The sequence below is a fragment of the Humulus lupulus genome, chromosome 1 (genome assembly GCF_963169125.1).
Source record: "Humulus lupulus chromosome 1, drHumLupu1.1, whole genome shotgun sequence".
NCBI classification, from domain to species: Eukaryota; Viridiplantae; Streptophyta; class Magnoliopsida; order Rosales; family Cannabaceae; genus Humulus; species Humulus lupulus.
In genome coordinates this window covers 168,519,089-168,591,177 of record NC_084793.1, presented here as the reverse complement: position 1 = coordinate 168,591,177, position 72,089 = coordinate 168,519,089, and the positions used below count along the sequence as shown (strand labels likewise).

Sequence of the window (72,089 nt, the reverse complement as noted above, 5' to 3'; positions counted from 1 at the left end):
TCCAAGAAAATCTACACGGCTAGCTGGCACTAGGTCTGGGACTGGGGGTGATGACCAGGGATAGATTCCTCCGCCAGTCCCTGAGAACTGGCAGCAACTTATGGCAGATATGCAAGCGCGATTATAGATTCAAGATGAGCAAATTCGCTTGTTGCGACAGCAGGCTCCATCAGGGAGTGCTGCCCCTATTGTACCACCTGTAGTGGTACCAGTTGTACAGTCAGGAGAGGTTGGGAACAGGTGGGAGCCGTTATATGAGAATTTTAGGAAGTAGCAGCCCCCAATCTTTGAGGGAGGACCTGACCCATTGAAGGCCGAGCAATGGCTGACTATGATTACTACTACCCTGGATTTCATGAGGATAAAGGGACATGACAGAGTGGCCTGTACCACGTATATGTTGAGAGAGGATGCCCGCATCTGGTGGGAAGTGGCCTCACAGACCAGGGACGTCACTACTTTGAGTTGGGAAAGATTTAAGGACTTGTTCAGCCAGAAATACTATAATGTTGCCGTCAGGGCAACAAAAGTTAATGAGTTCGTAGGATTGGTTCAGGGCAACATGACAGTTACAGAATATTCCCTGAAGTTTGACAGGCTCGCAAAGTTTCCACCAGATCTTGTGCCTACAAATGCAGCTAGGAAAGATAGGTTCATTAGGGGGCTTAATGCTATGATAGCCCGAGATGTTAGGATTACAAAAGTATTTGGAGGAACAACTTATGCCCAGGCTGTCGAGAAGGCTTTTACCGCTGAGGAAGCGAAAAACAAAATTTGGAAGGAAAGTGCAGTGAGGCACAAGGGTCGCAGGGTGGTGCCTCCTTATTCTGGGTCAGGTAGAGGCGGAGGCCCCAGTGATTTCAAGAGAAAGACTCCTGACACTTTGACCGCTGCTGGTCCTGATAAGAGGGGTTGGGGTGGTCAGGGCGGCCGTCAGGGTAGCGGTGAACCACGGAGGAGTTATCCGGAGTGCCCGAGGTGTAGAAGACGCCATCAGGGAGACTGTCAGGCCATGGCTTGCTATGTATGTGGCACAGTGGGGCATCTCCAGAAAGATTGCCCAACACTGAAGAAAGGGGAAGCAAGAAAGGTGGACAGCTTGAATCCAGCTCAAGTGTTCACTTTAACGCAGGCAGAGGCCGAGGCTAGTCCCTCGGTAGTGACAGGTTAGCTTTCTAGCACTGGCTCTTTTTTTTTTTTGTATTGATTGATTCTGGTGCTACACATTCCTATGTTTCTAGTAAAGTGATTGATAGACTATGTAGACCTGGTGAGTATCGGAATACGGGGTTTGGGACTTTATTGCCTATTGGGGAACTGGCAGTATCTAGGAGATGGATTAAGGCACTGCCAGTGATGGTTGATAGTAGGGATCTTTTAGTTGACTTGATTGAGCTAGATATGGAGGATTTCGATATGATCTTAGGGATGGACTGGTTGGTCAGATATGGGGCTACTATCGACTGCAGGAAGAAGATGGTGACTTTTGAGCCTGAGGGCGAGGATCCTTTTGTCTTTGTGGGTGCAGTGTGTGGACCCCGCGTACCCATGATTTCTGCATTGAGAGCCAGAGACTTGTTACAGGGTAGATGTATAGGTTTTCTGACTAGTGTGGTGGACACTACCAAGATGTTGCCAGCAGGGCCGGGAGAGACTAGGGTGGTTTGTGAGTTTTTGGATGTATTTCCCGAGGAGCTACCGGGATTGTCGCCACACAGGGAGATTCAGTTTGTTATTGAGTTAGCACCAGGGATGGAACCAGTATCAAGAGCACCATATAGGATGGCACCAGCAGAGTTGAAGGAATTGAAGATACAGCTGCAGGAGCTTCTGGATTTGGGATTCATCAGACCTAGTTACTCACCATGGGGCACTCCAGTTTTGTTTGTTAAGAAGAAGGATGGGACTTTGAGGGTGTGTATAGATTACAGGGAATTGAATAAGTTGACTATTACGAATAAATACCCCTACCAAGGATTGATGACTTATTTGATCAGCTGCAGGGAAAGACGATGTTCTCAAAGATTGATCTTCGATCTGGTTATCACCAACTGGGGATCAAGAATGAGGACATACCGAAGACGGCCTTCCGAACGCGGTATGGACACTACGAGTTTTTGGTCATGTCTTTTGGTTTGACCAATGCCCCAGCAACTTTCATGGGTCTAATGAACAGGATGTTCAAGGATTTCTTGGACCAGTTCATCATTGTCTTCATCGACGACATCTTGGTATACTCTAGTTTAGAGGTAGAGCACGAGCGACGTCTTCGACAGGTTTTACAAAGGCTAAGGGAACACCAGTTATATGCTATGTTTAAGAAATGTGAGTTTTGGTTGCCAGAGATGACTTTTCTTGGGCATATAGTCGGTGCAGAAGGGATTACGGTGGATCCGTCCAAGGTGGAAGCTGTGAGAGATTGGCCGAGGCCAAGGAACGCCTCGGAGGTGTGGAGTTTTCTTGGGTTGGAAGGCTATTACAGGCGGTTTGTAGAGGGATTTTCAAGGATTTCTTCACCAATGACAGAGTTGACAAGGAAGAACTAGAAGTTCGTTTGGTCAGAGAAGTGTGAGGACAGTTTCCAAGAGTTGAAGCGGCGACTTATTACTGCACCTGTACTGAGTCTTCCTTCGAAAGAAGGAAAGTTTGTGGTATGCCGTGATGCATCGAGGATGGGTTTGGGCTGTGTGTTGATGGAGAATGAGAAAGTTATAGGCTACGCATTGCGGCAGCTGAAGGAATATAAGCAGCGGTATCCTACCCATGACTTGGAACTGGCGGCAGTGGTATTCGCACTGAAGGTTTGGCGACATTATCTGTATGGGGAGAAGTGCGAGATATACACTGACCATAAGAGTTTGAAGTATTTCTTCACTCAAAAGGATCTGAACATGAGGCAAAGGCATTGGTTGGAGTTAGTTAAGGACTATGATTGTGATATCCTTTACCACCTAGGGAAAGCCAATGTTGTAGCAGATGCATTGAGCCGGAGGGGCTCGGGGCAGTTATATAGTTCTGTTCAGATCCCGAGAGAATTAGCTGATGAGATGGCCAGAACAGAGATAGAGCTGGTGGTGGGTCAGTTGGCCAATATTACCTTGCAGTCGACCCTACTAGAGCAGATCAAGGAGGGACAGTTGGTATATGCACAGCTTCAGAAAGTTAGGTAGAATGTCTTAGTAGGGATAGCTAAGAATTATTCTATTTCTGAGGCTGGTATGCTTCGATATCAGGGGAAAATTTGTGTTCCAGCAGATGAGGGGATCAGATGAGAGATACTAGATGAGTCTCACACTATGCCATACTCACTTCATCCGGGTACCACAAAGATGTATCAAGATCTACAGACATTATATTGGTGGTCTGGGATGAAGAAGGATGTGGTTGAGTATGTAGTTAGATGTTTGACATGTCAGCAGGTGAAGGCTGAACATCAGCGGCCAGCAGGGTTGCTTCAGCCTTTGGGTATTCCTGAGTGGAAGTGGGAAGATATTACGATGGATTTTGTGGGAGGTCTACCCAGGATGGTGGGACTTTGTGACTCGGTGTGGGTAATAGTAGATAGATACACCAAGTAAGCTCATTTTCAACTAGTGAAGTCAACTTACATAGTGGAGCAGTATGCTGAGTTGTATGTGAGGGAGATAGTTCGTCTCCATGGGGTTCCCAAGTCTATTATATCTGATCGAGACCCTATCTTTACCTCTAAGTTCTGGGGAGCTCTGCAGAGAGCTATGGGGACTTAGCTGAAATTTAGCATAGCTTTTCATCCTCAGACTGATGGACAGTCTGAGAGGACGATTAAGGTGTTGGAGGACATGCTTAGGGCATGTGTGATTGATTTTGAGGGGTCTTGGAGTAGGTATCTCCCATTGATCGAGTTCTCGTATAACAAAAATTTTCAGTCCACAATTGGAATGGTTCCTTATGAGTTGCTATACGGAAGGAAGTGTAGGTCGCCCATTCATTGGGACGAAATGGGTGAAAGAAAGTATTTGGGGCTAGACATGGTTTAGAGGACAAGTGAAGCTATTGAGAAGATTCGAGCTAGGATGCTTGCTTCACAGAGTAGGAAGAAAAGCTACACTAATCCTAAGCGTAGAAACGTGGAGTTCTAGGTTGGGGACCACGTGATACTGTGAGTTTCACCACTGTGAGGGGTGAAGAGATTTGGAGTAAAGGGAAAGCTGAGCCCTCGGTTTGTTGGACCTTTCGATATTTTAGAAAGGATTGGACAGGTGGCTTACAGGTTGGCCTTGCCACCATCGTTGTCAGGAGTTCATGATGTTTTCCATGTCTCTATGTTGCGAAAGTATGTCTCAGATCCGATACATGTATTGAAGTATGAGGATTTGTCCTATGAGGAGCAACCGGTTCAGATTTTGGACCGGAAGGATAAAGTTCTACGGAACAAGACAACTCCGTTAGTTAAAGTGTTGTGGAGAAATAACAAGGTCAAAGAAGCGACCTGGGAGCTAGAGACGGTGATGCGGGATCAATATCCCGAATTATTCAGGTAATTTCAAGGACGAAATTCTCAGTAGGAGGGGATAGTTGTAACGACCCAAAATCACTAATATGGCTTAAGGGCCTTGGTTAGTGTGCCGGGAGGGCATAATTGGTTTATGTGTGAATTTATTAAATTAATGTGTGATTATATGATAAACATGTTATATGCTATGTTTGTGAGAACCACATTATTATGTGGGTAAGTCTGTAGCGTGCGACTCGAGGCGATCCTAGGGGGCTAGCTAGCGGGAAGTCACAACGGGGCTTAATATTTGACTTTGGGCAAGTCAAGGGGTAATTCGAGTATTAGATGATTGTTTTGGTGATCGAGTTAAGGAAATAAATATATGGAGATATATTTGAGGTTAGGAAGCCTAGGCGGGAATATTGATGAATTTTACCATTTTGCCCTCGGGGACGTTTTTGGTACCCCGAGCCTCGGGATTGATTTAATTAGCTAAGATTAGACTAAGTAAACAGAAAGGAGTGGAACAAAAGACACAAACCGACCCATTTCTGCTTCTCTCTTCTTTCTTAAGAAAACTACTGAAACCTAAGGGAATTCAGCTGGAAATTCTGTGTTTTGTGCTGAATTTGTGAGGGATTAGCGTAGTTCTAACCAAGGAACACTCAAACAGGATCAAGGTAAGAATTGAATCTCTTTCTTGAGCATTAGAACTCTGAGTTTTGGCTGAGTATTAAAAGTGTTTATGGTTTTGATGTAAGGATTGAATTAAAGCTGAGAAGCTTGGGTTTTAGCTCAGGAACCTGTTAAGGAAGTGGTTCATCAAAGAAGGTAAGCTTCAATTCGTAGTTTAAAGTTTAAATTCTAGGTTTGTATGACTGGTTTTTGAGTTCTTTAGTTGCTGGGCTTCAGAAATCAAAATGGGATTTTAATGAGTTTTTAAGCTGGATTTCTGTTGGATTATGTTGCTAGAATCATGTTAAAAGTCTTGTGATCAATGGGTCTTGGAATTAGGGAGCTTTAGGATGGTTTTTGGCAAGGTTAGGAGGTTAGAAATGGTGGTTTTTCTAGGCACGAAGGGTTCGACTGCGACTCTGTTCTAGAGTGCCGCGGCCCTGCGAAGAAACGAAGAGCCAAGGAGGTTCTGTAGTGGGGAAGCGCCGTGGCGCCACAGGGCAGGGCTGCAGCGCGTGTCTATCTTCAGAGAGGCTTAGCCTCTGTCTAAGGGGCGGGCTGCGGCTAGGTTTCAAGGGCCGCAACCCTTAAGGGCATCTTTGATCTTTTGGAGTTTTTAAGAGCGGGAACCTAACCTAGGGTGCTCGGGATCGATTCCACCACAGTGTTTGGTGGAATTCGATGTCCCGGAAGCTAGAACTCCATCCAGAAATATTAACATGATTATTAATGGTACTCCCTATCTTGGTTGTGACTAGGTGTTAAGCTAGGGCTCGGGAAGCGGATCGTGCTCGAGGGGCGTCGCTCATAATCTGTAAACTTGGAAATTAAAGGTAAGAAAATTGCACCCGGTTGTGGAATTATAATGGGACTAAGGGTTCCCTATTTTGTATGCTTTGTAAAGGATGGTATTACGCCATGTAAACAGTAAACCAACGACCTAAGAGTGTTGAAGTTTACACTAGCGCACAGGCGCAGCTCGGCCACTGGTAGCCGAGGACAGCTTGTTATGCATTGAGCTCGGTTTAAGTGGGCCAAAGTCAGTGGGGTAAACAGGGGGTGCGACCTAAAGTGTCGACCTTGGCTATTATATGATCTGTTTGTTATTATTGTTTGGTGAGTTGTTATGCTGTATAGCTGGGTGATGAATAGCTGACTCTTTGGTTGAATCTCCATGCTTTGTGAATATTGTGGTATGTTAAGTGTATGAACGTGCTTAAGGGTTACCAAAATATTATTATTGCTTGTTATGTAACATGATATGTTTTCTTGCTGGGCCTTGGCTCACGGGTGCTATGTGGTGCAGGTAAAGGCAAAGGCAAGCTTGATCAGCCTTGGTTTAGAGAGCTCTGAGAGAAGAATGTACATGATCAGCTACTCAGCCGCCACGGTTGAGGGGAGACAGGGACATAAATACCATAAACTTTTGTTTTGCCTTTAGAAAGGATGGTGGTTGTTTATACACTGGAAATTTTGTAAATAGACTTTTAAATGCTATTTCTTTTGGGATCCCATATGTAAATATTTAATAATTATATGGTATGTATCTTTTGAGACCAAAACCTTTTAACCTTAGCACTTTAATGACTTTAGAATTCACATTTTTAACTGTTTGGCTTGATTAGCAAGTCATGCACCTTTACAAATACACAGTGTAGCGGTCTTGGCTAACCAGGGCATTACATACCATGTCCCGTTATATTATGACTCGTGGCAGAGTGTTCCAGATGAGCATAAGATATGATTGATGCAAAAGATTAAGGTAAATTTATCAACTTATTCATATGTAATGTTTTTTTTTTATAATTTCAAAATTCTAAATAGTTTAGTTTTTTTTGAAGGAATTTTTCATTCTTCCCCGAGCTCTCCCCGAGTGGCGACTAATAGAGATTGGGATTGATTGAGAGTTTCAAGATTGCTACAAGGATAGAAAAGGTCGCAAGGAAAAACACTTCGATGAACATGGAGGGTATGATGATATCGAGACAGCCAGAAAGAGTCCAACAGAGGACATGGACAATGAGAGTTAGCAGAAGTTGGTTGACCTTTTCACCACTCCACAGTTCATGGCACATTGAAAGGAAAATGCTGCCAACAGAGTAAAATAGAAGTATCTAAGTCTCAATGGATCGACCTCTTATGCTTCCGCTCGATTTAAGAATGTAAATAAAAATATATAGATAATTTGAAATATTTTTAGTTATCTTAATAATAATTTCAATATTTAACTGATATTTTGTTACATTTTGTTTTCGAAAGATGAATCTGCAGACTAAGGAACTGCCCAACATTATTGATACGTTTCATGACATGCACAATCATTTGTCACGTGGATGGGCGAACACTAATGCTAAGGATGAATATGTAAGTAACTTTCTAAGTTTTGTATATATGTATATTATTTAATAATATTGGGTCCGTTTGGTAAAATTTTTGTTTTTAAATTTTTTAAACACAAAAATGAAAACATTAACTTATTTTTATTTCTTTATTTTTAAAAAATAAAAATATTTTTGGTAATTATTTTTGTTTTTTGTTTTTAAAAACAAAAAATAATAAATGTGTTTGATAACTTTTATTTTTATTTTTTGTTTAACAATATGAGGTGTTGATTTGAAGAAGAGAAGAAAAAAAGAAAGAAAAAATTGAAAACAGTTTAAAAAAATTTTGAAAGTGAAAAAAATATATTTTCAAAATTTAATAAATTTTAATTAAAATTTAAAAAAATAATAAATAAAAATAGAGTTACCAAACACAATTTTTGTTTAATTGTCAAATTTTTAATTAATTAAATAAAAAACTATTTTTTTAAGTGTTACCAAACAACACCATTATGTTTTAATTGTCTTGTTTCTAAACTGTAGGATGCCTTGCAGTAAGAAGTCTAGACACAATCCCAATTCCAATCACAATCTCAATCTGAATCTTTAGCAGGAAGTGCCTCTGTCGATGAGACACAAGTTGTCTCAAAGGTACTTGGTCAACGTCGTGGCTATAACTGAGATATTGGGCGCAAGTTGAAGGGAACTAGTACCTTTGCCTTAGGCGCCACCAGATCCTTTTCACAATTAGAGACATCAACATTTTCGTCCACCACAGTTGACCCTCCAATGGTACCAATTGAGGTTTTCCAGTCCATGGTTCAACACTTCAGTCAAGCCATTATGACCCAGAACAACAACTTCCAGCAAATGCAACAATTTATGCAAGCTACAAATCCGAAAATTGAAGCTCCACAATTTCAGCCTGTCAACTTGGACATGAATATGATATAGTCCATGATGGCGAACTTTCAGCCACATCAGCCACAACCACCACAGCCCGACGATGATGATGACTTTAAAATTGATTTAGATTACATTTAGTTTGTTTATATTATTATTTTGAACTTATTAATATTTTGTGTTGTTTTTTTATTTTATTTTGGAGACTATACTACTTATGTTTTGTTTTTTACATTTTGGAGACTATACTAATTTTGAATTGGTTTGTTTATTTAATTAAATAAGTTTTATTTATTTATTTATTTAATTAATATTTAATATTTTATTAAATAAATTATAATTAATATAATTAATTAATTTTAAAAAAAAAATTATATACCTACAACGACGACATGTCGTCGCAGTAGGATGCTCACTGAACACGAAAATTTGAGATTTCGTGACCCTACGGCGACGACATGTCATCGTTGAAGACATATAAACCCACACACTCTATAACGATGATATGTCGTCGCTGTAGATGTGGGTGGTCGACGGACCTACATCGATGACATGTGGTTGCTGTAGGAGTTTTTGAAATTCAAAATTTCAAATTTTGCAACCACCTACAGCGATGACATATCATTGCAATATCTCAGTCCAACCAAAAAAATGGATTTCCTACTGCAATCGACATGTCGTCCCTGTAGTAAAACACTACAGCAATGACTGCATTTTGTTGTCGTTGTAGGTCGCTACACATACGGACCTACAACGACGGGCAACAACATGTTATCGCAGTAGACCTACAGTGACAACTTCTTGATCTACAGCAATGACCCTTTTTCTTGTAGTGATACTTACGTTGACGGTCTACTAAATTTTGCAATCTTTGGCGTATCTTCCTAATATCCTCAGAAACCTTATTTACCTTTTCTGCTCCCATGAATTTCCGCTGACCAATCTCATGCCAGTGAATTGAGGATCAACACTTTCTCCCATAGAGTGTTTCGTATGAGGCCATCTTGATAGAATCATGATTACCGTTATAGTAAGCAAACTCAATTAATGGAAGTTTCATATTCCACGAGCCTTGAAGATCTAACACACATGCTCTTAGCATATATCATCTAAAGTTTGAATTGTTTGCTCACTTTGGCCATTCGTTCTGCAGGTGAAAGGCAGTACCGAATTTTAATTTAGTTCCCAATCCTCTTTGTATTCTCTTATAGAATGTTGAAATAAAACGTCTGTCCCGATCAGACACTATAGAGATGGGAACCCCATGAAGCCGCACAATCTCTGCAATATACAAATCTGCTAGTTTATCTGCGCCGTTAGTTTTTTTCATCAACAAGAAATGCGCAGATTTAGTCAACCTATCAATGATAACCCAGATCGTGTCTTGCCCCTTCGGAGTGTTGGGTAAGCTTATGACAAAGTCTATGGTAATCATTTCCTATTTCCACTCTGGAATTTCCAATGATTGCAACAGTCCATCATGTTGTTGATGTTCGAACTTGGTTTGCTGATAGGTTAAGCAATGTGCCACGTATTCCACCACTTATTGTTTCATTCCTAGCCACCAAAAATAACTTTTTACATCCTGGAACATCTTGGTAGTTCTCGGGTGCATAGCATACAAAGTATTATGCGCCTCATATAAATTTGTCTCTTTATCTCCTCATCCTTAGGCACACAAATCCTGCCCTTATAACCCAGTACTCCATCCTCAGAGATGTGAAATCCCTGACGTATATCCTTCTTGGTTTCCTGCACAAATTGTTGTATCCATGAATCTATAAGTTGCCCTCCTTGAATTTCTTCCATGATTGTTGGTTGTATAGAGAGATTCGCTAATCACCCTACCACTATCTCTAAGTCCAGCTTGGAGATATCAGATTGAAGCTCTTGATGTATTTCCTTCACTGTCATCACATATGCCATAGATTGCCGACTTAGCGCATCGGCTACTTTGTTCGCCTTCCCAGAGTGGTATAAGATGTCACAGTCATAGTTATTGAATAATTCTAACCACCTTCATTGTTTCATGTTCAGTTCCTTCTGGGTGAATAAATATTTAAGGCTAGAACAAACAATACACTACCATGTTTCATGTTGTAGCCAACAAAGTCAAGATTCACTTACCTGGATTTCCTTGCTCCTAGCTGAAATCCTTGGGTCACTGTTGACCTTTTCCCCCATTTAGCCAATACCGTAAATGATATAGTATAATCGGATTAATCTATGGTATCCACTTAGTATTGATATTCTAGGCATTTCTATAATGCTAGGGCATTAGCAAAATTTTAAATCTTATCGTCCCCTTTCTCAAGACGTAAGTCCTTAGATAATAACAAGCTAACTTATCGACATTCGATTGTTTAATTTGTAAAAATTAAACTTAGGTGTCCTGTTTAGAAAAATACTATTTTTTTAGTTTATAAAATACTCAAGTATTCTTTGGCTTATTTATAGAAATAAATCATCTTTGATCTTTTTGATAATACTCTAAATTTATTTAAGAATAGGAAACCCCTTTTGTGGTATTTTTAAAAAGTAGGGCACTGGACCCTAGTTTATTTGAATCAATCAAAATACATTTTTAATTCATTATAAAAATTATTTCCATATCTAGTGTTACTTTATCTAGAAAAAGTATTTTTTTTCTTTAACTTCCCTTTTCGCTTTCTAGAACTAACAATTTAGTGATAATTTGCTAACTTTCAACCTCTACCATTTTCTCTATATATAACCACACTCCTTGAAACTTTACAGTTTTCAACCTCATCATATGGACTAGAACAACACGAAAATCCCATGTAAAAATTAATTATATGTTGGGAGAACCAACCTTGCCAAAATTTTGAATTTTTATTGTCAATTTTTGAGAGTTCCAGATTTTTGGGCAACTTAGAAATATTATACCTCTTACAATACAACTTATTTTACCCTAAATTTTTACAGAGATTTTTATAATCATGTTAAAAATCATCCCACAAAATTTTATAATTTTTAAACAAGTAAAACCTTTCCAAAATATTTTCACAATCTCGGTAGTGCAAACTACCCAGATTTTCCCTAGTTCAAACCATTTTCCCAAAACGCTTGTAAGTTGAGCTTTACAATGCCTTTTTAAGATTTTCTAAAGCCTAAACTAAAGTAATCTTTGAGTAATACAAAAATGCAGCAATTAGTTTTACAAAAAGAGGCATAAAGGTGTGGTTTGACTCATTGGACATCAGACCATGAAAATTGCAGCAAGCAACTTCACCTAAAATCTTACATAACTACTCTTAAACACTACACTACCATGCATGCATCAATCATTAACATTAAACACATTTTTACATGCCAAATGAAGGATTAACAGAAAAAATTACACATGCAACTTAGATTTACCAATCATACACAAAGTTAACCAAAAATCACAAGATTTTTACCCTTTGTTGTTCTAGGTTTTGGGTTGGTGTTCTCCTAAGTTTTGAATCCCAACACTAGCTTCCAATACCTTCAAACCGTCTCCAAACACCAAAAGGTCTGATTATACCACAAAGAAAGGAGGAAATAATAGAGAGGGATTGAAATTTGAAACCCTAGAGAAATTACCTCTTTTGGTGCTCAAGAATGCATGCATGCACTTAAATGGGCTTGCACGACTTGGGGTTTCTCTTTGAACCTCTAGAACTTAGAACCATGGACACAAGTGAGTAAACTCAGAGAAGAAAATGGAGATAGAGGTGCCATAGGTTTGGCATGTAGAAGGAAAAGAAGAGGTAGATCTCATTTATTTTAAGATTCAAGGGGTTACCTTTTCAGATTCAAAACTTTTCCCTACACCGCCTTTCTTTCCTTTTTTGCTTATGGGTGATCTCCTAAGCTTGGGAGCTTGCATTACAATAGAGGAAATGAGATCCAACTAAGAGAAAAAGGTAGAAAACATTCGGCATAAAGAAAGACAAAGAAGAAAGGGTGAAAGGTGTTACCTTGAACACAGTTTTGCTTAGGTTTGTTCACAAGCTTCAATGAAGTTTCTCCTTGAGAGAGAAAGAGAGAGAGCCGAGGTGAGAGAGAGAGAGAGAGAATTTGAATTTTTAGAGTTGAAAAATAAAAAGAAATGAGAGGGAGGGTTGAGTGTCTCGGTTTTTGGGAGGGAAGGAAGGAAGAGGAAAATGCTTTGTTATTTGATTGGTTCTTGACTAACTAAGAGTAGTGTTTTGCTACTTGCATGCATGAGTGACACCTCATGCATTTCAACTTTCCTCATTGGCCGAACCCTACACTTATTTATTTATATATATATATATATTAAAACTAATACCTCACATAATGTCCAAAACTAGCTATTACTCAAAAGTGGTATTGGTGCCATTAAACCACTAAGCCTTAATACTTGGGGTAACATACTAAAATATGGTAAAATTAAAATGACACCAATATTTACATGTATCACATTTATTTTATTTTTCCCAAATAAATTTGTGGAATTTTTTATTAGTTAATTTTCACTATTATGCTTAATAAGAATTTTCCTTCAAAAAAGAAAATTAAGAATTTTTGAAGAGTTTCAACAATTTAAACTCATCAGTACAATTATATTTCTTTTCCCAAAATAATATTCTCGCCATAATTATTGATTTCACTTAATTATTCGAGAATTTACCCGATTAAAGTTTTCGGTTCGGTTCGGCTCGAGATCGAAAGTCTTGGTTTGACTGCAAACCACATTTTTCACACATTGGATAACTCTGACAACATGAAATATAATTACCAAATATATATTTTTATTCAACAAAATAATATTATTATAGAGTTTCAACATCCCAACTCTGTTACTCATAGGTGCTTGAAAAGCAGGGCGTTACAGAAGGGTGAAAGGGTGGGGTCAGTTTTGGGAGTGGGAATGGGAATGGCTGATAATGATGGTAATTAAGTCTAGGGAATAAGTTTATGTCAGCCATAATTAGTTTGGAAAAATAAGAGCCATGCAAAGGCTTTCCCATCTTTTTTCACTCTCTTTTCCTACATCCAATCAAACCTCTTCTCTCTCATTTCGAATTTATTTCACTCAGTTTTCAGAGGCCTCACCCTCTCTTCTCCCTCTCCATTTTGTGGCTCCCCCTCTTTCTCTCTCAAAGAGAGAACCTCCATTGAAGCTCTTTAAAGCTAGGCTTCGAGCAAGCTAGTTCCAAAGTGAAGAGATGATAGTTTTTCTTCTCTTCTTTTTTCCTTTCAACCAACGCCAAACCTTAGGTCTCTTCCTCTTCATCTATTATGAATTCTATACTCACTAACCTAACATGCATGCAAGGTCAAGGTGGTGTAGAGGATCTTACAAACTTAGTGGGAATACATGACTCTCACAAACTTAATGGTTGTTTTAAGAGTATTGTGCAAAATATCTTGTGATTTGTGGTTCTGACCTCGATTTTTGTAAAAATAATTTTGTATTCAAAACACAACATAACGGTTTGAAATTTTACGATAGTGCTCCTAACATATTAGAGTTTTAAATGAGAAAGTTTCACAATAAATTAGTGAGTATAGTAATACCTATGATTTTCCTAATTATGGTTTAAAAATCTAGAATTTTTCAAAAGTTTAAACAATTGTGAGATTTATGACCTTATAGACGTTTAATCTATTTCTATAAGCATTGAAATAATTTTATATTAGGACCAATTTAAAAATAGATAAGATAATGGTAAGTTTTAGGAAGAAACTAAATAGGGTCCTGTTGACCCTCGATTTAGCCAATGACACGGAGTCAAATATACGACAGGATATAGAACGACGCTTGAAAAGATAATCTAATGGAAATGAAAAAACACCAAAAAATTATAGTGGTTCGGCCCCAGTGATTGGTAATGACCTACGTCCACTCAGTGTATTGTTATTATTGAACTTCAAAGCTGTGATAAAAAAACTAGGGTTCTTTGAGTTTCACAAACCTTGGAAAGATTACAATAGAATGAAGACCAATCACTATAGCTCTTTCTCTCTTAATATCAAGCAAAAAAGCTAATGAATCCAAAAGTCCCTTCCTTGAGCTATTTCATGCGTATTTATAGGCTCAAGGAAGGTTACCTATTCTAACGTCTCCTATCTTTCCTTAATAATCGCGTATCAAGGATCATTATAAAGAAATATTCAAATGCAGTTAATATTAGATTACAACTTAAGAAGGAAATAAATCGGGCTTCACGATCAGCCTGGTCATATAAAAAATTTAATGCTGGAGATGGGTTGTGCTCCTGGTCGATGGCCGAACAACACCTTTGTCATTCAATTCCGCCACGTGTCAATCCACGCGTAAGAATTCTTTGCCACGTTATCAAAAACCATTTTTGGGTAAACATTTGCCCCCCAAGTTTACTTATCGCGACCAGCAATAAGTAAACTTAGGAAACCGACTCTTCGAATACCTCACGAAATCTGTCAGAAGCGCCCATGCTTTCTTGAAAAAGGCGACCAATCATGTCCTTTCAGTTTCCCAAGAGTGTGTCCGACAACCATTCCACTTCCCCATACTTAGAAAAAAGTAACTCATGATTGCCTCTTTTAACGTGCCTTGGTCTCCATAAATAACCCTCAAGTTATCATTTTTACCTTTTACTTGCCTTTTTGAAGAACGCTGAAGAACTCGCGCCCCAGAGCCCATAAATTTTCAAACACCTATACTCGGAAGTTTGACAGCTCTCACCTTCGGACTTCAATCTTTATCTGTGTAAGTTTCAAAAAATTTCTTGTCCTTTGAATTGCTATTAGAAACTGCCTTATGCGTGTTTTTATCTCTGAACCCCTTCTTGTTCTTGGCTGAAAATGTATGGGGATTGTTTGCATGTTGACAGATGATTGATAGGGTAGTGAAATATTGTTCCGTAGGAGTTAGGAGCCAGTTTGGTAGTCGAGATTGTAGATTTAGGGCGTAAAATCGAAGTAAAAATTCGATAAAAATTCAATTTTTAAGCTAGGTAAAAAACTGGGGTTTTCCCGCCCCTTCGGAGTCGAAAAAGATTTTTCCCAAAAAACTTTTTACTTCCGCTTTTCAGTCTGTTTTTCAAACTGCTCGTATAGAACTTAGTGTTTCTGTTAGAATGCTGCTGGTCGTATATGCGAGCAACGTTATTCCAACTTTCAACACAAGCTTTTAAGCTTTGCGTCTTATCTCCTCCTTTCTCTGTTTGCAGCTTTCATGAAAGATCCGTGGGGAAAAGAAAGACCGATCGACAATGACTTATTGGCTCAACTGCTTGAGAACGAGGAGCAACCATCATCGCTAATACATGACATTCCCTTTTCTCCTGCCACTTCAAACACTCCATCCATCCTTATCCAAAATATGGCTTGAGCAAAAACTATACCCCAGAAAAAGAAAACTACCAATCCTTCAAATGAGCCGGCTTCTCGGGTTGAAATTCCCTCGACCAGTGGTCGAGCAGAAAATATCCCTGACCCCAATATCCAAACTCATGCTCAGCCCCGAAATGCCATTCAACCAGATGTTGAGTGGTATGTTGTACTTGAGAGCCGGGTGACGATCAGGATGATAGCCAACTACATCAGAAAATATGGACTCCCGGGGGTGACATTAGTTCGACCCAATCAAGACCAAAGGGCGAATTCGCCTGGAGGCACCTTCAGTGCCTAGTCGAGATACCATATTGAGGTAGGGGCTACCTTTCCTCTTCATCAATTCTTTCAAGGGGTGGCAAACTACTTTGGGGTCGCCCCTTTCCAAATAACTCCCAATGGGTATAGAATGCTTGTAGCACTCTATATTCTTTACAGTCACAAAAAATGGCCTGTGCCAACTCCTCATGAGGTTAATTATTTGTTCGACCTCAAATCCAACCCCAACCAAGAAGGTACGGGGTTCTTTCACTTTTTTCACCAGGAAACTGGGCGCACCTTCCTGACCGACACCACTCACATATCGAATGTGGGGAGGTACTACCAGGAGTATTTCCTTATGACTGACATGATCGCAAACAATCTGGCCTTTACTCAAGGAGGTAAAACCTTTGTACCACTAGTCGTTAGTCTTTATTTAGTGTTTCCTCTACACTTTCTTAGACTTTTAATGCCTTTCAGGCCCATGGCTGCGACCAGACCCCACTCCAGACATGGAGTTGAGATCAGCCCTCTTGGCCAGAATGACTGACGTGGAGAAAAGCGTCAAACATCTGGTCACAGAGGCTAACCTTAGGCTGGTCGACCTTTTGGCCCCTTATCAGGACATGAGGGAGTCAACAGGGGGGAGTGCTATTGGCGAAGAAATTCTTGAGCAGCATCCAGACGTGGAATAAACTCCTCCGAGGAGGGCCACCGGAGTAACAATCAGGGAACCTTCCAGCACCCCGCGGGCTGCTGCTCCCCCTGCCTCAAAGGGAAAAGGGAAAAAGAAAGCCACCGAAACTCTCGAGCCCCTCAATGAATCTTCGGACGAGAATGATACTGATCTCTTGCTCTTAGATAGCTTGCCAATTCCCTGTCACTTATTTGACGGAGACGACAATTTTAAGTATGCTCCAAATTTAGATTCATCCTTCTACATGCCAGAGAGTGAGTGTAAGACTAGTAGAGTATATAATATAGTGACCAGTAATAGCTCGGGTATTTCACTTACAATTTTCTTTGTTTCTTTTCTTGACATAACATACTTAATTGTTTGTACTATCTCACTGTTCGAATATTTGCTTCTTTTCCAGATATGGACTCTGAGTGTGTGTTCGACTTATACAGCACCCCCGAGGTTCCCGAAGCTGCCTCGAGCAAAAAGAAAGCGAGCAAGAGGCATCCTGGGGAAAGCAGTAAGATGCCTTAGGCTAAGAAATCTCGCACTGCAGGCCTCCCAGAGGACGAACCCTCAACCAATGCAACTCCACCACCTTCTCCTCACGAGCAGCAGACTCCCCCTGCTCCTGCCAGGTTGACACCATCTCCAGCGGCCCCAACTAATCAAACTCAGCAGGCTGGTTCTGCTTCCACTGAGCCAATAGATCCTTTGTTTTGTTCAGATAGGCAACCATCTTTAAACCTCGCGCCTGGTATTCTCCTAGGACCTGATTCACCACCAGCTGAGAATCACTATAGATGTCAAGCACTTTTATATTCATGTCCCTGGCTAATCGCAATCCAGCGAGTAGTGCTTCATACTCGGCCTCGTTGTTAGAAGCAGTGAAGTCAAATCTGATTGCATAGTGAAATCGATGCCCCTCTGGCGTTATCAATATCACTCCTGCCCCAACGTGGCACTCGTTAGAAGAACTGTCTATAAATAATTTCCACGTGGGGGCTTGGCTCTAACATTCATGCTCGTTAGGCTCTCCAATCTGCTCACTATTTGTAAGTTCAGTGAATTATGTAATGAAGTCATCCAGGGCTTGTCCTTTTATTGCTGCTCACGGTAAGTAAGATATGTTGAACTGCCCGAGTTCGACTGCCCATTTTAGCAATCTACCTGCAGCCTCTGGTTTTTGCAGGACTTGTCGAAGAGGCTGGTCAGTCAAGACCGTAATTCGATGAGCTTGGAAGTAAGGCCACAGTTTCCTGGAGGCCAAAATTAAGCAATAGGCTACCTTTTCGATGGGTGGGTACCGTTGTTCTGCTCCAATCAGCCTTTTGCTTACATAGTAGACAACCTTCTGTACACCTTCTTCCTTTACTAGAACGACACTAGCAGCGTATTCCGTGATCGCCAGGTAGATGAATAAAGTTTCTTTATCAATCGGCATTGACAGGATGGGTGGTTGCGCCATATGTGCTTTTAGTGCTTGAAAAGCTTGTTCGCATTCTTCCATCCATTCAAACTTTTTATTGCCCCTGAGTAGATTAAAGAATGGGATGCACTTATCTGTTGATTTTGAAATGAATCTACTTAGAGCGGCAATTCTTCCGGTTAAGCTTTGAACATCCTTAATCTTTACTGGCTATTTCATGTCGATCATGGCTTTAATTTTCTTGGGATTGTCTTCAATTCCTCTCGAGTTAACTATAAATCCCAAGACCTTCCGTAATCCTACTCCGAAGGAGCATTTAAGGGGATTTAATTTCATTCGATATTTATTCAAGATGCTGAAGCACTCCTGCAAATCTCTTACATGCCCTTCTACTTTCTTTGAATTGACTAGCATGTCGTCGACATATACCTCCATGTTTGTGCCGATCAGCTCCTTAAACATGTGGTTGATGAGTCTCTGGTAAGTTGCACCAGCATTTTTCAAACCAAAGGGCATCACTTTGTAATAGTAGAGCCCTGTATCAGTCCAAAAGCTAGTGTGATCTTTATCAGGGGGATGCATACTAATTTGGTTATACCCGGAGTATGCATCCATGAATGAGAGGATCTCATGTTCTGCAGTGGTATCGACCAGCTGGTCGATCCTTGGGAGTGGGAAACAATCTTTAGGGTAGGCTTTATTTAGGTCTGTAAAATCCACGCACGTATGCCACTTGCCATTCGACTTGGGCACTAGTACGGGATTAGAGACCCATGATAGATAAAATGCCACCTTGACGAACCCATTCTCCTTTAGCTTCTCGACTTCTTGTTTTAAGGCCCTTGATCTATCTTTGTTGAGCAACCTTCTTTTTTGTTGCACTGGTGGAAAACTCTTGTCGATGTTTAGGACATGGCTGATGACTGGAGGATCTATCTCGACCATGTCTTTGTGCGACCAGGCAAAGACCTCCTGGTTCCTCCTTAAAACTCCACTAGTGCTTGTTTTGTTGTTATCTCTAAGTTTTTACCGACTTTCACAACTCTGGTCGGATTTTCTTCATCGAGTTGGACCTCTTCAAGGTCCTCAATGGGTCCCAGTTCTTCTTCAAAATCCCCAAAGCGAGGATCCAAATCCCTATCCTCGCTTTGGGCAACACCCTATTTGGTGACATTATCACCTTAGTGGGTCTGAACATCAATCACCATTTGCAACTCCTTTTCGGTAGCGTCTCTCAATACACCCTTCTTCGCTTTGGTGATCGAGACATTGTAGCACTCCCCTGCCTCCCTCTAGTTTCCCAATACGCAACCTATCCCGGTGTCTGTTGGGAATTTCATGGCGAGGTGCCATATCGAGGTGACGGCTCGCACGTCGACTAAAATCAGTTTCCCAATTACAGCATTGTATGCCGAAGGACAATCAACTACTATAAAAGTAGTGAGTAATGTCCTATTAGCAGGTGCGATGCCTGCTGTAATTGGGAGTCTAATTGACCCTATTGGGGCAAGCCCTTCTCTGGAAAAACCATAAATGGTTTGGTTGCATGTGATACGAACCACACCAACGATTGTGGTGAAACCCGACACCAAATATGGCAGCCACCAAGAACACACGAAATTGGAATGAAGAACTGCGACCCAATGCTTAGCCAAGCACGAACCTTGGTATGAGGAAGACGCTACAAACGGGGATGGGAATCCGTTTGATAAGTCAGGTTGAACGCCACAAGGAACCCCTTGATAAGTTCTAATAGTTTCTTCAAGAACTCAAGAAGAAAAACTCACAAATTTCATTTCATCATAATCTGCCTTTCCCAAACGTTTACAAGGCCTAATATAGCCAAAAATTACATCAAAGACAAGCCCCTTTGTCTTCCTAATGAAATACCGAAAATTACATCAAGACAAGCCCCTTTGTCTTCCTAATGAAAACCAAAAATTACATCAAAAGACTATTGGACTCACACAAGTCAAGTGTTTGACTTTTCACAAGATAAAAACAAAGACTAAATAAAACGTGATTAAGTGACTGATTAAAATAAAAATACAAGATGCCAAAATCCAATAAGACTCATTACAAGAAGCTAAATATTGATCAAGCTCCTAAACTGGTGTCCTCATCATTCCCCCCCTCTTGAGAAAGATTTGACCTCAAATCGTCACCTGCATCAAAAGGACTCAAATCAGAAACATTAAAAGTAGCACTAACATTATACTCACATGGTAAATCGAGTCTGTAGGCATTGTCATTGATCCTTTCTAGCACTTGAAACAACCCATCTCCTCGAGGTAGAAATTTGGAACGTCTTTGTGCTGGGAATTGCTCTTTCCTCATGTATAACCATACCCAATCACCGGGATCAAAAACCTGCTTGTGACGACCCTTGTTAGCATCAAGTTGGTTAGTGTTTAAAAGAGCCTCCTTGTACATGAGAAAATTCTTTGGCTGTTTTGTACGCAATGCTCGCTTAACCTCACTTTTTTTTGCAGAAAAATTATTTTGTTTTCTCTCTAATTTTCCCTCATTGATCGAACTCTTCTCTTTCTTTTCTCTCTCACTTGATTCGACCCTTTTCTTTCTTTGTCTCTCTTTTTTCTCACTCTCATTCATCTTTTCACTCTCCTTCTTTTGCTCACTCAATTTTTTTTTATCACTCAATTTTTGCAACCTCACTTGGTCTTCATATACTTGCTTTGGCGTCAATGGAGCTAGAGTGATTGTTCGTTGACGGAACGTGAATGAGTACTTGTTGGTGAAGCCATCATGCTGGACTCGCCGATAAAATAGCCAAGGCCTTCCTAGAAGGAGGTGTCCAGCTTGCATTGGAACCACATCGCACAAGACCTCATCCTCATATTTACCAATTCGAAATGATACCAGAACTTGTTTTGTAACCCTCACTTCACCACTATCATTCAACCACTGCAACTTGTATGGACGAGGATGTTTAAGCGTTGGGAGCCCCAGCTTCTCAACCATGGAAGAACTAGCAACGTTAGTACAACTATCTCCATAAATAATCACACTACATACCTTGCCTTTCACATGACAACGAGTGTGAAAGATGTTCTCCCGCTGCACCTCTTCTTCCTCTTCTTTTGCTTGCAAATTTAAGGCTCGTCGTGTGACTAGTGCAAGCATCTCACCAGATTCTGCCCCAAACTCCTAACCACCCATAGAAGCGTCCTCCAATGGTGGCATGTCATCAAGATCATCTTCCTCTTCGGAATCTATCTCCCCATTATCCCGAATTACCATAACTCGCTTGTTTGGACATTGGCTAGCTATGTGTCCTCGCGCCTGACATTTGAAACATTTTATCTCACTAGAACGGGACGAAGTAGGGGCTGTTTTACCTTGAGGGGTCGTGGCTATTGTGGCTGGTTTTGGTGTAAAGGATGAAGTAGGTTGGTCTTCTTTCTTTGGATAGTTCGAAATCCAAGGTGTTGTACTTGGATTGTGTGGGCTCGGTCTTGGCTTTGAACTTGTACTACCCTTCTTGAGCTGCCTCTCAACTTTAATTGCCATATGCACCAAATCTTCCAATTCCACATAATGGTGTAGCTCAATTGGATTAGCAATCTCTCGGTTCAACCCATTCAAAAACCTTTCCATTGTTGCCTCCCGATCCTCTTCCACATTGGCTCTAATCATAGCCATCTCCATCTCCTTGTAATACTCATCAACACTCTTGTAACCTTGACGAAGACCTTGCAACTTAAGGTATAGATCTCGATAATAATGAGGTGGTACAAACCGTCGCCTCATCACCCTCTTCATAGCCTCCCAAGTGTCAATGGCACAATCTCCATTTCGCCTCCTGTTGATGCACAACTGATCCCACCAAACAATAGCATAATCAGTAAATTCAATGGCAGCAAGTTTTACCTTCTTCATTTTAGAGTAGTTGTGACAATCAAAAACCAACTCCATCTTCTTCTCCCACTCAAGGTATGCTTCAGGATCACTCTTCCCCTGAAATGCGGGGATTCTCATCTTGATATTTCCCTAATTATTATCTACCTAGTTCCTAGCTTCTCTATCTCGGCCATACCTCCTATGGTTACCCTCTGACAACCTATCATACTCTTCCTCTACATCCCGTTGTTGCACCCTATTCCTCCATGCCCTCCATTGCGTTCCCTCTTCTACCCTATCCAACCTCTCATGTATCTGCTCACACTCCGCCCTCATCATCCTTCGCATCTCCCCAACTAATGCTTGCATTTGTAGATTCGGAACCTCAAGTGGCGGTTTATCATTGCTTGCATTTTTCTCTAGATTTTGTGCCATGATGGAAATCTGCAAAATAAGGTTAGAATAATATGGAGAAAAGACCTCACCACACTCCCTCACGTGTTTCGCTTGAACAATATTTTCACTCAAATCCCCTCGTGTTTCACTCAATTTCAATGGCTTTTACCCTCAAATAGGCTCACACCTCTGCCTTTTTCCACTCATATTCTTCTTTAAGTTCTTTCAAAACTAATCCAACGGTAATATGGAGTATTCAAGCAGCAAATCCAACCAAACAAACCAAACGAACACCGACAAAAACTGGTGAAAAAATGACAAAAAATGATTATTTTTGGAACACTTGTGTGGGGTTTTCGCCAAAAGGCCTCTAGACCTTAGGGAACAAGAATAGAACAAAAAAATTTTAAGAGAGGTTTCCAGACTTGAATTTTTTTTTTTTTTTTGAGTTCGGATCCCTTGAATTTTCCTTTTCTTTCTTCCCTTTTTTTTTAAATGCAGGTACAAGACACAAGAAGAATCAGAATTGGTGGAACTACAATGATTTGAAAACAATACAACTTGGATTGCACAATAGAATAAGAGTAACTCATGCAAAATTCAGATATTTCACAACAAGAGCAAGAGAACTCAATCCCAATTTCGGATTTCACAATAAGAACAAGATAACTCAATCCCAATTCGGATTTCACAACAAGAACAAGAGAACTCAATACCAATTTTTGGATTTTACAATAAGAACAAGAGAACTCAATCCCAATTTTCGGATTTCACAATAAGAACTAGAGAAAACCAATGCAAATTCAGATTCCACAATTAGAACAAGAGAAAACTCAAAGCCCTAATTCACGTTAAGAACCCTAATTCACGATTTCAGAAAAAAAAAACATAGATGGATTTTCAACAACCCTAATTCAAACGCACCAATTGAACAAAGAATCGAAAAGAAAAACAAAGGAATTGAAACTTTGTGTAGTCTAGTTTCGGATTTCAAGGGATTTCACAAAGAAATAATGGAAACTTTGGAAATAAGGAAATGATTGAACAAGGAAACAATTGAAATAAGGAAATTAACTATAGTAGTTTCGGATTTCACAAGAAAAAAAAAACAAGGACAAAGAACTCAAAACACGACTAGATGATGAATTTTTTTTTTTTTAATTTCAGAAACCCTAATATTGAAAAACGAATTGAATAGAAAACACAAATGAAAAGGATAGGCCAAACCGGATGATCCTAAGCTCTGATACCAACTGATACGAACCACACCAACGATTGTGGTGAAACCCGACACCAAATATGGCAGCCACCAAGAACACACGAAATTTGAATGAAGAACCGCGACCCAATGCTTAGCCAAGCACGAACCTTGGTATGAGGAAGATGCCACAAACAGGGATGGGAATCCGTTTGATAAGTCAGGTTGAGCGCCACAAGGAACCCCTTGATAAGTTCTAATAGTTTCTTCAAGAACTCAAGAAGAAAAACTCACAAATTTCATTTCATCATAATATGCCTTTCACAAACGTTTACAAGGCCTAATATAGCCGAAAATTACATCAAAGACAAGCCCCTTTGTCTTCCTAATGAAAAACCAAAAATTACATCAAGACAAGCCCCTTTGTCTTCCTAATGAAAACCGAAAATTACATCAAAAGACTATTGGACTCACATAAGTCAAGTGTTTGACTTTTCACAATATAAAAACAAAGACTAAATAAAACTTGATTAAGTGACTGATTAAAATAAAAATACAAGATGCCAAAATTCAATAAGACTCATTACAAGAAGCTAAATATTGATCAAGCTCCTAAACTGGTGTCCTCATCAGCATGGCTCCAGGTCCTTTATGGACAACTTTATTCTTTCCAGCGAAGACTTGTATAGGATATGGACCGAACTTCCTGTATCGACCAATACCCTCTTCACCATCATGTTTGCCATCTGCACGTCCACAACCAGCGGATCGGAGTGTGGGAATCGCACGTGCTGGGCGTCGTCTTCAGAGAAGGTTATCAGTTCCTCCTCTGTTCGAGCCTTTTTTAGTGCTTGATCCTCGAAACTCATCATCTCGATGTCCTGGTTGTGGCGCAGGGTTCGAGCATATTGTTCTCTTGCCTTCCCATTATCTCCTACAAGATGCGGGCCTCCACAGATGGTGAGTAGAGTGCCTGCCATAGGCGTTGGCTGTAAAGGTGGTGAGCATTGGCGTGCAGGCGCCTGCTCATTTCCACCTTGAGCCTCTCATTGAGAACCTCCTGTGGCTCGTACATATCTTCTTAAATGTCCCTGCCTTATCAGGAACTCAATCTTGTCCTTTAGATGGTTACACTCGTTTGTGTCGTGCCCGTAGTCGTTGTGAAAACGACAGAACTTTGTTGTATCTCTCTTGGAGATATCTTTCCTTATGGGTGCAGGTCATTTGTAGGGCATGTTTGAGCTGGTCGCCTGATAGACCTCAGCTCGGCTTTTGGCAAGGGCAGTGTAGTTGGTGAATCTTGGTTCATAGCGACTGCCTTTGGGGTGCTTACTCTCGGAGGTCGAGGGTTCATTGTTCGCCCGCTTTCCACCATTTCTACCGTTGCTATTTCCGCTGCCTTTGCCGTTGCCATTGGGTTTTTTTGACCCATTGATGGCTTTGGCGGGATCTTCCTTGGGCCCCTTGTCTTTTGTTGGCAATTTCCCTTCATTGGAAATCGCGTCTTCGAGCTTGATGTACCGATCAGCTCGATCTAAGAACTCTTGGGTGATCCTTACCCCATTCTTTCTGAGGCTGCTCCAGAGGAATGAATGGCATCTAACCCCAGCAGTTAGGGCCATCATCTTACCTCATCTCCCACAGTCTTGGCTCCAGTTGCAGCTCTCATGAAGCGCTAAACGTACTCCTTCAAGGGCTCTCCCTCTTTCTGGCGTATTTCGACCAGCTGGTCGGCCTCAGTGGGGTGCACGCGACCCGCATAGAACTATCCGTAAAACTCCTTTACGAACATTTCCCATGATACTATACTAGCATGAGGGAACTTAAAGAACCACTCATGGGCAGTGTTAGACATCGTTGCGGGGAAGATGCAGTAGCGGGCATCTTCTGACACCTTTTGTATATCCATTTATATCTCAAACTTATTAACGTGAGATACTGGGTCTCCATACCCGTCAAAATTTGGCAGTGTTGGCATCTTGAATTTATTAGGGGTTTCAGCCACAACAATCCTCCGTACGAAAGGGGTGCCTCTCCTCCGATCGTACTCAATGTGGGATGTTCGCCCCCCGACCAGCTGCTGTACTGCCTGGTTCAAGGCATCGATCTGGGCCTGAATAGCTTCTGGGATTGCTGGGGCCACTGGTGCCGGGGGAAAGTACTCATCGTGTCTTTCCCGACGGTCGTTAAGTACGTCCCTCAGATCATCATCTCTTCGTCGCTGCTCATTGGCTCCCAGTCTAAAGACGTTCTGCTGCATGGGCTGCTCCCCAGTGTTATGGCCCACTGGTTGGTCCTCTCGAGGTGGTAGGCTTCTGCCTCCACCTCTTTCTTTGTTCCTCCGACCAACATTTCTTCTGCCGGAATCGACTTCATTGTAGTCGTGGCCATCTCTGAATCGTGGCTGACTATGGTGTGACCAGCTATTCACTTTATTGCCTCCTTGGGATGGCATTTCTTGAGCGTTAGGGGGAGGCCTGCGTTGGTCGGTGGGTCCCCGTGCATTGTTATTCCGTGGGGGCCCCCTGACCACAGAGCTTGTCTCGAAGTTCCTCCTGTTGGCAGAAGGACGCTGCCCCTTGCTCGGTATATTCAGCTCTTCATCCCCTGGGCGTCTGGGGCTGCGGGGCGGTTGTCCGGCCCTATTCTACCTCGGGCGCGGGGGATTGCCTCTACCAGCCTGAGATGGAGGCTACTATTCAGGATCCCTAGGTGGGACATCATCCTGAGCCACAGGCGGTTGCTCCGGCCTTTGAGGGCTTACTGGCTGGAGCGGAGGACTAGGATTGGGGCCCCTTGAGGCGGCCCATTTGGTGGTTGCTCTGGCTGGGAGGCTGGCATAGCCTGATTCCTAGCCAGCTAGATGGCTGCTTCAAGGGCGGCCATGGCATCCCTCTGTCGACGATCCATCTTAGCCTGCCGCTCGCTCAGCTTCCGATGTTGGCATTCTATTTCTCTTTGCTGCGACACCATTATCTCTGCAACATTCTCTTGATTGGCCCTCATATTGGCCAACTCATCCTGCAACACCCCCAATGTCGCCTTCAAGGTTTCAGAATCTAACTCCTCCTCATCAAATTCCAAATGTGGTTCGTCCTCAGCCACATTTGGGGAAGGAGGCTGGGATGATGCAGTGCCAGCGACCTGTCTAGTCTTCTTGGATGTTTTTGCCATTAGATTCTTTCACAAGCTCTTAATGAAAGCACCATAATGTTGACCCTCAATTTAGCCAATGACACGGAGTCAAATATACGACAGGATATAGAACGACACTTGAAAAGATAATCTAATGGAAAGGAAAAAACACCAAAAAATTATAGTGGTTCGGCCCCAGTGATTAGTAATAACCTACATCCACTCAGTGTATTGTTATTATTGAACTTCAAAGCAGTGATAAAAAAACTAGGTTTCTTTGAGTTTCACAAACCCTGGAAAGATTACAATAGAATGAAGAACAATCACTATAGCTCTTTCTTTCTTAATATCAAGCAAAAAAGCTAATGAATCCAAAAGTCCCTTCCTTGAGCTATTTCATGCATATTTATAGGCTCAAGGAAGGTTACCTATTCTAACATGTCCTATCTTTCCTTAATAATCGCGTATCAAGGATCGTTATGAAGAAATATTCAAATGCAGTTAATATTAGATTACAAATTAAGAAGGAAATAAATCGGGCTTCACGATCAGCCTGGTCGTATCAAAAATTTAATGCTGGCGATGAGGTGTGCTCCTGGTCGATGGTCGAACAACACCTTTGTCATTCAATTCTGCCTCGTGTCAATCCATGCGTAAGAATTCTTTGCCACGTTATCGAAAACCAAATTTGGGTAAACAGGTCCAATGCCCAAGTTTTCAAATAAAAAGTGAGTATGAAATTCTGAGTAAATTGTAACTCTTTTGAAAAGTATATGAAATTATTTATTTTTCTTAGGGTTGAATTAGGAACCTTTTTGACATTGAATGAGAAATTAAAATGAATGGTATTCTAGGCCCATCGATGCCTTTCACTTACAAAAATATATAATTCCATGGATTTTCCTGCAAAGCCATATATTTGATTAAACAACTATCGTTTTTATTCTCGGAACAAATGACAAACCTAGAGAAGTAAAGATTAAAAAAAAAAGGTCTAGAACTAAGTTTACTTCTCTTTATATTAAAAAGAGTATGGAGCAACGCGAGACCTTAGCATCTTGTAACCCCAATACATTAGTTTTAATTAAGTTGTGATTATATTAAAGGCACGTTAGAGTTTTTTGGCATTCCCTTGTGGGATACTTGTTATTTATTAGTAATGGTTTATTAATAAACCTAAATTCCCAAAATGATCAAAATATGTGAAATTTTCCATAATTAATCCGAGGATAATATTGAATACAGTAACGACTAAGAGTGGGAAAAATTGTTCAACAAACTAAAAGTCGTTGGAATACTTAAGAACTCGAGGTAGGTCAACCTTTGATTTACATGGCTACAACATGATATGACTGGTGTTATGTTTTCTAGTATTAGGACACAAGCACATGCCTGCACCAATGCTATATAAAGTATATGAGACAGTTATCCTAGTGGGCATTAGTTGTGAACCGGGTTCCAGCTAAGCTTATTATTGTATTATATGGTACTGAGTGCCTTTTTATGCCAACTTTTATTGTGACCGATAGCGCTACCGAGCCTATACATATATATGGTAAGTTTATATGCCAGCTGGGTTTGGATGGGTGTTATGTATAGCTGTGCTTATAATCCGCTAGAGGCATAGCTGCTCGATAATTGGACTGGTGTGAATTCACTCACACTCGTAGTAGCACGATACTCAGGTAAGTGGTGTGACTACTCTTGGGGTTATGATATGATTCTAAAATGCTATTGTTAGTCCCGTTATGCTTTGAAATGTGTTATACCATGTTGGTTATCTTGTGAGCTATGCTGGATGTTTGGTTTTGTGTTAACTTTATCTGTTGGGTACTACCACTTTAATGCGGACGCTTAGGTGCCCTTATCTAGAAAATTTAGGGATTGGTACTCTTTCTGAACCCTCCATTAGGTTAGCAATGGTATGCTTTATTTTTACTTCCGTTCCAATGATTTCGATCATTAGATTCTATATATGCCCATTTATGCGTATGTTTATGTTATGTTTGTAAGGTTGATTTACTAAGTGTTATCGCTTACCTAGTTGTTTCATGTTGTAGGTAAGGGCAAGGACAAGATGGAGCAGTGAGAGCTGGAGTGTACATGTGGCCTGACTATGGGGAGTCTGGAAATTTTTAATGTTTTGGTTAAACTTGCTAAACTTAAGGCTCACTCTGGTTATTAATGTTGTTTTAACTAATTTTAATGTTTTAAGTATGCGCATACTTCTAAAAGTTTTTTTTTATTATGGATTTTATAGAACTTTACAAATGAAAAGACTATGTTTTTCGTAATTTTTTTTATAGAATTAGTAGGATGTTACAGTTTCAACCAAGGTGAAGGGAAGAGGGAGAGAGTGTTTGAGAGTTGGAAGAAAGAAGGAAAAAATATGAGAGGACTTTTGAACTCTCCCTTGAATTTTTCAATTAAGTAGCTAGGTGTAAAAAAATGAAAAATAAAATAACCATTCTATGCCTCTAAATGGCCCACCCCCTTTTTGCATAATTACCCTATAATTTCTCAATTTTCATTTAATTAAAAGACTAACTATTTACCCCAAATAATTACCCAAGAGGCAATTTTTTTCCCAATTTTTTTACCTCACCAAATAAATTTCTTGACTTAGGGTAAAAAAATTAAATGTATTTTCTCATTTAATTTAATTGGTCACCCTCCTATTTATTTTAGCCTATGGAATTAATTTCTCAAAATTTCCATTTTAGGCTAATTAAGAATTTTTCACAAAAATGCATTTTAAAATTATTTTTACAAGAATTTTCACTTTCTTGACTTATAATAAAACTTACCAACCAATTTTATGCCCATTTTTATTTTACCATAATTATTTAATTCCAATATAATTTTATCCGAGAATTCACCTGGTTAGGGTTTTCGTTTCTGTCCAAGACCAAAATTCTTGGTTTTACCAAAACCACACATTTCACACATTGACTATCACTATTAACATGATTTTTTTCAAGCATATATTATTAATCAAAATAATATTCAATACAAAAATTCACCATCTCGACTCGGTTACTAGTAGGTACCCGAAAAGTAGGGCATTACAAATATGCCTTAGGTCAAGCTCACTATGTTCAGAAGATACATGAAAATTTTGGTCATTTTTATATCAAAGAGGAAAACATACCCTTTGATTCAATTCAAAAGCTTGAAAAGAATGAATGGAGAGTGGTGGCTTAATTCAAGTACGCAAGTGCAATAGGGAGTTTAATGTATGCCGCACATTGTACAAGAGCGGATATTGCATTTGCCATTAGTAAACTAAGTAAGGATTACTAGCAATCAAAGTATCAAACATTGGAAGGTCGTAGAAAGAGTTTTTGGATACCTAAAAAGGACCAAAGAACTATATCTCTAATATTAAAAGTTTCCAAAGATACTTGAAGGATATTCTGATGTAAGTTGGACATCAGGTGTAAGAGATAATCACTATACAATCGGTTGGGTGCTCTCCCTTTGTGGGGATGCAATGTCTTTGGGATATAAGAAACAAACATGTGTATGTCACTCAACCATGGAGTATGAGTTTGTAGCTCTAGCAACAACCGACAAAGAGGTAGAGTGGCTTAGAGATCTCATGATGGAGATGCCTTTAATCGCGGTTAAAGATTTCTTTGAAACTTTCAAAGATTCATTTTTGATTTCAAAGATTTCTTATAATTTAATCCATAACAATTTTCACATTGAACCCACAAATGTCTATATTTTTGAGTTACGTCTAAATCATTAGAACTTTCTCTTATAGTTAAATCACTATTATCCGTACTAGTTCTTATAGAGGAACTCCGGCTTTCATTACTATTTCCTCTTTCGCCACAAATATAACTACAAATGTAACTGTCATTGTAATTGTCACTACTAGTTAAAATGTAACTATCAACACATATTTGATAACGAAGATAATTGTCAATGCAACTAGTAATGTGGTTATTCCAACTATATTTTGTATCATATACATAATGATCATAGCGAGGATCATCAGTCTTTGATACATTATTCAGAGAACTAGAATTCTGATAACTATAAAAAGAATTTTCTGGTTCACTTAGAAAAGAAGGGTCGTTGTCAATCTCAAAAATTTGATTTTCAATATCAAAATATATAGAGTAACTATCCCTATTACTATCCCTAACTAAAAAAGTGTCATCAGGTATGAAATTCCGAATGTACCTGATGTCGATTAAATGATCAACATTACTGTAATTAGAATTGTCACTATCACTCCCACTAGGGATGTCTTTATCCATATCATTTCGAATTTGATCTTCATTTACAATCGTATTTTCAATAGGATCACCAATCTATCAACAATCTCGATACATTGTGATAATCAAGCTACATCGATTAGACCTACAATAAAATATACAATGTGAAGTCTAGACACATAAGTCTAAGACATGACTACATGAGAGAATTTATTGATAAGGGAGTCATATCAATTTCATATGTCATATCATGTGAGAACTTAGCGGATCCATTTACCAAACCTAAAGGGAGAGGTTCGGTTAGTTCTACAAATAGAGGGATGAGAATAAAACTCCTTCACAAATAGATTCCCCAATGATGTCAACCCAACACAAAGCTTGTATTCATCAAGTGTAGAGTTCAAAGGGTACAAACAAGTTGTGGATAAAGGAATAGTTCACAACATTAAATAATTAAAGTCTGATCTAGAAGAGGTTAATGTTGGTTGTTATCGGACATGAGGGATAAGCCAGAGGCTTTTAATGAAATTTAGCTGAAGTGCAACAATCATCTCTAAAGGTAGCAAAGATGTTGTAAGAATTTCACCTATATGAACCTAAAGGTGGAGACGCCTCTCAAGAGAGTAGAAGTTTTCTCTCTGGATGGTTCATGAATGGATGAGCACAAGGCCATAATAGTGCAGAGCATGCAAAGTGGGAAATACATGAGTAATTAGATAGATGTGTGTGAGATACTACTAGTTTTATCACAACGAATGCTTGGTTCTATAACACCCTGCGTTTCGAGTACATTTAAACGACTCGGGTCGGGATTTTTTCCCTGAGTTAAGAATATTATTTTCAATAATATTATATTTGTTTGGAGTATATTTCCATGAGTTATTGCTATCCAAATTATGAACTGTGTGATTAAAAATCAAGATAAGACTTCAAGTCTTAGACCGACACAAAAACCCTAATTGAGCCAAAATCTTATAAAATAAAATGATAAACTATGGAAAATATATTTTGGGCATAAAATACATTCATAAAAATTAAAGTTTGGTAAAAAAAATAATAAACCTTAGAGGAAATGGAAATTTTAGGGCATTTTGTGTCAAATTCTTAAATTTTTGCCTAATTGTGGAATTTTATTCCATAAATGGACCTTATGTTAAATTGTATTGTGTGATTAATTAAATTAAAAGTGAGAGATATTTAATTTAATTATTATGTGTTTTGTTATTTTTACAACTTTATAAGAGTGAAAAAGGTTATAGAAAATTTATTTAAGCTTTATCCACATCAAATTAATGTTAATGACATAAAGTGACATAAAAAAACACTTAAGTGTTTTAGATATTTTTTTTGTTGTCTAGGCTCTTCCACCCTCCCCAAAACCAAACCCCCTCCTCTTCTCTCACTGTCATCTTGTTCAAGAGTTTTCTCACCAGATTCAACTACCAAAAACACTAAGAAACCTTGGAAGCTTAAGCCTTGATCTTGGAAGAGTTTCCCTAAGGTAAAAGTTTCAAAAGCCTAACTTTTATAAAGTTTTTCAACCATAGATCTTTCAATAACTAACTATATATGTTGTTGGGGGAGTTGGTTTAAGGTTTTGAAAGAGTTTTGAATGTTCTAAAGCAAGTAGAAACATCAAAACCTAAAGCAAGAACAACAAGAGGTAAAAAGTTTATTGTTGTTTTTGTATGGTTTTTATTTTTAAGCATTATTTTGTGTATTTAATGCTTACAGTTTCTTGTTGGTGATGTAATAAGGCTATGTTAGTTTCTAGATAATCTTTATGATGCTTGTGTGTTGATTGTGAAAATAGGGACCCAAAATCCCCAAGGGTTTTGTTTAAATTGCTAAAACACAAAAAAAAAAAAAAAGGTTTTTGAGCCCTAACTTCCAACGGGTCAAACATCCACTATATAACTTATTTTGTAAAAATATATTACACTTTGATGTTTTTGAGATGGGGTGCATGAATTTGAGCTTTTGAAACACTAAAAAACATTTAGAAATGAGTAAGTTATGCTATTTCAAAGTTTAGGTAAAAAAACTGTTTTTTTCGTATTCTTAATTTCGGAACCAAGTTTGGACAGCCACTGTATATAGAAAATAAACCCAGTTTTTACTAAAATTTGGTGAAGATATTATTGGTATATCCTAGTAAGTCTCTGTAAAATTTGGTAACAAAATACTGAACGGTTTGAGAGTTATTAAGTGCCAAAGTTTGGAAAAACTAAGGACTTTAATATAATGTCATTTTTACCAAAATGTTTGAAAAATGTTTTCACCAATAAAAAATACTCATTTTCACCTAATATTTTACAGAGACCTAAATGGAATACCAAAGAATGAATTGAAAAATTTTGGTAACAATTGGGTTAGTAAATTTTATGTTATGAGCTAACAAAATATGTAGTTAAGAATGTGAAAAATTAGGTTTTCACACTTAGTGAGAATTTTTACTCTTTCTAAAAATAAAAGATTTAATTCATTCATAAATTAAATAAATTAAAAGAGGGTTTAAAATCCTATATTTTAAGAAAATAATTAAGTAAATAATCTTTAGTAAGTAAACTTGATTAATTGACTTCAGAGAATTAACTAGTCAAGATAAGCAATTATTAACGGTGTGGCTACAACATGAAATGACTAGTGTAATGTATGTTAGTATAGAGACACATGCACATGTATACACTGCCATAGAAATGTTACATAGAGATGTTAGTGTAACGACCCAAAATTACTAATAAGGCTTAAGGGCCTTGATTAGTGTGCCGGGAGGGCATAATTGGTTTATATGTGATTTAAATTATTTCATGCATGCTTATGTGATAAGCATGCTTATATGATTACATGGATATATGAGATGCATGATTATGAGTATTAGTATGCATGTAGGCCCTGTTTAGATTATAGGGGCACATCTGTAATTTTGGCCATTGAGGGCATAAATGTGATTATATGTGATAAATTTTTGAGACCACATTATTATGTGGATATATTTGAAGCATATGACTCGAGATGGTCCTAGTGAGTGGTTTGCCGAAATAGTCACGGCGGGGATTTATACTCGGCTCAGGGGAGCTTGGGGGTATTTTTAGAAATTTAGGGGATATATTGGAGATTATTAGACTTTGGGTAAATAATTGGTGATTAATTGGATGATGGGATTTAAGTGGTAAATATTAGGAACACTTGAGGAATTAGTGGGAATTGGGAACAAATGACAATTATACCCCTAGTTTAGATTAAGGTTAGCTTTATTTTGGGATGGAATTATGGTCATTTGTTAGCTAAGGATGTGATTAGCTGTCTAAGTTAGATTAAGGCAAAAGGGTTGAGAATATTCTAGGAAAAAAAGGGTCAGCTCTCTCTCTCTCCCTCCCATGCCCTCACGTTTTCTCTCTTACTCTCACTCTCCTTCATTGAAATTAAAGTTAAGCTTGGGCTGGGAAACTTGGAGGAATTTGAGGAAGAATTCAACTGGGACTTGAAGGTTTGGAGCTGGAAAATTGAGGTAAGAGTCTGGCTCTAGTTTAGGTGTTTTTGTTGCTGAGTTTAAGTGTGATGATTAAGGTATGCATGAGTGTGGTGATAGAGTGAGTTTTGGGTAGGAATTTCACTGGTAATGCTTGATTACGATGACTGAATTGAGGTATAGTTTATGTATTAGTGATTGAGAGTATTAGATAAAAGAAATAGGTGGATATGGGTCTTAATTTGTAACTTGATTGATGTTGAATTGGCGGGATCAATAAGGGAAAATTATAGGCTTGGTTGAGTGTTCATGGTTGGAAGAAGGAGGAAAACCCAAGTTTTCCCTGGGTTCGCAGGGCGCGCTGCGACCCAACCTGGGGGTGCTGCGGCGCATGTGGCCTTCCTGGCCATGGGAGCTCTCTTACTAGGGGCACACCACGACTTGCTTGGCCAAGTCGCGAACTGCCTCCCCTTTGGTGTGAGAGTTTGCTCTCTGACTTGGGGCAAGTCGCGACCTGCCTGGGGGTTTTGAACTTGGAAGAGTTCTTAGTGTCATTAGCTCGGGACAATTTCTACTGCCCGGTTTAGTGGAAATTGAGGTCCCGGAGGCTAGTTTTGCTATTTAAGTATTTTATTTCTGATTGAGAGTTGATAGATATCGATAACTCTTGTGACTAGGTTTTTCGCCAAGGCTTGAGGCTAGGGATCGTGCTCGGACTCAGTTCACCTTCTCCGCTCGGAAACAAAGGTAAGAAAACTGCACCCGGTTATGTGGTTATATTGGGACTAAGAGTTCCCTATACTTGTATGCAATGTCATATGATGGTATTATGCCATGTGGACATGAAATAAATGACCTAAGAGTGCCGGAATTAATATTGGCACACAAAGACGTGGCTCGGCCACTGGTAGCTGAGGTTAATAATATAACACTAAGCTCAGCCTAAGCGAGTCAGAGTCAGTGGGGTAAACAGAGGGTGCGGTCAAAGGGCATCGACTCTGGATATTGAATGATATGTTTACTATTATTAATCTGATGATCATGGAATTATTTATTACCTGGATGATTGATTATTGGTTTGTAGATTGATATAATTGATTATGTGAACTATGTGATCTGCTGAGTATTTGATTGCTGGTTTGCGAATTATTTGGCTATTGATTATTGATCATGCTCTGCTATATGGTTTTCTTGCTGGGTCTTGGCTCATGGGTGCTACGTGGTGCAGGTAAAGGCAAGGGTAAGTTGGACCAACCCTGATTTGGAGAGCTCAGGGGACGGAATGTACATAGCCGGCTGCTCGGCCGCCACGGCCGAGGGATGTTACAGGGACATGAGACCCTAAAATCCCTATTTTTCCTTTAGATTGGCTTATGGTTGTTTATAACCTTTGAGATTTTGTAAACTGTTCTTTAACCCTGTTTATTTTTGGGATCCCGTGTAACAAACATTTATTTAAATGAAAATTTGTCTTTTCTGACCAAAATCTCTTAACCCTAGTTCAATAATGGTTTAGCGACACATTTTCAACAAAATGAATTGATTACCAAGTCTTGCACCTTTATTAATACATAGTGTGACGATCTTGGTTACCCAGGGCGTTACAGTTAGTCTAGTAGGTGCTGAAAATATGACCTGTAGATATCCGTCATATCCTAGACGGCTGATCCTCATCACACTGCTTGTTTGATTTTATTATGTTCGGTTCACTGCCGTGACGAGTGGCCAATAGGTGAGGATTGCTGGTTTAAACCTAAGGGCACCAAAATGAATGGGACCTAGGGGTCCTCATGCTTACTCATTCATTGAACAATTAAAACCTGAGCAAGTACTCTGATAAGTTATTCCCAGATAGAATTCGTGAATATTGGCCATTTATGTGAGAGTGCCTAGAGATACAAGGGGTTGCCAAGTTTGAGTGAGGTTGAAGACCCTAGGGGAAACTACTCGCTAGTACCACTGATTAACATAGAAGTCTCTGTAAACCCGTGTAACTTTGATTACACTATTGAATAGTAGCAATACCCTATGTAACTTGATGGTTACCCTTGTGAGGGATTTACTTTTGGATAAGTAGCGATGCCCTTGGTAACTCGATAGTTACCCTTGATGGGGATATTCATTGGCTAGATCTTAGTGTTGAGACTCGGTTCTCTCCTATTGATTAACAAATATGTTGGAGGGCATGGTATGCTCGAATTGTCGAGCATTGTTCTCGAATTATCTTAGTGTTGAGACTTGGTTCTCTCCTATTGATTAACAAATATGTTGGAGGGCATGGTATGCTCGAATTGTCGAAAATTTTCGAGCATTGTTCTCGAATTATATTGTGATATATTATATCTATTTTCTCTGGGATTTGCTGAGTGTAGGGGTTTATCTGTTTGTTTGAAATAGTTTGCCATTGGTTATCAAGCATAACCATGAGTTTTCCAGGACGCTTTTGCGTTCTTGAAATTGATTGCTTAGGGTCCGGATGGATCCGGGACCCAATTTTGTTGAGCTATTGTTATCAGTGGTCAGTGACCCCCTATCTTCTCTACAAACTTTTGCTTTAAAGTTGAACTTACTAAGTGTTTTGGCTTACCTAGTTTTTCCCTATTGTAGGTAAGAACAAGGGCAAAGCAGAGCAGTGAGCACTGGAGTCTACTTTATGGATATAGATGTGGACCGACCTTTTTGGAAGCTGTTTTATTTTTGGAAAAGTTGTTTTATTTTTATAAACAAGGCTAACTTTACTCTTCATAAACTATGTTTGTATCAAATATTAAGTATGGCCATACGACTTTAAAAAGTTTTTTTTATATAGGTTTTTGAGACATTTCATTAAATGAAAACAATTATATTTGCGCATTATCGAATCAAAAAAATTTGGGACGTTACAGTTGGTATTAGAGCTCGAGTTGAGTCGATTCATTAGACCACCCACATGTACATTTTGCAAAGATAGACTGACACTCACTGTAAGTACTGTCTCTTATTTTAGTGTGTTGTTTTTCTTTTTTACTTAATTTTTTTTATAAATTATAAGTTATTAAAAATGGCAAACGAACATAAGGTGATTGATCCCATCGTAGTCAACCCACCTATAGTGTATGACCACCACCAGAGAACCCAGATCTACCGTGCCTTCATCAACATAACACTTGTCGTATTCAACGGATAAATCCATTCTGAAGAAGTCTGGGCATGGACATACTCGCTAAAAATCATCTAAGATGACATTGATGCACCCCCTATGTTTAAGGTAAGATTAGCAAGTTTGTGTCTGAGTGACACAACCTTTCTTTGGTACTAGGAGAGGCACTCGAGGCCAGCCACTCCATACTGGACTGCCTTTAGGATATCCATTGAGATGACCTTCAGACCGCGGAAAAGAGCCTAAGGAGGGGCCCGGGCTAAGCTTTAAAGAGGATCCCGAGGAGGGCTCGGATATGGCTGCCGACAGCCACACCGACTAGGTGTTAGGGGCTACATAGGTGTTAGGAACCCACCTACTTTTGAATTATGTACCTACCTTGCATATATTTAAGAAAATAAGTAACTGGTCTAGCAGGGATATAAGTCCGCTTTTCAGGGCTAATTTTGTGAATCCCTTAGAATGGCCAACCCGAACTTCAAACTTTGTTGTATATAGTATAAGTTATGAAGTAAAGTTGCTAACTTTTGTTAAAAAGTGTTGATTGCTTGTTGTGCTAGATATGTTTGCCGTGCTTAAATATAATATTAAATAACTATTTGCGTTGGTATTAACTTCTTGCCTCTATGCGCTTGAGAGCTTTTTGAATTTAAAACAAACAAATGGCAAGGACAAGAGCTCTGAGAGGAAGGGGTGTAGCTGGCCGTGGCCAGGCCGTGCCTGTTGCTAGAGCTCAGAATGGCCTGCCGCTAGAGCTCCAACCCAAGCTGCTAGAGTTTGAGAGATAGCCGAGCAGATGAATAATTTGTAAAGGCTAGTGGAGATGCAGGGAGCCCAAATTGAAAGAAGGCAAAAGAGACAGGAGGAATCTGATGCTCTCCAAGATGAAAGGTTTAATACCCTTTTGGAACGACTCCCCATGCCACCCAATAACGCTCAAAACAATGAAGTACCACATACAAACGAAGAAATACCACCTGAAAACAATGAAGAATAGAACCCTGGCCCGCAGGTTGTCGTTGAGCAACCTGTACCGCCAGTAGAAGCACCAAGAGTTGCCCAAGCGAAACCTATCTCAGAAAGGTTTGGCAACCAGAATCCACCTACATTCGAGGGGACCACTGACTTATCAGTGGCAGAGGAATGGATAATTATCTTGGAAAGGTTCTTTGAATTCATTAGAACTACCGAGAGAGAGAGAAGGTAGTTTGCGAGACCTATATGTTGAGAAAAGATGCCTGCATCTGGTGGGACGTAGCCAAGATAGGGCATAATGTTGCCGAGATGGAATGGTCAGAGTTCTAGACCTTGTTCAATGCCAAGTACTTCAGTAAGGCAGTGATCGAGCACAAAGTGAATGAGCTCACAAATTTGAAGCAGGGAATGTCGCGCATGCATGACTATGTTTGAAAATTCGACCATCTATCTAGGTTTGCCAAGAACTAGGTGAACACGAAAGTGAAAAAGGTATGGAGTTTCATGAAGGGCCTGTGCAAAGAAATTTCCAAGTTTGTAGACACTAGCAGGATTGGGCCAGAAACATATGCCAAAGCTGTGGAACTGGCTCTTCGCCAAGATTCTTGGGTCGTGTCGGACAAGCCAGAACCATAGATGAACGAAGACATGAGGTACACTCCCAAGAACCCCAGACAATTTTAGGCCATCATAATATGCCAAGAGGAAAGTTCAACCCGAGTTTCGGCTAGAACTCGGGGAAGAAAAACAATCTAAGAGGCTCAAGGCCAAATGCTGGGGGAGATAATAAAAGAAAAGGGGGACCTCCCAATTAGGCAATGGCTAGTCCCTACAAATAGCCAAGATGTGAGTTTGAACAATGGGCACTATGCAACAAGTGTAACCAACACCATCGGGGCGAGTGTGGGGTATGTTATAATTGTGTAAAGTCAGTGCATTTCCCTAAAGAGTGCTAAATGCCAGCCAAGGGAAACAAAAATGACCAGCAGAAATAAATTGGAGCCCCCTCGAGTTTATGCGCTTACACAAAGCGTCGAAGGAACTGGACCATCTGATATGGTGCCAGGTTAGATTTCTATCGCCCAAACCTCGACATATGCATTAATGGATACTGGTGCATCACATTCTTTTGTATCTGCATCCTTTGTGGACAAATTAAATAGAATGCCAGAGCCTATTCCTGCTATTTGTGGGGTATCCTTGCCTTCGGGAGAGGATATGCTGGTGTGGACATGGGTTAGAGTCGTACCAGTTTGGGTAGAAGGTTGTGAGCTAATAGTGAATCTGTTAGTCTTGGACCTACATGGATATGACGTCATAATTGGGATGGATTGTTTAACTAAATATGGAGCTGTTGTCAATTGCAAGTGCAGAAAAGTGGTCTTCACCCCAGTGGGAGAAGAACCATTCGAGTTCAAGGGTACATCAAGAGAAAAAAGAGCCCTATGATTTTTGTGATGAAGGAAAGAAAATTGTTGAGTGACAGATGCATTGGTTTTCTGGCAAGCATAGTGGATAAGGATAAAGAGACGGGTCAACAACCATCTGATGTACCAGTAGAATACAAGTTTCTCGATGTATTTCCCATAGATCTCCTAGGGATTCCACCAGACTGAGAGATCATGTTTGAGAAAGAGATAATTCTAGGAACTGTGCCGATCTCAAAGACTCCCTACAAGATGGCACCAGCTGAACTCAAGGAGTTGCAATCGCAACTGCAAGAGTTACTAGACAAAAAGTTCATAATGCCAAGCCATTCTCTGTGGGGATCCCAGATCTTATTCATGAAGAAGAAAGACGACTCGATGAGAATGTTCATTGACTATCTAGAGCTGAACAAAGAGACGATCAAGAACTGATATCCATTGCCCAGGAACACGATCTTTTCGATCAACTGCCAGGAGTGTCGGTATTCTCCAAAATAGACCTGCGATCGGGCTACCATCAGCTTAAGGTTAAGAAGACGAATATATCAAAGACAGCCTTCAGAACGTGCTACGGTCACTACGAGTTCTTAGTGATGTCCTTTGGACTAACCAATGCACCTGCATCATTCATGGATCTCATGAATCACATATTTCACTAGTATTGGATAAGTTCGTTATCGTGTTCATTGATGATATTCTAATATACTCGAAAAGCCAAGAAAAGCATGCAACACATCTGGAACTGGTCCTCCAGTGCTGCAAGATGAAAAGCTTTATGCAAAGTTTTTGAAGTGCGAATTATGGCTAGAGAAAGTTAGTTTTCTCGGGCACATTGTGTCGGGAGATGGAATTTTGGCAAATCCGCTGAGATAGAAGCTGTTAAGAAGTGGAAACCTCCGAAAAATACTCATGAGGTTAGAAGTTTTCTTGGGATAATGGGATATTACCGACGATTTGTGGAAGGGTTTTCCAAAATAGCCACACCGATGACTGCCCTCACCCACAAAAACATCAAGTATGAATGGACCGACAAGTGCGAGAAGATTTTTTAGGAGCTAAAAACGAGATTGACGACTGCCCTAGTGCTGACAACACCTAACGGGACAAAGGAATATATGATTAATAGCGACACCTCAGGCCAAGGGTTGGAGAAAAAGTAATTGCTTATACTTCTCGACAGCTAAAGAATTACGAGAAGAACTATCCCACTCATGACCTGGAGTTAGCAGTGGTGGTTTTTTCACTGAAAATCTAGAGGCACTACATGTACGGGATAAACTGCGACATCTACACTAATCATAAAAGCCTGAAGTATTTCTTCACTCAGAAGGAATTGAATATGAGACAGCGTCGATGGCTGGAGCTGTTCAACGACTACAACTGCGACATTCTCTACCACCCGGGGAAAGCAAACAAGGTGGCAGATTAATTAATTCGACAGCCAAGGGCTTACGTGATGACAGTGAAGGAGATTTCGCAACAGTTACGTGTCGACCTTGTTACCTTGGATTTGGAGATAGTACTCGGTCAATTGGCTAACCTCTCTATCGAGCCTACCATTATGGAAGCTATAATAGGGGCAGTTAGTCGATCCTTGGGTATAAAGACCGATGTCCGAAGTGAGGAAGGAGGTGTGACAAAGATTCCATATCTCTGACAACGGAGTACTAGGGTTCAAGGGTAGAATATGTGTTACGGACAATGATGAAATCAAGAAGCATATCTTTTTTGAAGGACATAATGCTCCTTATGCCATGCATCTGGGCCCCACGAAAATGTACCAAGACTTGAAGAAGTACTTTTGGTGGCCTCGGATGAAAAAGGAGACAATAGAATATGTGGCACACTGCTTGACTTGTCAGCAGACAAAGGCTGAGCATCAACGGTCAGCTGGATTGTTGCAGCCCTTAGAAATTCTGGAATGGAAGTGGGAGATGGACACTATAGACTTTGTCACAAGTCTACCAACCACTCCCAAGGGGCACGATGCCATTTGGGTTATCATAGATAGGGTGACTAAGTCTGCCCATTTCTTAGCGATCAAGGTAACTTATGGGGCATATAAGTTGAAAGATATTTACATTGAAGAAATAGTGAGATTGCTTGCTGTACCCAACTCCATTGTATCTGATCGCGACATATGTTTCACCTTGGAATTCTAGGATATAATCCAAATGAGGTTGGGTACTAAACTAAAGTTCAACACCTCTTTCAACTCGCAAATAGACGGTCAAAGCGAACGAACAATTAATACCCTAGAAGATATGATAAGAGCCTGCATGCTCAACTTTCAAGGGTCATGGAATGAGAAACTTCCACTAATAGAGTTCGCTTACAACAACAACTTTCATGATTCCATGAAGATGGCTTCGTATTAGGCTTTGTATGGAAGGAAATGTCGATCACTGATTCATTAGCACGAGGCTGGTGAAAGAAAGTTTTTGGATCAGATGAGGTTGATCAGGTTATGAAGGACATCCGACAGATAAGGCAACGCTTGCAAACTTCATTGGATCGGCAGTGAAAATATGCCGACCGGCACAAGAGACCCCTGGTGTTTGAGGTTGGTTATAATGTGCTGCTAAAGGTAGCTCCGCTACGAGGGGCTATGTGGTTCAGGAAGAAAGGAAAGCTTAGGCCAAGGTTCGTTGGTCCTTCCAAAATCATAGAGAGGATCAGGGAAGTAGCTTATCGTTTAGCTCTTCCGCCCGCCTTGTTTAAGGTGCATGACGTGTTTCATGTATCCATGTTGAGAAAATATGTGCCCGATCCCTTGCATGTACTAAACTATGAGCAGCTGAGTGTTGATCCTCAACTCGTCTATGCGGAGAAGTCGGTGATGATTCTAGACCAGAAGGAAAAAGTGTCGAGGAACAAGACTGTGCCATTGGTAAAGGTGCAGTGGTGTAACCACGACATAGAAAAGGCGACCTAGGAAATAGATGACAATATTAGGGAGTTGTATTCTCATTTGTTTTATTTTTTTAGGACAAAACCTCTATAAATTGTAGGTATTGTAACGCCCTACGTTTCGGGTACCTTTAAATGACTCAGGTTAGGATTGTTTTCTTCGAGTTAAGAATATTATTTTAAATAATATTATGTTTGTTTGTAATTTAGTTCCATGAGTTATTGCTAGCCAAATTATAAATTATGTGATTAAAAGTCAAGATAAGACTTTCGGTCTTGGACCGACACAAAAATCCTAATCGGGTAAAAATCTCAGAAAATAAAATGATAAACTATGGAAAATATAATTTGGGCATAAAATACATTCATAAAAATTAAAGTTTGGTTAAAAAATAATAAAACCTAAGAGGAAATGGAAATTTTAGGGTATTTTGTGATAAATGCTTAAAATTTTGCCTAATTTTGAAATTTTATTCCATAAATGGACCTTAGGTTAAATTGTATTGTGTGATTAATTAAATTAAATGTGGGAGACATTTAATTTAATTATTATGTGTTTTGTTTTTTTTAAAAAAAACTTTATAAGAGTGAAAAATGTTATAGAAAATTGATTTAAGCTTTAATCACTTCAAATTAATGTTAATGACACAAAGTGACATAAAGTAAAAACACTTAAGTGTTTTAGATATTTTTTTGTTGTCTAGGCTCTTCCACCCTCCCCAAAAATGAACCCCTCCTCTTCCCTCACTCTCATCTTGTTCAAAAAATTTCTCTCCAGTTTTCTCACCCAAAAACACTAAGAAACCTTGGAATCTTACGCCTTGATCTTAGAAGAGTTTCCATCAGGTAAAAGTTTCAAAAACTTGACTTTTATAAACATTTTAACCATAGATCTTTCAATAACTAACTATTTATGTTGTTGGTAGAGTTGGTAGTGATCTAATCCATCTCCTAGAAACCACCAATTCCCCAGTAGGCAATAAGGTCCCAAACCCCATAGCACAAAGGTCACGATGTCTACACAATCTATCAATCACTTTATTGGACACAAAGGAATGTGTAGCACCATAATCAATCCATATAGTGTAAGTAGAGCCAACGCTAGAAATTTGACCTACACTATTGTGGGCCTAGCCTCAGCCTCTGATTGGGTCAGCGTGAACACTCGGGTTGGCATCAAACTGTTGCCCTTCTTCTGTTCCCCTTTCTTCAACTGCAGGTAGTATTTCCTGAGATACCCCATTACTCCACAAAGGAAGCATGTCCTAGCACAACATTCTCCCAAATGGTGCCTCTTCCACCTGGCGCACTTTGGATAACTTCTCCAGGTCTCATTGTTATCTTGACAGCCACCCTGAGCACCTCGAGCCTTTCAATCTGAGCCAGGAGTGGTAAAAGTATCTAGGCTCTTTCATGATTGCCTTTCTGAAATTGCTTTCCTAGAAGAAAACTTCCCCCTGAGCCTTTTTCCTTTTGTGGTGACGAGTCTCCCAGCCATAGGGGTCCCTTATCTGAAGGCGATAATTGTGAATCTGTTGAACCTGAGTTTCTTTCTATGATCCCACCCAAGCTTCCTCCCCTGACCCTAGTCTTATGTCCTAGGGTCAAGCAAAGTGCTGGTAGATATAAGATGCGTGGGGGATCTTCCAAGATCCTTAGAAAGTCTATAGCTCACAAACTGCCTATCTCTGTCCAGGTACCCGAGATGCCGAAGAGAACCTCCGAAACTTCCGAAGACATGGGCAGGTCTAGCCTTACCAGTGTTAAATTTGCCCACATGTTAAAGGCTTATCAACTAGCATCAAATCTCAAGTTTGTCATCCCGAAGTGCGATGAACGCGCATCTAACCCGCCCGAAGGGTTCATGGCCTTCAGGGACTTCATCATCAAATTGGGTGGGGCTCTACCGCTTTCCCCATTCTTCATCAGAGTACTTAACTATTTTGAACTAGCACCTCTACAACTGTCCCCCAACTCTTGGGTGATGCTCAACAGCTTATACATGCTATACCAACAGGTGCACTCTAGAGGGCCTTCCATGAGCGAGGTTCATTAACTCTAGGGTGAATTCACCTGCTCTCGGGTTCTGCCAGCTTCAGAAAGCCGCAACCGATAAAGGGTATCCCCTCGTGGAGGGTTCCATTTCAAACAGAGGCTCGTGGAAAACCGACTACTTCTTCACTTACAGCGGCGGGTCCACCCAACACGCTCGCTTCAACACTCCAAGTAAGGCAATTCTCACCTTGAGTTCATACATGAGAGGTTTTTCTTTTACACTTCTTTTCTTTCATGGTTTATCTAACCTCATTTATTTATTTTCTCTTGATGGCGGGTCTTGTAGGGTTGTTGGTTCTACCTTGAAATCGTCGGCTTGTGATCGGATGATGAAGATCCTGGACTTTCCGGGCGAGTGCAAACAGGCCTGTGATCTTTTTACAGAGAGCAACCTTCACTTGTACAAGTTGCTGACCCCGGACCAATCCGTCTCTCTATGCTCCGTCTCATCTGAATTATGTAGGTTCGTGGATATACCACCATGATGAAGGTAATTATGATGAGGCAGCCGATACGAACTATGTCTACCCATCGGGTGATCATATGGACATTGAAGAGACGTTTGTGTCTAAGAACTACTCGTGTCTACACTCTTTTTCTGGCAGGGCTAGGGATGTGGCCGACGACGGACATACCGGCGGTGCCACCATCGACACCTGGCGACGAGTTTGGCTTCAACACCTTTGTGCCCCACCCTTCTGCGCTTAAAAGGAATTTTGTCATTCCTTCTTTTGTTGGGGCTCCTCTACCCTCGAGGGGGTGTTCTAGGCGAGGGTCTTCGGGCGCCTTTTTACCTAAGGAGATGACCCGGCGCTCTTTTGCCCCCTGCACCTCTGCGGATGGATCAGGACCTTCTCAGTCCCCTTCCCTGTCAAAACGTGCCTCGGCCGGCGCACACATCTCCCCCGGTCATGCTTATGCTTCTGCTTCTGAAGATCATCTCCTGGCAAGGCAGTATGGTGAAGCCATGAGCCATCATCTGGGAAACTTTCCCAAAGGCGAGTGGGGAACCTTGCATGATGTCCCCGACGCTGAGCTAGAAGACGCCTATATGCGAGCCTCCTTGCAGGTATTTGATAAAACCTTCGAATAATAATTTTATTTTGTTTTGATATTGCTTGACCCCCAAGGTTTTACTCTATGTTTTTTCCTTACTTAGGCTTCTATCTTGGGTCACCGGCTTATCGCCTCAAGCTCTTCATCAACACAATGGCTTCAACACCAGGTTGAGGAGGCCATGGGGAACCTTTTGATGGTTGAGGTAGAGAAGGATGCTTTGTCAGCACGGGTCGGTGACTTGGAGGTTCAAGTGGTCGAGGCAGTTCAATAGAGGGACACTGCTTTAGCGCAGGCTGCATCAACCTCTCGCTCCAACACCAAGCTAGAAGCTACCATCCATACCCTGAATGAGAGGATTGCTACGCTCGAGGCCGAGCTTGTAAATGCTGAGAACGACATAGTTGAGCATACACTTCATGCCGTGTAGAGGACCAACCTTGCCGTTGACCTATCTCCCTTTGGAGATTATGCGGTTGAGAAAATCTCAGAGTGGAAGGGTCGGGATGGAAACTTGTAGATTCCTTTGTATTCGGTTTACATATGTTGTTGCCATGTAATCTCTCGTATTGTTTCCCCTTTATCTTTTTTTGTTTATCGAACTTAAGGGACTTTGGTAAGCCCCTCTTATTATTACTATTTGTGGATTACATATCTCTTTCTTGTTCTCATGACGATAATCTTTCAGGTGCACCTTGATTATACTTTTAAGGACACGTTAACCCATTGGGTTCTTGGGGTCCTTTTATATTCTTTGGGTGCGCTTGTTATTTTTTGCGAGAAGCATCCTTCTCGTCATTATGCATAGTACTATTTCTTCAAGGGTCTCTTTTAGGACCCCTTTTGGCTAGCCGGCTTAGTGGCCGTTCTAGACTTATTGGGAGATTCCTTTCCTTACGACCTCACCCCCTGTGGGGGTGTTAGCCTTTGGTTGGAGGTCATCCTTTTAAACTATTTCCTTGATATTCATAAGGGTAGCTAATCCTTTTGAATAAGAGATAGGAGTTTTTTTTTTTTTTTTTGCTTATATGCGTGTCTCCTGTCCTGCCTCCCAAGTGCTTGATGAAATTTATTCCATCAGGCACTTTGGTGGATGCTAGCATAGAGAAGTAAAATAACATGCAAAGTTGTGAACAATTTCATTTATAGTAGCAGGTTGCAACGACATATATGAAATGTTTACATCTACTTGAGAGGTTATCTAGGCAACCTCTTTGATTCTTCTCTACTAAGTTAACATAACATGCAACAAACCAAACATAGATATTCTTTGCATCAGATGCGGAAGTCTTACTGGTAGTATTTCTTGAGGTGTTCTGCATTCCATGCTCGAGGTATGATGGTGTCATCCCTGTGCGCTAGCTTATAGGTGTTTGGTGGTATGTATTGAGCAACTTGGTAGGGTCCTTCCCAGTTCACCCCAAGTACCCCCGCCCCCAGGTCTCGTGTGTTGGGGAGTAATTTTCTTAATACCAAGTCTCCTACTCTGAACATTCTCTCTCGCACCCTCGAGTTGTACTACCTTGCTGCCCGCTGCTGGTATATCGCCACTCTCATTTGCGCCCTTTCCCTTCTTTCTTCTAGCATGTCTAGGCTTTCGGCCATTGCTACATGATTGACCTGGTCCTCGCATGCCTGTATCCTGAAGGAGTTAACCTTCATCTTAATCAGGAGAACAACCTCACATTCGTATGCTAAGGAGAAAGGGGTCTCTCTAGTGGTTGTGCGCGGGGTTGTCCTGTAGGCCCAGAGCACATTAGGTATCTCTTCAACCCCGGCCCCTTTCATCTTCTCTAGCTTTATTTTCAAGTTCCTCTTCAGGACTTTGTTAATAGCCTCCACCTGCCCATTGGCCCGTGGATGTACAACAGCTGAAAAGCTTATCCTTATTCCTCTTTACCTACAGTACTCCTCGAACGTTTCCCCCTCAAACTGGGTGCCGTTGTCAGAAATAATTTTGTAGGGCACTCCATATCTGCAGACAATGAATTTATTGAGAAAGGTGGTGATTTTCTTGGCCATTATTTTTACTAGAGGTTCTGCTTCAACCCATTTGGTGAAGTAATCTATAGCTACAACTGTGTACTTTGCTCCACCTCTACCTGCGGGAAGAGCGCCAATCAAGTATATCCCCCATATAGGAAAGGGCCAAGGGCTAGTCAAGCTAGTTAACTCATTCGGGGGTTTGCGGGAATAGTTTGCGTGCCTCTAGTATTTGTCACATTTCCTTGCGAAGTCATTTGCATCTCTCTCCATGGAGGGCCAGTGGTACCCTTGCCTCATGGCTTTCTGAGCCGTGGATGGTCCACTTGCATGGTTGCCACACTCGCCCTCATGTATTTCATACAACACTTTCATCGCCTCTTCCTCATCAACACATCGCAAGAGTAGCACAGAGAACCCTCTCTTGTATAAGATACCGTCTACTAAGGTGTATCGGGCAGCCTTATACACCAGTCTCCGAGCCTCCTTCTTGTCTGTTGGCAAAGCTCCATCCTTCAGGTAGCTTATAATTGGGTCGGCCCACGATTCCTTTGGGATGTTGACCACGAGAACGTCTGGATTAACGATGCTTGGCCTCTGTAGTATTCCACAGGTACCGATTCCAGGATATCCCCATCTTTAGTGGAAGCCAGCTTTGTGAGGGCATCAACATGGGTATTCCTCTCTCTTGAGATTTGCTCTATGCTATACTCCACCAACTTCCCCAAATAGCCTCTTACGCTTTCCAAGTATGCAGCCATCTTAGGACCCCTCGCCTGATACTCACCCTTCACCTAGAACACCACCAACTGTGAGTCACTAAAAATGTGTAGATGTGTTACCTTTAGCCCCTAGGCCAACCGCAACCTTGCTAGAAGCGCTTCATATTCTGCCTTGTTGTTTGAGGCTTCGAACCCAAACTGTATTGCGCAGTACATCTGGTGTCCTCCGGGTCCTGTCATCACGATACCTGCTCCAGATCCTCCTTCGTTGGATGCTCCATCCACATGCAATCTCCATTCCTCAGAACTCCTTTGCTCTCCTTCTACGACTGACTGCCCCTATCCTTCATCTCCTCCTTCATTTGGTCGATAGGTGAACTCCACTATAAAGTCTGCAAGCACTTGCCCATTGATGGAAGTCCTTGGGGTATAAGTGATGTTGAATTAACTCAACTCGATCAACCATTTCATCAGTCTCCCCGAGGTTTCAGGTTTATGCAAGACCTGTCTCAAAGGGATATCAGTGAGTACCTCGATCGCATGGGCATGGAAGTAAGGCCTTAACTTCCTTGAGGCCACCACTAATGCATATGCTAACTTCTCTATCTCCGGGTATCAGTTCTCCACATCTACCAACTGTTTGCTGACATAGTACATGGATTGTTGATGCTTCTTCTCTCCTCTGACTAGGGCAACACTTATGGCATGCTCGGATACTGCCAAGTATAAGTATAGCCTTTCGCCCTTTCAGGTTTTTCCAACAAGGGTGGCTTCCCTAAGTGTTCCTTCAACTTGACAAAAGCATCCTCACATTCTTCATCCATAGCAAACTTTTTGCTCCCTTTTAGGATGTTGAAGAAGGGGAGGCACTTGTCCATAGATCTCGACATGAATCTATTAAGGGTTGCCACCCATCCCGTTAGACATTGCACCTCCTTCTTGCTCTTGGGTGGGCTCATTTCTATTAGGGCCTTTATCTTATCAAGATTAGCTTCGATGCCTCTAGAGTTGACCATGAACTTGTCAACCTCCTCCTTTAAGGCCGCGTACCTCTCTGGGTCAAGCGCTCGTCTTTTCTGCCTAACGGGCCTCACCTCGGGGGCGATGTTCAAATGGTGGCACATGATAGCTGGATCTATCCCCACCATGTCTTTGTGACTCCAAGCGAATACATCCAGATTGTCCTTCAAAAACTTCACCAACTTCTCCTTCGCGTCGTCCTGAAGGTTTTTTCCCACCTTAAACTTTCGCAATGGCTTTTCCATCACCACGATTTCCTCTACCTCCTCCACAGGTTCTGCCCCTGGCTCCTCCATTATTTTGGGGTCTAGTTCCTGCGGGTTTGCGCCCCCATGTATCACCATCGCCATCTGCTCTTGCGGCTTCACAAGCGTGCGAAGGGAAGTGTTGTAACACTCCCTTGCTTCTTTCTGTTCTCCTTTCATACTAGCTACTCCACCAGGAGTTGGGAACTTGACGACCAAGTGATATATTGAAGTTATCGCTTTCAATTCTCTTAGGGATGGTCTCCCCAATATAGCATTGAAAGCTAAAACACAATCTATCACGATGAAGTTGGCCATGACTGTGGTATGTTTGGGTTGTTCTCCCATGGTGAGTGACAATTCGATCACCCCTAAGGGTTGTATCGAGTCCCATGTGAATCCGTATAAGGAGGATTGGCAGGGTTTCAAGTGTCGGACGCCCAATCCCATCTTTTCCAAGGTGGGGCGATACAAGATATCCATGTAACTTCCATTGTCTACAAGGACCCGATGCACTCGCATGTTGGCCAACTGAACTGTCAACACTAAAGGATCATTATGGGGAAAGTGCACCCCTCGTGAATCCTCATCCGTGAAAGTGATTGAGTCATTCTCTCCCTTAAAGTTTTTTGGGGGTTAGTGTTCCAAACTCATGACACACGGTGGTGGACTCCGTCTGGCTTCTCTAGCGTACCTGTCTCGACCCTTCCTGGACTCTCCCCCAAACCATGGACCTCCGAAGATCGTCCTCATTTCTCCTTGTATCTGTGGGGTCTTCCTTGTGCCTCAGGTATCACTGGCCCGTCCTCCGATTTCTGCTTTTCCCTTCTGACATATCGGCCTAGGTGTCCCCTGTGGATGAGCTCTTCAATTTCTTCCTTCAAATGGGTACATTTTGTCAAGGTATGGACGATGTCCTTGTGATACTGACAGTATTTGCTAGGGTCCCTCTTGGACCGGTCTTTTCTCATCGGTGGGGGATTCTTAAAGGGAATCCGATCTTCATTTGTGAGGTAGATATATTCTCTGTTGTCCGTCAGGCTCGTATAGAAGGTGTAAGCCGTTTGCCTATGGTCACTTTTGCTGTTTGGGACTTCTCTGTTGATCATCTCTCGGCCCTTCATACACCCTCTTCTTCTTTGCCCCATTCGTTCCTTCATTGACTAGGGGTTTTACATGGGATTCGTTTTTTCCTGCCTTTAAGTTCGCATGGCCATCCTTAACACGAATTTACTTTTGTGCCCTTTCGTAGAATTCATCTAGGTCGGTGACTTCCCTTTTGAGAATATTATCCCATAACTTGCTTCCCAGACGCACTCTGGCTATGATGGCCATTTTTAACTCCCTGTAGGTCAAGCTCCCTACTTTGGCTGCTTCCATGTTAAACCTATGGATGTAGCTCTTTAGACTCTCATTTTGTCCCTACTTCACGTTGGTGAGGCTGGTTCTCGGCATTGTGTAAACACACACGGCATGATGCTGTTGGAGAAATTCATCAGAAAATTGCTGCCACGACCTCATGGACCTTGGTCGAAGACTTTTGAACCATTTGTATGCAGGTACCTTCAATGTGACAGCAAAGCAATGGCACCTAGCTCCGCTAATAATCCCCCGTAACTTCATCAAGTCATTAAATGCGTCCAGATGGTAATTAGGATCTGTGTTTCCTTCATATGGGGTCATATGAGGCTCCTTGAAGTTGGTTGGGAGCTGGATGGCTTGGATCTCCTTAATGAAGGGAGATTCATGGTCGAACTCATTCTCAATGGCTTGTCCTCCGGATGCAGTGATGATCTTGCTCCGTAGGCTCCTCATTTATGTGTCTAGATCTTGCCTCCTTTTGTTCAAGGAGTCTCTCAATGTGGATGGGTTAGCATCTCCCTTTCCTTTGCCTTCCCGGGGCACCATGGGAGGTGTAGTCCTTTTATCCGACCTTTTCTTGTTGAGTTCTTCTCGTAGATCTGGGGGTGTTTTTCTCGAGGTGACTTTGACGTCGTTACGAGGGCCAGCGTTGTTCTTCTGCACTGGCCTCTGGGGCTGCTTCGTTGGTCCGGGATGTTCGTGCTATTTCTTCCAGGGAGTATTACTGGTGGAGAGTCGAGTCTTTCCATCGTCTACCGGGATGGTGGTTTCTGCCCCCTCTTGACCTCTCTCTTTTCTCTTAGGGAGAGATATGTCTGATTTCCCTTGTAACATGCCATTTAACACCTCTTGCATGTTCTCTAAGGTGGTTTCTAGCCTTTGGTTCTTGCTATTGGTTTTTATTGATCAAATAAGAGATTATGCGCAGCGGAACAACAATCAAATTGTTAGATTAATCCCATAAGATTTCTAGATCTACTTCTTCACACTCATATATATATATATATATTGAATCAATGACAAGAATAGAAAAATTACCTCAGGTCCTTCCTTACTGCTATCTTTTCGTATGGCTGAATCCTTGAGATCTCACACCAAGATCTTCCAAAATGTTCTCAGGCACACAAAGAACGAGTGTGGGCTCGCTCTACAAATAATAGGCAATAACTATTTATCAGATGTTCTCAACACATGAGATCTGATAAAGTTTGGACCTAGGTTTTGTGAAGAACAATAACCTTTATTTTTGTCACTGTTCTCTTTTCTTTGAGAGAATCCTAGATATTTTTCTATCCCTGAAAAATTACGTTCTGTGAAAACTGATATCCAATATTTAATAATATCCAATATATTAAAATATTTGTTATTTTAAACAAATTCAAAATAACTGATCAGTTATCAGATTTTTGTTTAAATAATAATATTTTAATCATATTAAAATATCTCATTATTTATTTAATATTTAAATAACTAAAATTGTGGAATCAAGAGACTAAGTCCATCTCTTATGCGTGTAGCACAGTGCATGTGCACTGTGCCACACGTGTACCACATGCCTGTGCAGGCATGTGATTTTTCCCAATTTTTTATTATTATTTAAATACCAAAAATCCCAAAAATAAATTAATTCAAAATTAATTATATTTTTGATAAATCAAATAATTATGTTTGATACATAGAAAAATATTTTACTTATCTCATAAGTCCTTTTTGCCCATTTTTGCATTTGCCTTTGACAGTGATTGTTTGAGCCATTTCGGGGACCATGGACCTATAACATTAGGCTCCAATAAATTGAAACTACATAATTAAACTCTTTAATTATAATAGTTAATTTATTAATTATGATATTACTCCACTATAAATTCAGAATTGCACTCTTTATGTTATAGATATACTTTTACAGAAATATTTTTCTTAAGTCGTCCATTGATATAACCATCTTACAATAGTTCAACCCTCTAATTAAGTAGTTCATAAATTAGAATGGGAGAATTACCATTCAACCTTTCTAATTTACTTCTTATTCCTTAAGTACCATTAATTCACTAGTGAATAATTAATCTATAATCTAATTATAGATTTGAGCTCAAAATCATTCAGTTCCAGAATTAACCCTTAAGGGAACTAATATACGATCCGTTAGGAAAGATTAGATTCCGTATTGTTGATACATGTTCCCAGCCATCCATGATATTAAATCTCCAAAACAAAAGTCATTAGCCTCATTCTTTGAAGAGACCTTAACGAATGAATCAAAAGATTTCATAAACATGAACAGGAGTTCATGAACACTCAGGATTTAGGTTGATCTATAAATGATCATCAGTTATGATATGAATTACAAGTCTTTATTGTTAAATGGTTTTTGGATAAAGACTTTAATTCATATCGGTCCATGTTATATATAATCATATTATATAAAGCACCTTTACCGAGATGTCTTTCCACATCAATAATCTGAATCTAGATTATTTGTATCATTATGATACTCAGTAAACCGTACTTACAACTCTAATTAAAGAATTCCATAACTTTAATTTGTTGTTGTTGACTATTTTTATTCATTCATGTGACCTTAATTCTCTCGTACTAATACAAGATCACATCCTCAATAATGAATATGGAATTTTTCTGATATTTACAAAATTATTCAAACAATAATTTAACAATCTAAATATGACAATAATAATAAACCATTGTATTTATTTATTCATAGAAAAAACAAATGTCTTTACATGCTTTTAGGACACACTCCTAACACTTGCGGTGCAGTTCACATATCTCCTCTTCGTAGAATCGAGATCTAGAACTCGAGCTCACGGAATGGACCCGGGGATGCTTTTCAGGTGTGCGCGTCGATGGGCCCGGATCCTGCCGGTCGGGGTTCGGCACCTGCGGCGGCCTCGGGGGCAGGAACTCGCCAGCATCTCTTGCAGGGGTAGTTGTTGACCTTGGATGATTCTCATTTGGAGGGGCGGCCGAGGATGAGGCCTCTCTCTCATCTTCGTGAACCTCGGGTTCCTTTGGGGCCTCCACATCTCTGGGTAGAGGGGGATTCTTCATGGAGGCCTTCAGTTGCTCTCCATCAAGGTGGACCTCCACCTCTCGTGGTTCTCTCAGTCGTTTAGAACATCTTGGAATTCTTTTTTCCTATCGGAATTAATGGAAGAACAGTGGCTTGATGCTTATTCTTCCCATAGACGGCGTCAAGCTGTTGACGGTAGGAACTCGTCAACGATTTAAGGTTAGAAAACTCAAATTATATTGTGAAAGATTGCTAAGAATAAAATGAAATGAACTTGGAAGAGAGGAAGAATGGAAAATCCAGAACTACAATGGAGCAAAGATCATATATCCCTTAATTGTCTGTCCATACAATGAATTTTCCAACCCCTTTACTTGAGAGGTGGAAACCTATTTATTGGTGGGCTCTATTGGTCCTTGATACAAGTTGGTCCCAGGGGACAAGGACGTATGTAGGTATATTGTTAGGATAGTGGCTCAGGAAATGGTGGTGTCTACCCTGACAGTGCCAAAGTAGTGGTGCAGGACATCGTACTGTTGACTTTGGTATATGGTCAGGGGTGCTCAGGTAGTGCCTCCACTCTCCGTACAAAGTTTGTACTGCCACTACTCGTCAGACGCAGATGACAGGGCCACGCCTCTGTCCTCTTCATGATCGTACATCCTATATCAGTACACGTACCTTGTACCCAGTCGTCCTCATCAATTCATGTTTTGGCGCCTAATGATTATTTGACATACCCGTTTGGTGTTTCCAAGTGTTCCTCATACGCATATTGAGGAGGCTCTAAACTTTACATGTCATGAGAAACCAAGGCGCACGGGTGCCTCGCTAGTGGCACCTACATCTCGAAGGGAACTAGGGCCTCTTCAGCGAGGCACGGGGTGTTTGTGGCGAGACATGGTGCACGCGGGAGGCTTAGCGAAGGTATCGCAAAACATGATGCTAGGGATCCTTTGAGGGTCTGACATAGCGAGACGACCCTTGGAGACCCTCGTTTGGACGCAATGGTCTATGTAGGTGGGACACAAGAGACCATGCGAGGTTGCACCCTCGCATAGTGAGGCTTGCCTATGTGGGGACGCATGCTCCTATGGGCGCGGGACACGAGGGACGTAGCGAGGCTGCACCCTCACATAGCTAGGCTGCACCCTCGCATAGCGAGGCTGGCCTATTGTGATCACACGGAGGCGAGGCACGATGTTTCGCGTAGACGCGGCGCACGCGCGGGAGGTCAGCCGAGGACCCTCACACAGCGAGGGTGGTGCGCGCGTGGGTGACCAGGCGAGGAACCTCGCATAGCGAGGGTGCTTCGCTTAGCCCAACTCCTCCGGTACCTAATGATGCCCTCGCCCCTTCGTGCATGTGGAAAGTGGCCAAGTGAGACTCTCGCCTCTTTGTCCCACTAGCATGTGCCTCATAATCTCTAAGGTGCCTCGTAGTGCAGAGGTTCTCCTTAACGGAATTCACAAGGGAAGAATTCCCACATTCACAACAAGCATAATTGATTTTGTGACAAGAGATCATTGGATTATTTTTGGAATGATGTGTCTCATCTCCTCTCTGTATGGAATTTTCAAAAATCTTGAGAAGGAATAAAGAGATTTATTGCCAATCAAGACTTGATTATTTGAGGTATTTATGGTTGACATCTTGTTAATTGATTTGGAAACATAAATAGAATGATACTAATTGGTGTATAAAAGGAATATAAGATCAATTATCATATTAAATGGTAAATTGGTGGTGAAGGCTTTTGGACCCTATAAATAGAGAGGCTTTGCTCTCATTTCCTTCACACCAATTGAAGCAAATGGCGTGATGGGCAAGAGCAAGCCAAGGGTTTCAAAATTTTGAGAGTGGAGGAGGAAGTCCATAGAGGTGTGAGCTTGGGAAGAGGAAATAGGCTAAAATTAAGATCTTAGAGGTAAGTATATTCTCCTGAGTTCATAGTTTTATTCATTAAAGTTTAGAGGTCATAAGGTTATAATGGTCTATGTTGCATAATTGTGATGGCTAGGGTTTAAAGGCTTCAAAGGAAGAAGGGCATAAGAGGTTGTTCGACCACCACAATACTAAGGAGGTACCTTATATTTTTTTGTTTTGTGAATTCTTCTTTATAAGCATGTGATCTTGGCTGGGATTTATATTTAAGAAAAGTGGTTTTGGATTTTATTGGAGTGCATGAACCATGCAAGGGGTGTCTGGAACAATTATGGGAAATCTATTATATTTTGGGAATAAGTTTGAAGCCTATACGTTTATGGTAAATTTATCAAAGGTTTTTGTTTTTATTAAGGCTATTATTATTATTTTGATGATAAGTCTTGACCATTAAGTGAGACTATTTCCTCAAGGATTCTTCATCTCTCTCTCACACCAAGGTAAGGAGGTTAAACATGTTTTGTAATGACCCGAATTCGCTTATCGGGCTTAGGGCCTTGATTAGGGTGCCTGGAGGGCAATAGATGATTTAATATGCTGATATGTGGATTTATGTGTATATATGGTAAAAATGCATGTTTAGTTGAGTTAGATGTGCATGTGGGCCCCGTCTGGGTATTAGGGGTATAAATGTGATAAATGTTATATATATGTGTGATATGTCTGTGCAGCACGATCCGAGACAGTCCCGGTGAGCGGTTAGCCAGAAGGTCACAACAGGGTTGAGATTCTGACTCGGGGCGAGTCGAGGGGTAGTTCGGGTTTTAGATGTGTTTTGGGGTTATCGGGTTAAGGAAATAAATATCTGGAGATATATTTGAGGATAGAATGTCTAGGAGGGGACGTAGGGGAAATTTACCATTTTTCCCTCGGGGACATTTTGGTACCCCGAGCCTTGAGGTAACCCTATAGACTTAAGTTAAGTAAAACAAAAAGGATGAATTATTTAGAAACTTTGGGAAACCGACACATACTTCTCTTTTCAACTAAGGATAGCTTCTCATATCTCTCTCTTTCTCTAAGGCATATCAAAGGGAAATTATGGTGTAAGCTAGCTAAAGCAAGGAATTGGGCAAAGAAAACTTAGGAGCTAAAAGCTTGAGGATTAAGGATCAAACACAGGGACTAAGCTCTGCAAAGGTAAGCTTTAATTATAAAGGTTATGTTTAGAATTTGCAGCTGGTTTGTTAGAGTTTGCATGCTAGTTAAGTTGATATGTTCATGAGTGTCTTAGTTGGGTTTTGGAGCAGATTCTGATGGGTTTTGATGTTGATACTGAGCTGGATGTTTGTATTGATTATCTGGGACTTTTAGTTAAGCTTTGGATGAGTTGGTTTGAGGGAAAATGCAGGGAAGATGATGAAAATTTTGGGTTTGGAGGTGCGGGCCGCGGCCCTAGGAGGGGAGCGATGCGGTCCGTGTGTGCGCGCAGCCATGGAAGGCCGAGAAGTTCATGCGCGCCACGGCGCTTGGTGTGCACGCCGCGGCCCGTGTGGGGGTCAGTGAGGTGCTAGCCTCTGTTTCGAGGCTAGTCGTGGCGCTTGTGGGTAAGGCCGTGGCTCTTAGTGCTAGTTTGTGTTTTTCAGGGTGTTTAGGCTTGGGAACTCAATGGTTAAGGCTTGGGATAGATTTTATCACCCGGATTTATAGAATTCAAGGTCCCGGAGGTTAGGGTTATGGCTCAAAGTTATTTATTGGATTAGAACTTGATGGATGGATATTGTTAATGTGTTGTGATTAGGGTTTCGGCGAGGCTCAAGTTAGAGGACTGTGCTCGGGACATCGGTGCTCGGAGAGCTCGGGACTCAGGTAAGAAAACCCTTGTTCCCATAGAGCTTGTATGCAGGGCTAAGCCCAATGTGTCTAAATAGAATTGGTATGCAGGGTTGAGCCCAATGTGTTTAAACTGCAAGGCATAGCCCTTTATCTGGATTTGCTAGAATTCTGTATTTGCTTGCTATGCTAGGAATGCTATTATGTGAATGTTCGGCAAGAGCCGGGAAAGGTGTAGGCTGAGAACGGCAGGGGCCGGGAACGGCGTTAGGCACGTTGAGTACAAGGCCGAGTACGGCAAGGGGCCAGGAGCAGCATTGAGCACGTGGAGTGTGAGTTTCCAGGGCGAGTCCCTAAAAGGATAATACCTGGGATATCCTCACGGCGTGGTCCGCGAACCCAAGGCTTGATAAATGCCTGGGACGGCTAGGTTGTATGTGTTTAGCCCATTGGTGGCTTGTTTATATGCTTGTTATATGTGTTGCATGTGTTATCTGTTTGTGGGTTTTCTTGCTGGGCTTCGGCTCACAGATGCTCTGTAGTGCAGGTAAGGGTAAAGAGAAGGCCAACCAACCACGAGTGTAGCAGGCGTGAGGCGGCGTGTACATGTTTGGCCAGCCTGGCTGCCACAGCCAGAGGATTTTGGGAGATGCTTGTAAATAAACCTAGATTTTGTCGTTTAGTCGACTTGGTTCAGTTTATATATTGTAAATGTTTCTAAACTGTATTTTGGGATCCCAAGTGTAGAATTTTTATGATTTTCTATGGAAATTATTATTCCTAAAGTTTTTCCTCTATTTATGGCTTAATTACACTATTTGACCTAAAACCTCGATTAGCAAGTTGAAAGCACGTTTTTAAACTCACTTAGTAACGGCTCTAAGGAGGTAGGGCGTTACATGTTTGCTTGAATGTTAAAGTTTATGGAGTGCATGTTGTATGCTAATGTTTCAGGGCATGTACTTTGGAAGGAAACAAGTGGATAAAGGTAGCCACAATGTTTACCATGGAGGTCATAGAGAGGACCATAAGTGCTTCCTTGGAGTTATCTCTCCCATTCACATGCATAGTGTGTGCATAGGTATATGTATGATCATGTTTATGATGATGATGATGCTATGACTTGTTATGATATGAGTTTATGGTTTGGCTTTATGAGGTTTTCTTTATGTTGAAGTTTGGGTTGATTCTCCTAACTGGGCTTTAGCTTACCCCCTTCTCCCTGCCCACATGCAAGAATTGAGTATGTGGTGGCATGGTGAGTGAGGACCGTTCCAAGAAGGTGCATGTTCTCTGTAAGGGGAACACATGGACGACAACCATCCTATGAACACCATAGTTTATTATTTGTTTTATGAGATACATTTATTGTATGCTAGGACATATTTCATTTAAATTGCATGTTTTGAATTTATCTTTTATGAAATCAACTTTGGAGCATTAATAAGGACTATTATCCCTTGCATTTAAAATGTATATTTAAAGAATATGTCCTGGTTAAATTAGGTTGTTACAAATGTAAATCATAAATAGCATGCTTCACAGTTATAAACACTTCAAGCAAGCAAATAACTCATTTATGCGGCCCTCGTGCAGAATGAGTGCGTATTGCACTCCTATAATGGCCCTACCATAACGACCTATATTACACATGATTGTCACCGATTACGGCTCCCTAGCTGATTATTTCATAAAAATTCAAACATATACAAATAACAGATACCACAGAAAACATATAGTCTAGTCAACTTTGGTATGCAGTTATAACCGTGTTCACAAGTCAAGGTAATTGCCTTAATCATGGTACAAGTGTTGGTTTTCTTACCTTGAGTCTCGTGCAAGAAAAGATACAACCTTGGGCACTATTCCTTTACTGAGCCTTGCGGTAATCCTAGTGACAACATAAACAGTATCCACAATAAGAACTAATTCTGAAAACAGATTCCAGGACTAATCTCTAGCTCTCGGGACTCCCGATTCCACCAATCTAAGTGATGGAACCGTCCCCCGAGCCCTTGAGCTTTTCCCTAAAATTTAAAGAAAACCACATTCTGAAGTGAACTAGTGTAGGGGTGCAACCCCTTGGTGCTACTGCACTTTAAATTAATAGAGACACCCACAACTCCCATGCTTCAGCAGCGAGGGGCGCCCACCTCTGGTGCAAGGTCCCCATAATGTAAAACCAAAATTTTGGGTTTTTTTTCTGCTACTACTTCGACCCAAATCCGTCCATAACCGACCTACAACCTCCAACAATCATCAAATCAATTTTTCAAACTATATTTCCAATTTCGACCCAAATAAAGTTACCAAAGTGCCAAAGAAGACAAAAACATCATCGCAACATTGAGAAACAAAAAAATGCCAAGAATCTTCACTTTGAGTTTTTGAAACTCAAGTTTTTCTCCAATTAAAAAATTCAACAGCCAAACCCAAAATTCAGACCTAATACCAGCTTGAAATCAGTAACTTAAGCAGTTTCTATCACTAACAAATTTACACAAACACCTTAGAACCCTTGAAATTCAAATTTCAACCAACAACCCCAACAATCCCCAAGGAACAAAGCCAAGCGAATGAATAATAGAGAAAGAATTCCTACTTCCTCTGAAATTCCGAAAATCTAAGTTGGGCGGTTGGATTTGATGGCTGCGAACTTTAACAACAAGCTCCAATTCTTCTTAGAGCCACCAAAAATCAAAGCTCCACTCCTAATCTTGGCTTCTTGGAACTGTATGTATACTTGGGAAGAAATTAGAATAGAGAGATGAAGAGCTGAACGTGAATGATGGAAGTGTCCAGTACTTGGCCCTTTCTAGCTTGGTCTAATGGTCAAAAAGACCATTTTTCCCCTACCCTTAAATTATCCTCAAACTAGCAAAGCAAGGGCAATTTGGTCATTTTTCATAATTTCCCACTAAACCTCAAATTGTACCACTAATTCCTAGTTAAACAATTAAACCCAATTATTCTCTCAATCAATTCCATTTACCAATAATTCCCAATAGTTTGCCAAGTTAACAAAATAACCTTAAAAGCTCACCCTCAGCTGAGTATTTATCCCCATTGTGACTTTTTCGCTAATTTGCTCAAAATAGTCGAATCATGCTGAATATCTCAAATATATCCACATAATAATGTGGTCTCAAACACATCACATAGAAAATTACAACTATACCCTAAATGGCTTAAAATTACGAAAATGCCTATTTTTAACAAGAGTTGGCCTTTAAGCACATTTAATACACGTAACACATGCATAAGCAGTCATATTATAATATAACTAACATAATTCATATAATCACACATATATTAAATTAAAAATACATCATTTCCAATTATGTCATCTCGACACACTAATCAACATACCTTGTTAGGAGTTTTGGGACGCTACACCAGTCCTTCCAATATTCTTCGCAACTCATTCCCCTGTTATGTCAATTCTCGTAGTTGGGCTACTTGATCTTGATTCCCGACGATTGGCTCAGCTTGAGCTTGATTACCATCCCCTTGTCCAAATCGCGCTCTAGTTCCAAAAACCATGAGATAGTCCTAGTGTAGAAACTCCTAAGCGTAGCGAGGACAAACAATTAATCAACATTAATAGATAATTACTTAAAAAAAACAACTAAACCAAACATAACACAACATCACAATGAGGATAAAAGAGTAACATTAAATTTAAAACCATAAAAGTTTCACACAAATTGAGGTTTGGGTTGGTTCATCCTCTGGGATTACGAAATCAGTCCTAACTATGGACATGAGGTGTCCTACTTAGACCTAACCTAATCCTATGATACCTTCCTTGATAATAGCCTCAAGTACTGCTTGAGCCTTCTGTACCATCTGATCCTCAATATATTCATCACGCCATGCTCATCTCCTAAATAGTGGTTCGAAGGTCGTCTCAATTGAGACTCTGAATTTTGTCCAGTTCCCGAAAGAGGGCCTTAAATATCTTTGAGTATACCACTGGAACGTATCACCTCGTAAACGTAGACTAGCCAACTGAACTCTATACTCCATGGGTGTTCCTAAGTGCTAAAGAGTATGTTGAAGACCAAATGTCTTGCCTGTCTCTCTCCACCGTGGTGATAACTGGGAGCAACAGAGTCATGAAGGATTGATAGATCTGGGTCCTCTGCTAAAGGTCATACACTGTTGGAGGAACAATTACTACATGGTTTAGTACCTCGGGTTGCTCTGCCATGTAACTTACAATTTATAAGACTGGTTAAGTAAAAATTAATAAACACACTAGAATTTTTTTTAAAGGCAATACTTACAGTGAGTGTTGGTCTATCGTTGCGAATATACAAGTGGTTTTTTTTACATAACCGCTTTAGCGTGGTGCTTTGATAAACCTTAAAACGACCCAAATAATATACAAAACTGACAATGCATAATTATAATAATTTTAACCTTAAAAGGTCTCAAAAATGCATATAAAAACTTTTAGAAATGGATAAAGATTTAGTTTGGAAGTATGCATGTACTTAAAAAGTTATTACAACTTTATAAAGTTCTAAACATTCAAAATACATAGCCCAAAATATGTTCTTATAAAAGTAAGACATATTTTTCAAAAGTGTAGATTTCCCACGGTCGGGCCACATGTACATTTCCACAACGCAAACTCCAGTCCTCACTGTTGTGCCTTGCCTTTCAGCTTACCTACAGCATAAAACAACTAGGTAAGCAAAAACACTTAGTAAGATCAACCAAACACAAATAACATGAATAAGGAAAACCATGTTTTGGTTATAAAATTGAAGAACGCATAAGCGTCATGGCAAACTTGTTGTCTGTGAAATAGACAAAAATTAAAATCGAACCTGCACGCAGAAGATCCCAGGTAAAAACATATATATATATAGAACAATCTCCGTAACCCAAGAGTAGTCAGAAAAAAACTGAGCAATCTTATTAGGAACAACACTGACAAATACTATTCTAGAGGCAACTTATAATTTTGACCAAAAATAAGTTCCGAACAACTTATATGACTATGCAGTTTGGATCATCACATCCTAATATAGATCATAGAGTACATGCATCACGTAAATAATCTCTCTATTTGTTTCTTGTATTTAATCAGATTAAAATATCCTAACATCTATTATAGAGAGCGTGCATCATATCAATATTTGATTATGAAGTAGCCATATAACTTATCAACTACTATCACAGATGTGGCAACACCAGTCTAATAATGGTTCAAGTGTAATGTCCTGCATTTCGGGTACCTATAAACGACTCGGGTCAAGATTTTTTCCCGAGTAAAGAATATTATTTTAAATAATATTATATTTGTTTGGAATTTATTTCCATGAGTTATTGCTAGCCAAATTATGAATTTTGTGATTAAAAGTCAAGATAAGACTTTCAGTCTTTGACCGACACAAAAACTCTAATCGGGTAAAAATCTCGAAAAATAAAATGAAAAACTATGACAAATATATTATGGGCATAAAATACACGCATAAAAATTAAAGTTTGGTGAAAATAATAAACCTAAGAGAAAATGGAAATTTTAGGGCATTTTGTGTTAAATGCTTAATTTTACCGAATTGAGGAGTTTCATTCCATGAATGGATCTTAGGTTAGATTTTATTATGTAATTAATTAAATTAAATGTGAGAGACATTTAATTTAATTATTATTTGTTAATTTTCATTTTTATTTTTTTTAAAAAAACTTGTTATGAATGAAAAAGGTTATAGAAAGTCATTTTGGATTTTTCTTCTTAGGAATTATTTATAAACCATTAAAAACAAATATATATATAACATAAATAAAATACGTGGTGGCCGGCCATGTGAAGGAGTTTATTTGGGTGGACCAAATTGTTTTAGTTTAATCCCCATTTTAAATATTAGGGTTAATGGCATCAAGTGGCCATAGTAAAAACACTCAAGTGTTTAAGATATTTAAGAGTTGTCTAAACTCTTCTAACCCTCCCCAAAACCGATCCCCTCACTCACAATCACTCTCATCTTGTTTAAAAAATTCTCTCTCAAGTTTTCTCTCCATTTTTTCAACCATCAAGAACACTAAGAAAGTTTGGAAGCTTAAGCTTGGGTCTAGGAAGGGTTTCCCTAAGGTAAAGTTTCAAAAAACTTGACTTTTGTAAAGTTTTTAACCATAGGTCTTTCAGTAGCTAATTATATATATTGTTGGGGAGTTGGTTAAGGTTTTGAAAGAGTTTTGAAGGATCCAAAGCTAGTAGAAACATCCAAACCTAAAGCAAGAACAACAAGTGGTAAAAAGTTTACTTTTATGGTTGTTATTGTATGGTTTTTATTTTTTTAAGCATTATTTTGTATATTTAATGCTTAAAGTTTCTTATTGGCGATGTAATAAGGCTATGGTAGTTTCTTTATAATTTTTATGATGCTTGTGTGTTGATTTTTGAAGATAGGGCCAAATCCCTAAGGGTTTTGTTGAAAACCCTGAAACAAAAATAGAAGTTTTGAGCTGTGACTTCCAAGGGGTCAAGCATCTACTGTATATTGATTTTGTAAAATTAAATTGTACTGTGATGTTTTTGAGATTGAGTACATAAAATTGAGCTTTTAAAACACTAAAAAATATTTAGAAATGAGTGAGTTATGCTATTTCAAAGTTTAGGTAAAAAATAGTTTTTTTTCATATTCTTTTGGACAGCCACTGTATAGGGCAAATAAACCCAGTTTTTTTTAAAAAAATTGGACATATTCTTGGCATAACCTAGTATTTCACTGTAAAATTTGGTAACAAAATACTGAACGGTCTGAATGTTATTAAGTGCCAAAATTTGGAAAAAATAAGGACTTGAAAATAAGGTCATTTTTACCTCATTGTTTGGAAAATATTTTCACCAATAAAAAATGCTCATTTTGACCTAAGATTTTACAAAGACCTAAATGGAATACAAAAAATAAAATTGGGAAATTTTGGTAACAATTGGGTAAGTAAATTTCAAGTTATGACCTAACAAAGTATGTAGTTAAAAATGTGAAAAATGAGATTTTCACACTTAGTGTAAAAATGAGATTTTGGAACTTAAGGTAAAAAGTACAAGTGTGCTTATTACAAGATAAAAACATGGTAAGTCTTGGAAACATATTTTTGACCTAAAATACAACTTTGAGATTTGTGAGAATTATTTTTATTAAAGACTTTTTATTCTTTCTAAAGATAAAAGATTTAATTTATTAATAAGTTAATAAATTAAAAGAGGGTTTAAAACCCTATATTTTGAGAAAATAATTAAGTAAATTATTTTTCTAGTAAGTAAACTTGATTACTTCAGAAAATTTAACTAGTCAAGATAAGAAAATATTTTCGGTTTTCCTAATTAAGTTAAAATTAGGCTATTTTCTTAAAACGATTTTTAGAGATTAAAACCTTAAGAAAAATAAAAGGAAAATTAAGAGATTATTTTCTTGAAAAAAAATAATTAAGGAATTTAACTAGTATAATCTGGATAAAATACTGGCTAAAATCTTTTATATATTTAACCGCCTGTTGAAAGTACGAGTTAATAGCAGAACTTTTAAAGAACAATATTTTTTGTGGATTGTGGGAAAATAATATTGCGATACTCGAGCCTAAGTATCGAGACTATAGGATAGGTCTCCCTGAGACATAGGGTTTAGTCTCAAATTTTTGAGTATGAATTTCTTGAATGAGTTTAAAGCCAAACAAGGATCTTTAATCCTTACAAAAGATTTTTAAAATGACCAAATTGCCCAAAAGAATAATAATAATGAATCGAAGTGCCATAATTAATCCGAGTATATTGTATGGATAATAACAGTATTGGTTAAGCATAACTAGATTATACATTGGAGGGTGAAATCTTGCTGAGAGCAAAGGACTCCAAGTAAGTCAACTTCTATTGTGTGGCCACAACATGAAACGACTATTGTATTGTATGTTAGTATAGAGACATATGCACATATATACACTGTTGTAGAAAGTTTTCATAGAGACGTTAGTCTAGTGGTTACTGATTAAGAAAATATGAACGGTAGATATTCGTCATATTCTAGACGGTTGATCTTCGTCACACTGCTTGATTTTATTATGTCTGGTTCATTACCGCGACGAGTGGCCAAGAGGTGAGGATTGCTGGTTTAAACATAGGGGCGCCAAAATGAATGGAACCTAGGGGCCCTCATGCTTACTTATTCAGTGAACAGTTAAAACCCGAGCAAGTGCTCTGATAAGTTATTCTTGGATAGTAGCCATGAATATTGGCCATTCAATGAGAGTGCCTAGAGATACTAGGGGTTGCCAAGTTTGAGTGAGGCTGAACACCCTAGGGGTAACTACTCGCCAGAACCACTGATTAACATAGATGTCTCTGTAAACTCGTGTAACTTCGATTACACTCTTGAATAGTAGCAATGCCCTAGGTGACTTTATGGTTACCCTAGTGAGGGATTTACTCTTGGATAAGTATAGATGCCCTAGGTAACTTGATACTTACCCTTGATGGGGATATTTATTGGCTAGATCTTAGTGTTGAGACTCGGTTCTCTCTTACAGATTAGCATTCATGCTGGAGGGCGTGATACACTCGAATTGTTGGAAATTGCTGAGCGTTGGTCTCGAATAATAGTTGTGATATATTATATCTGCTTGCTCTGGGATTTTCTGAGTGCAGGGATTTATTTGTTTATATGAAATAGTTGTTATATATTATATCTGCTTGCTCTGGGATTTTCTGAGTGCAGGGATTTATCTGTTTATATGAAATAGTTTGTCATTGGTTATCAGGCATGACCATAAGTTTGCGAGGACGCTTTTGCGTTCTTGAAATTGATTGCGTAGGGTCTGGATGAATCCGGAACCCTAAATTTTGTGAGCTATTATTAATAGTGGACAGTAACTTGGTTAGTGACCACCTGTCTTCTCTACATGCTTTTGTTTTAATGTTGAACTTACTAAGCGTTTTCGCTTACGTAGTTATTTCTTGTTGTAGGTAAGAACAAAGGCAATGTAGAGTAGTGAGCGCTGGAGTCTACCTTGTGAATCTACATGTGGACTGACCTTTTGGAAAGCCATTTTTTTTTTGGAAATGTTGTGTTATTTTTATAAACTAGGCTCACTTTACTCTTTATAAATTATGTTTGTATTAAATGTTAAGTATGGCCATACGACTTTTTAAAAAACAATTTATACGGGTTTTTGAGACATTTTGTTAAATGAAAACATTTATATTTCTGCATTATTGAGTCTTGAAAATCCAGGTCGTTACAATTGGTATCAGAGCTCGAGTTGAGCTGATCTGTAGATAACCTACATGTACATTTTGGAAAGATAGACCGACAATCACTGTAAGTACTGTCTCTTCCTTTAGTGTGTTGTTTCCATTTTACATACCTAAATTGTATAAATTATCTACCGTGCCTTTACTAGCATAGCGCCTGCATTATTCAACAGAAAGGTCCATTCCAATGAAGTCTAGGCATGGACTTACTCGCTAGACACCATTTTCGAGGACATCGGTACACCCCGTAGGTTTAGGGTAGGATTGGCAAGTTTATACCTGAGAGGCACAACTTTTCTTTGGTACCAGGAGAGGCATTCAAGGCCAGCCACTCCATACTAGACTACCTTCAGGATATCCATTGAGAAGACCTTTGGAGCTTTGTGTAGGAGGTCAAGGTGGCATATAGACTTTCGTGAGCTCTTTGCTGCACAGAATGCCCAGGCATATGCGGTAGAGGCAGCACAACGACGAGCAGCAACAAACCCAGTGGTAGTAGAGGCCCTAGTTGCAGCTGAGAACCTGCCAGTGGAGGAATTGGCTCACGAAAAACTTAGCGATGGGGAAATTTCTTATGAGGAGCCAATGGACTAGACTGAGGAAGATCCTGAGTAGTATCATGAGGAAGATCCTGAGGATGATCCTTCCTTAGGAAGATCCTGAGGAGGATGCTGAGGAGGGCTCGGATATGGCCATTGACAGTGACACATAGTAGGTGTTAGAAACCCTCATACTATTGAAATATGTACCTACCTTGTATATAATTAAAGAAAAATAAGTAACTGGTCTAGCAGGGATATAAGTCCATTTTTTGTGTGGCTAATTTTTTAAATCCCTTATACTAGCCGACCCGAACTTAAAACGTTATTGTATATGGTATAAGTTATGAAATAAAGTTGCTAACTTTTGTTAAAAAGTGTTGATTGCTTGTTGTGCTTGATATGTTTGGTGTGCTTAATTAGATTAATTAACTATCTGTGTTGGTATTAGCTTCTCGTCCTTATGCGTTTAGGGGCTTTTTGATTTGAAATCAAACAAATGGAAAAGACAAGAGCTCAAAGAGGAAGGGGTGTTGCTGGTTGGAGCCAGGCCACACCTGCTGCTGGAGCTCAGAATGCGCATGCTACTAGAGCTCTAAACCAAGCTGCTAGAGTTCGCGAGATAGTCGAGCAGATGAATAATTTGCAAAGGCTAGTGGACATGTAGGGAGCCCAAATTGAAAGAGGGAAAAAGTGACAGGAGGACTTTGATGCCCTCCAAGCTGAAAGGTTTACGACTCGCCATGCCATCCAATAATGCTCAGAACAACAAAATACCACCTGAAATAATGAAGAATAGAACCTTGGCCCACAGGTTGTCATTGAGCAACCGGTACTTCTAGTAGAAGCACAAAGAGCTGCCCAAGCGAAACCTATATCAGAAAGGTTCGACAACAAGAATCCACCAATATTCGAAGGGAGCAGTGACCCATCAATGGCAGAGGAATGGATCAATATTTTGGAAAGGATCTTCAACTTCATTGGAACTGCCGAGAGAGAGAAGGTAGTTTGTGCGACCTATATGATGTGAAAAGATGCCTGCATCTGGTGGGACGAAGCAAAGAAATGGCATAATGTTGCCGAGATGGAATGGCTAGAGTTGTTGACCTTGTTCAATGGAAAGTAATTTAGTAAGGCAGTGATCGAGCACAAGTGAATGAGTTCACTAATCTAAAGCAGGGAACGTCAAGCGTGCAGGACTACGTTAAAAAATTTGACCAGTTGTCTAGGTTCACAAAGAACCAGGTGAACACTGAAGAGATTAAGACTTGGAGTTTTATGAAGGGCCTGCGCAGAGACATTGCCAGGTGTGTAGACACTGGTAGAAGTGGCCCAGAGACGTATGCTGAATCTGTGGAATGGGCTCTTCGCCAAGAGTCTTGGACCGTATTGGACAAGTCAGAACCACAGAAGAACGAAGACAGAAGGTACACTCCCAACAACCCCGGACAGTTTCAAGCCAATCAGAATGACTCAAGAGGAAAGTTCAACCCCAGGTTCGGCCAGAACTCGGGGCGAACAAACAATCCAAGAGGCACAAGGTCGATTTTTGGGGGAAATAACAAAAGAAAAGGGGGACCTCCCAATCAAGCAAAGTTTAGAAAAGCTAAGGATTTGAATATAATGTCATTTTTACCAAAATGTTTGAAAAATATTTTCACCAATAAAAAATAGTCCTTTTTACCTAATATTTTACAGAGACCTAAATGGCATACCAAAGATTAAATTGGGAAATTTTGGTAACAATTGGGTTAGTAAATTTTAAGTTATGAGCTAACAAAATATGTAGTTAAAAATATGAAAAATGAGATTTTCACACTTAGTGAGAATTTTTTACTCTTTCTATAAATAAAGATTTAATTTATTCATAAATTAAAAGAGGGTTTAAAATCCTATATTTTAAGAAAATAATTAAGTAAATTATCTTTAGTAAGTAAACTTGATTAATTGACTTCAGAGAATTAATTAGTCAAGATAAGCAATTATTGATGGTTTTTCCTAATTATTAAAATTAGGGTATTTTCTTAACACGACATTTAGAGATTAAAACCTTAAGAAAAATAAAAGGAAAATTAAGAGATTATTTTCTTGAATAATAATTAAGGAATTTAATTAGCATTTTCTAGATATAATACCAGCTAAAATCTTTTATATATTTAACATACTTGTTGAAAGTACGGGTTAATAGCGAAACTTTTAAAGAATATGATTTTTAGTAGATTATGGGAAATACCATTGTGATACCCGAGCCTAGGTATCGAGACCATAGGATAGGTCTCCCCGAAAATTAGGGTTTAGTCTCAAATTTTTTAGTATGGATTTCTTGAATGGGTTTAATACCAAATAAGGATCTTTAATCCTTATAAATGATTTTGAAAAGGACCAAACTTCCCAAAATAATAATAATAAATTATGAGTGCCATAATTAATTCGAGTATACTTTATGTATAATTATAGTATTGGCTAAGCAGAACTGGACTGTATGTTAGAGGGTGAAATCTTGCTAAGAGCAAAGGACTCCAGGTAAGTAAACTTCTATTGTGTGGCTACAACATGAAATGACTAGTGTAATGTATGTTAGTATAGAGACACATGCACATGTATACACTGCCGTAGAAAGTTTACATAGAGATGTTAGTGTAACGACCCAAAATTACTAATAAGGCTTACGGGCCTTGATTAGTGTGCCGGGAAGGCATAATTGTTAAATTATTAATGCATGATTATGTGATAACCATGCTTATATGATTACATGGATATATGAGATGCATGATTATGAGTATTAGTATGCATGTAGGCCCTGTTTAGATTATAGGGGCATGCCTGTAATTTTGGCCGTTGAGGGCATAAATGTGATTATATGTGATAAATTTTTGAGACCACATTATTATGTGGATATATTTGAAGCATATGACTTGAGACGGTCCTAGTTAGCGGTTTGGCAAAATAGTCACGGCGGGGATTTATACCCGGCTCGGGGGAGGTTGGGGGTATTTTCGGAAATTTAGGGGATATATTGGAGATTATTAGACTTTGGGTAAATAATTGGTGATTAATTGGATGATGGGATTTAAGTTGTAAATATTAGGAACACTTGAGGAATTAGTGGGAATTGGGAACAAATGACAATTATACCCCTAGTTTAGATTAAGGTTAGCTTTATTTTGGGAGGGCATTATGGTCATTTGTTAGCTAAGGATGTGATCAGCTGTCTAAGTTAGATTAAGCCAGAAGGGTTGAGAATATTCTAGGAAAAAAAGGTCAGCTCTCTCTCTCTCCCTCCCATCCCCTCACGTTTTCTCTCTTATTCTCACTCTCCTTCATTGAAATTAAAGTTAAGCTTGGACTGGGAAACTTGGAGGAATTTGAGGAAGAATTCAGCTGGGACTTGAAGGTTTGGAGCTGGAAAATTGAGGTAAGAGTCTGGCTCTAGTTTATGTGTTTTTGTTGCTGAGTTTAAGTGTGAGGATTAAGGTATGCATGAGTGTGGTGATAGAGTGAGTTTTGGGTAGGAATTTTAGTGGGTTATGCTTTATTACTATGACTGAATTGAGGTATAGTTTCTATTTTAGTGATTAAGAGTATTAGATAAAAGAAATAGGTGAATATGGGTCTTAATTTGTAACTTGAATAATGTTATATTGGTGGGATCAATAAGGGAAAATTCTGGGCTTAGTTGAGTGTTCATGGTTGGAAGAAGGAGGAAAACCCCAGTTTTCCCTGGGTTCGCAAGGCATGTCGTGACTCAGCCTAGGGGCGCCGCGGCGCGTGTGGCCCTCCTGGCCATGGGAGCTCTCTGACTGGGGGCACACCACAACTTGCTTGGCCAAGTCGCGACCTGCCTCCCCTTTGGTGTGAGAGCTTGCTCTCTAACTTAGGGCAAGTCGCGACTTGCTGAGCCAAGTCGCAACCCACCTGGGGGTTTTGAACCTGGAAGAGTTCTTAGTGTTGTTAGGGCTCAGCGGTTCGAACCTAAGGGCTCAGGACAATTTCTACTGCCCGATTTAGTGGAAATTGAGGTCCTAGAGGCTTGTTTTGCTATCTAAGTATTTAATTTCTTATTGGGATTTGATAGATATCGATAACTCTTGTGACTAGGTTTGTCTCCAAGGCTTGAGGCTAGGGATCGCGCTCGGACTCAGTTCACCTTCTCCGCTCGGAAACAAAGGTAAGAAAACTGCACCCAGTTATGTGGTTATGTTGGGACTAAGAGTTCCCTATACTTGTATGCAATGTCATATGATGGTATTTGTAGCATCCCAAATTCGCTAGTAAGGCTTAGGT

General features: G+C 39.9%; 1 protein-coding gene across 1 annotated transcript; it reads right to left on the bottom strand.

Annotated features, from left to right (window-relative positions):
• Positions 1-30,311: 30,311 nt before the first annotated feature.
• Positions 30,312-38,683, bottom strand: LOC133824347 (acetyl-coenzyme A carboxylase carboxyl transferase subunit beta, chloroplastic-like). The gene is made up of 2 exons (XM_062257231.1): positions 38,465-38,683; positions 30,312-30,989 (listed from the first exon to the last, which is right to left on the bottom strand). Exons 1-2 carry the CDS (start codon positions 38,681-38,683, stop codon positions 30,312-30,314), a joined length of 897 nt encoding a protein of 298 aa, XP_062113215.1.
• Positions 38,684-72,089: the final 33,406 nt, after the last annotated feature.

Bases quoted from the DNA above. Each gene is read 5' to 3' on its own strand.
- LOC133824347 (XM_062257231.1), bottom strand. From the start codon at position 38,683: ATGAATTCAAAGAACCTTTCCAAGATAATTATCCATTCCTCTGCCACT. The intron at 30,990-38,464 runs GTATGTGGTACT...GATTGTTGATAG, and splicing joins CAGGTGGTATTTCTTCGTTT to ATTGGTGATCCTATTGAAAA.